General features: G+C 46.4%; 1 protein-coding gene across 1 annotated transcript; it reads left to right on the forward strand.

The window, feature by feature from the left end:
* Window positions 1-31,666: 31,666 nt before the first annotated feature.
* On the forward strand, window positions 31,667-60,527 carry LOC127382923 (uncharacterized). The gene is made up of 10 exons (XM_051615075.1): window positions 31,667-31,675; window positions 32,183-32,245; window positions 41,898-41,957; window positions 42,939-43,026; window positions 44,522-44,590; window positions 48,793-48,867; window positions 56,402-56,508; window positions 57,191-57,310; window positions 58,750-58,882; window positions 59,331-60,527. Exons 1-10 carry the CDS (start codon window positions 31,667-31,669, stop codon window positions 59,384-59,386), a joined length of 780 nt encoding a protein of 259 aa, XP_051471035.1. The 3' UTR covers window positions 59,387-60,527.
* Window positions 60,528-64,202: the final 3,675 nt, after the last annotated feature.

Genomic DNA, 64,202 nt, shown 5'->3' on the forward strand with positions numbered 1-64,202 from the left:
GCACGCAGCAACCCTAAACCCTGTAAGGAAGTGTAGAGATTTATCATCACTCTCCACCTGCAAGGAATTCTCGGAAGACAGTTGAAATTACTTTACATCCCCAAAATACTGCATCCCTTCTGGCAAAAATATGCCAAGGCATCTTTAGAGTCCAAGCACATTTGAGTTCTTTGTGTGATGACCACCAAAGCAAGGGCCCACCAGCAAGTTTCATGGAAGGAGCAATATTTACGTTTCAGCTCAGTTTTGATAAACTGAGAACAAACAAGTGTTTTGACTGAGCAGGCATCATTTAATGGGACTACTAAAAAAATCATGTTTTGAAGTGTGGGGTGTTTTTTTTTCCTAACCTCTTCGAAAATGCAGAGAAGGTGAAAGATTTTACATGGGGATCTGGACAAAGCTCCTTTTATTTATGGCAATTTTTGACTCTCCTGTTGACACATTAGTTGATCACCTTCTCTTCAACCATTTTTTTTTTTTCCCCCAAAAGAAGGTGGAATAGTCATTCCCATGTGATTATCTTCTGGACAATATTCCCAACTTGAAGACACCTTGCAAGTATTTACCTAACCATGAGGAGAAGCTGTTCTTCTAGTCACTTTAAAGAGCCAGAGCTATGTTGAGAAGTGCACTACAAAGGAGATTTACATTATTATGCTGATAACACATCTAGCATTGTACTGGAATCTTTTGCAATTGATTCAGTTCAAACTCAGACACTGGCCTGGGCTGGCAGAGCTTCACTGATTTGTTCAGGGTGCAGGACTGGCTCCAGTGCCCTCAAAGCACAAAGAAAACCACAAGTAGGATGGCTCTCTGGTGTCTCTGCATGGCCCAGATATCATGTACTGGTGATACCTGTGGTACATAGGACACAAATAGAGGGCACAATCCTACAAGTGGGCTTTGGATCTCTCACACAGCCTCTCCACGACTGAAGCAGAGCAGCTGAAAGTGAAAAGCTATCTGAGGCTTCACGCATCTTTAGCTTTGGACAAAGAAGCCTCCCTCTCTGGTTGACAGATCCAGTGTTGCTCCTGGCATGGGTTTAAGCAGCTTTAATATCAAGGATGTACAGAAATTCAAGCAGTGGAATATAGCCCAGGGCTCCAGCCAGCATAGTTTAAATGGCATAATTAGGCATTTACTGAGATGTTTCTTTCTGCAAATTATATTACCTGTTTTTCACACATACTTGCAGCCTCTGATAGTGGAGGCACAAGGTACTATCATAAGCCTCAGCTCATGTTTAAAATGCTGGGTTGGAAAAGCCATAAACCCAAGCATTTCAAGGAAATGCAGTTTTCAGACCTTGACTTGCAACCAGGAGTTGTTTATTATTAGCCAGGTCTGTAGGACCTCACGTGCTCTTCAGGCATGACCTGGAGAAGACCAGCCTGGAAGTGCAGAAGAGCAGGGTTGTCCTGGCTGACCAGGGCTTTGCTGGTGACTTTGTCTCCTCCCGTAGCCTTCATCCCTATCTGGACTGCAAGCTCTCCAGAGGAGGGACTCTCCCTCACTTGTTTACACAAATCAGTCCCAATGTAGATGGAGGCCTGTGGGCAGTACTCTTCCATATACAACATTTCCAGAGAATAACAAGACGTTTGGAAGCAGGAATTACCTGATTTTCCTCTTTGAGCTCCCTGCAACGAGAACTGCTTGCCAATCCACCAGGAGCCAACAGGTCTTGTTGTCCTTCCTCCTCCCCACCCCCGACCCTGGCCTTGCTACAGCTCTGAAGTGTCAATATATGATATCCTTAGTTGTGTTGAACTTTACTTTCTGAGATACAAAATTCTGGGTACTCTGGCTGAGAGCAGGAAAAAGGCCTCACAGGAGGTCTGCTCGTCCAGATTAATTCCTCTTAATTCTTCTAATTCTTGAGGTCAGAAAATTACATCAGGAAATTCTGTAACACAAACAAAACATGGTTTTAAAGGGGAAACTTAAACAAATACCTCTCCTGTTGGGATGCTCATGATGAAGACTGCAAATGGCTGTCAAGGGCAGCCCTGCACCCAGGGCTGTGCTTTCTTCCTTGTCCTGAGTGCCCTTCTCCTAAAACATGGTTCATCTATAGGGGAGAGTTAGGTCAGACATCAGGAAGAAATTCTTCCCCATGAGGGTAGGAAGGCACTGGCACAGGTTGCCCAGGAAGGTTGTGCCTGCCCCATTCCTGGCCAGGACATCAGCACTGCCCAGTTTGCTGCCCAGCCCCTCTGGAACAGCCACAGGCAATTTATCCCTCAGGACGAACCCACCCCAGGTTCCCACCTCTGTGCAACAGAAGCTGCTCTCTGTATCTGCAGAACACAACTCTCGCTCAGTGATTGTGGCAGCCAAAAGATGCTAGAAAGGAAATCTTAAGTTGTTTCGGTTCTTTCTGTGCCATTTGTTCAGCTTCAGAAAGGAGAGGAACATGCAGTGGCAAGTCTGACTGTGAATGGCTTCAGGGAGGGTGAATCCGTGGGTGGAACTATGTCATCCAGTGTATCCAAGTTCACAGAACAGGCCTGAGAGTCTGAGAACAAGGGGCAGAGAAACAGGGAGACAGAGAAGAGAGAGGAAAATAATGGAGAGAGAAGGGAGAAACAAGGAGGGAGGGAGGGAGGGAGAGAAGGGAAGGGAAAACTAAAGAAAGAAACCAGAAAAAGAAGACAGAACAGGGGAAGGAAGGGAAATTTATACATCTTGTTCATGAATTATGATTTTCCACATAGCCTAATGTTCATCACTGAGGCAAAAGGTCCACTGGGTGGATGGTTGGACTCAGTGATCTTAGAGGTTTTTCCCAACTGTGACAATTCTGTGATTTTGTGAAAATATGAGATTTGACATAAAACCAATACTTAGTAAGAGAAACACAGGAAATAAGGATGGAAATACCATCACAGACAGCAGCAAACTGTAACATCTCAAGGGCAGGCAGACCAGTTCTGCACACTAGCACCAAACAACACTCCATCCCCAAGTATCCAGAGACATTATCCAGCCAAATGAATACTTCTGAGCCACTTTTGTTCTCAAACTGTTCAAATCCATACCTGACCTCTGCTGGCCACGTGTTTCTAGTCCCTGGACACGATCCATGTACAGAATGCCACACTCCAGCTTCCCAGGCGTGGCTGAGGCTGGGAGGTGATGTTTTGCATATGGCTATTTTGAGTCCTCTCTCAGTGGAGGAATCACACCAAGTTTTTAAGCAACGGAGGGATCCAACCAGTATTTCTAACTGTTTTCCAAGCCCTGAGCAGACACCAGTACTTTGGAAGATAATATTTGGCTGAGTGAGGTCTCTGATGGGTGGCCTAACAGACATCTGGGCAGTGTGGCCTCGCTTCACTCTCCTGCCTGGGAACTCCCCAGGTCAGGTTTCCCATGGGATAACACACCTCCTGCCACCCAGCCACTGGCACAGCCACCACTGGCTTGACAGAGAAAAACCCACCCTTGCCTTATACAGTACTATGTGGCCAAGCTATAATTAACACAGGTTTTCACCTTCTTGCTGTGTTTATATAAAACAGGATTCACTTTACTTTCCTGTTTTAAACTTTTAGGAAGCTCAGAGAGAATGTGCCTGCATGGGTACATGGTGGACTGGCCATCAAAGAGGGATGGGCTCTCCTCTTTGACTGCAAAACCACATCCCAAATGCATGTGATGGAGCTGGATTAGTTTAATACATCACTAAGAGGCATGGAGTACCATGTACAGCTCTGGAGCCCTCATCACAGGAAAGACATGGAGCTGTTGGAGAGGGTGCAGAGAAGGGCCACAAAGATGATCCAAGGGCTGGAGCAGCTCTGCTGTGGAGACAGGCTGGGAGAGTTGGGGTGTTCAGCCTGGAGAAGAGAAGGCTCCAGGGAGACCTTAGAGCACCTTCCAGTGCCTGAAGGGGCTCCAGGAAAGCTGGGGAGGGGCTTTTCACCAGAGAGGGCAGTGACAGGACAAGGGCTGATGGTTTTAAACTGGAAAAGGGGAGATCTAGGTCAGACATCAGGAAGAAATTCTTCCCCATGAAGGCAGGAAGGCACTGGCCCAGGTTGCCCAGGGAGGTTGTGGCTGCCCCATCCTGGAGGTGTTCAAGGGCAGGTTGGATGGGGCTTGTGCAGCCTGGTCTGGTGCGAGGTGTCCCTGCCCATGGCAGGGGGATTGGATCCTGATGGTCTTTAAGGTCCCTTCCAATCTTGACCATTCTGTGATTCTATGACTGTAATTCACACGCTGGGTGTGCTGCAGGGACCTGGGACAATACAAACAAACCAGGGTGAGATGCATATGACAGAGGTACAAGTCTCCACAAACATCCCAGCCTTGTGCTCAGCCCTGACCAAGAGCCACCCCCTCATGGGCCTTGGGAACTGTCCCTCCTCCTGAGCACTGCGGGGCACGTCCCGGCTCTGCGGAAATAATCACCTTTTAATTTCACAGGAACATCTGACAGTGGCAGCTGCATCAACTCTGACTGCAGTTAGTCTCTAAAAGTAGTTTCAGACAAAAAATGTAGCCTTCCTTAGAATGAGCAGGTCCTGTTTGAATGGCAGTTGGTGTAATTGTGCACAGGAATCAACAGCTTCAGATGAACTTGAAAGTCCTTTCTTCTTTCAAGCACCAGTATGAATTGTGTTTGGGTTTACACTGCAATCCTTGGCTAGCCACAAAAACCTGGAGACTTTTAGATGCTTGTCCCCAGTTAATGAGCCCACGAGACTGATCTCTTGGTGTTATGACATCAGTACGACCTCATATTTGCATGGAAAAAAAAAAATCACTGGCAGAAAACAGCAGCACAAGGCAAATCCTGACATCCTTTTCCGAGCAGAAACTCTCATCGAAATGAGGAGGGCCAAAGATGGAAGGATCACTCCTGTAAAAGTTGCAGGGCTGTTCTTTCAATCTGCACATCTAAAAAAACCAAACAACTGTGAAAATGCATCAGGTCAGTTTGCTTTGTGTCTTTTCTTGCCAGCATGAAAAATGCCTTGATGATTGCACCATCACAGCCCTTCAAAGAATAGCTCTGATTTGACTTAAAAAAAAAAATTCATCGTGCTGGCTTAACCGTGCAGGCTGCACTTGCCTTTGGGATGAATGAGATACTTTCTGCCTATCCAGCTGAAATCCACGCAGCCGTTCTCAGATTTTAATGAGCAGAAAATCTTTGTTGGAAAGACAGGTTAGACTTGATTTTTTTTAATTTTTTTTTTTTTTTTTTTTAAGGTGAGAAAATACTGTCAGTAGCAGTGGGAAGGATCCAACGTGTGTTCGCTGGTTACAGCAGTCACAAGGTCTTGTATATGAAGAGAGGATTAAAGCAGCATGGATTTCACCTTTTGTGGAGCTGGAAAAATGTAGTTACAGGTTCATATTTATGAACAAATGCCATGAGCTGATCCCACTGCTGTTAACATTAAGGAGAATTTTGTCATGCATTTTCTAAGGAACAATTCTTACTTATTTTCTTTGTTCCACACCCAGGAATCTAACCCGAGGAGCTGAGGGATTCCACTTTGCAACACGCTCCCAGGCCGTGATAACACAGACAGTGCAGAAGACTTAATTTTAAAGATGTCTCTGAGTCTAGGCATTCCTGAAGGAACCAGGAGTGGAGCCTATTGTGAAGACAGCAGGCAGCCATGGAAATCACGGCCCACGGGCTGGATGTAAGGGCAGCAACGTGAGCTCCTAGTGTAAAGCAAAAGGGGATAATGTGATTCATGGATGTATGAACAAGGAAGTAGTCAGTAGGAGTGGGGAGCTTATCTTATCTCTCCCCACTGCCCTGGTAAGACTAATATTGGCACAGTGCAAAAAGTTCTGGTGCCCGTGTTTTAAATGGGAAAAGTTGGAGACAGGTCAGAGAGAGGATGAGAGAAAATGTCTCTCTGGAGTGAAAGCCTGGAAGGGATCTCTCTGCTTACCTTATCAAAAAGATGGAGACATGACTTGATTAAAGTGTACAAGTACCACCACAACAAGATAATACCACATGCAAAAGATCTCCTTCATCTAGTGGAGAAAGCATAGCAAGAACCAACGGCTCGAACCTGAAGCCAAACAAATTCATACAAAGAAACCCAGGCATGCATTATTAATAGTAAAAGTAATTAATCCTGGGAACTACTTACCAAAAGTAAGGTTGGATTCTCTGTCTCTTGATGTTTTCAGATCAAGATTGGATGTCTTCCTAGTAGAGATGCCCTAGGCAAACCCCTATGAAAGGGAAGCAAGGTGAGACATAATAATCCATGATATACCATCAGGCCAGTTAACTGGATGTTCCTGTTGTTACCACTCACTGGCTCAACCTCTGTTAGTAAATTAAAGTGTCAGGACCCAGGCCCAGGATCTAGAACGTGATCACCCATGCTATTAAATTGTTAGGACAATTGCCCTCCATGTGCTGTTGCCCTGGGTCAGCTGGCCCTCTCCCAGACACGCTCAGCACAGTTTTGGAATGAGCCTAGTCCAGGGCTGCAGGAAATTTGGACATGGGCACCTTAGGTTGGCCAGGAAAGGGCTATACTGGTGGCACATGCTGATCAGATCACCCTTAGTTTGGCAAAATCCCTTTTTTTGGCCTGTATGTCTTGCAAAGGCTTGGGTTGGCTACAGCTGCCCAAGGCCCAACGCCGAGCAAGAGAAATGCCCGTGAATCAGATATTCCAGAGCTGCCTCCGAGTAGGTGGAGTGATGTTGACACACTCACAGCTTTGATGAGCCCTAAGAGGGGAAAAGGAAGAATGTTTTGACATATTTTGAATATTCAGAGGGGATAATTGTTTCCTGCAGTAACTGACATTCCAGAGGAGCAGTGTATTCCTGCCAGTCATGTCCATACTAGATAGAGACGTTGCAGCAGCTCTTCCCACACAGCCCTGGCAATTAAGCAACATGGAGCCTGATAACTGGGACCTTTTCAATGCCAACACAGCTTCCTGTTCCAGTGCTCACTCGGTGCTCGTTAGCAGCATTGAGTTAATGTGTTTTGTTGCTAAGGGTGATGATGTACAGGGACACAACTGCTACCTCTCCATGTCTGCTGTAAGAGGAGAAAAAGGACTGCCAGTACATTACAAGATGTAGTATCTCATCTCAGGGATCCCAGATGGATGCTCTTCACTGTTTCCACGTGCTGGAAGCATTTCTTGCCTCCTGAATGGTGAACAGACACTACTAACCCTCAGGGTTTTTGTAGAAGAAAAAACTCCCATATACTCTGCCTAAAGCTTTGCAGGCTCTAAACAATTTCTACAGTGAAACTGCATCTACAGTGGATGTTTTCCAGCACTGTTGAACCTGGCAGCATAGTGAATATTGTATGGGCCATAAAGGCAGTTGGGCAGTAGTTGCTGGGCTACCACTGAGTGCATAATGCATATTTTGCCCTGTTGGGAGACATGGGGCAAAAAGAGTGTCATTATAGAGAGCCTCTGTGTAAAAACTTCCAGAATTCAAAAAACACAGAACTCCCAAGAGAAAATGAAATAGGATCATCCTTTCTCCTGGCTGAAGAAATCAAGAGAGGAAGCTCAGATGCTTTTGGTTCACATCCAAAGAGGATATCATAGAATGGCTTGTCCTCACCCTTGTAGGGGGGCTGGAATGAAATGATCTTCTAGGTCCCTTCCAACCCAAACCATTCTATGATTCTAAGAAAATGGAGCAATTCTGAGTCTCTCTGAGACTCTCCAGAAGAGCACTGCAGCTGCAGCAAGGGAATGCAAAAAGACCCTTTCAGTTCTCTTCTGCAAGCCTAAAGATTGTATGCTGACAAGGAGGTCATCTACCTCGGATCAAGGTTTATTATTTTTGTGAAGCTCAGATCACTCAACACCTGGAGGCAATTTCCTAAGCATCTGCATTTTTACAATGTGAAGCCAAGGTGGGATGAAAGGGCAAAACCCAGTCAGCTCTCAGAAAATCTGGCACTTCTGGGCTTAGCAAGTTTGCCTTAGCTGTGTAGAGTTGTCACGTGCAGGGTACCCATGAAAAGCTTCTGGTCTGAGGGAAGAAACCCTGTGGGTGTGATTCCCCTTCATTATACAGAATTCCCAGAGTTTTAGAAAATTTCAGTCACATTTCATCCTGGCCTTAAAAAATTCTGTTGTCTTAAAAAAGTGGATATAACCCTGAAAAGCAGCACTCTGAACTGAGGGGACAAATGCACTCACACTTAGTTTTGGGGGAGGTTGCTTACCTGCATGGCTATGAGGCATGCCACAACTCTAGACCATGGGGCAGAAAGCAGTCCTTGAGCAATTTTTGTTCACAGTGGTGCCATCTCAGGACTTATCTTGCCAGGTAAGGGGAGAACAAGAGTAAATGAGGCTCTCAGCAGCCCTTCAGACATCAGGACTGAGCAGGAGGCAGTGAGTTACTGTCAAAAAGTCAAGATTCCATGTAGGACACTAAGCTGAGGTGTCTACATCTAGGTGTCAACACATGAAGCAAAGCAGCAGTTTAGTGTTTATCACCTGAGACCTTCTTGGTGTCCCTTCTGGCTTCTGGACAACAGTGCAAAAGACTTCGGGTCTTCTCTGTGATGGGTCTTTTCTCACAGCACCACATAAAATTCTTGTGCACCCCAGCATGTGTGTCTGGGCAACTGAGCTGAGCCCATAGCCTTGGGGACTGGTGACCTGAATTGCTCACTGGGCTTCATTGTCTGTACTGACCAGCTCTCCACTGACCATGATGGTCTCAGATGTAAGATGCATGCTAGGTGTGGATTGAATTAGTCCCTGAAGTTTGGGAGTTTTCATTTAGAGCTGAAACCTACCCCATCTTTCTCAAGTTTTAAATTCAGAACAAATTTTAATGAATTTTAAAAGACAGACGAATCAAATAATACATTGGTCTTCATTAAGATGATTATAAAGAAAAGAAAAGGAGAATACTGCTTTTATTTTTTCTATTCAAAGCATAGAGAGGTCCAGATAGGAAGGGCTACCAGTGTTGATTTCCATACTTTGTCTTCTTCACTCTGCCATTCTGGGTACTGCAACTTTGTGTGAGATGGTACCACCTTTTTAGGGAAGCTCATGGCTGGTCTGTGAATGCAGCACCAGCCTCTAAAGGTTTTTTAATTATTTTTATAGAGCATGGAAAGCAAAGGTGGTAACAAATCCTTATCTTCCCTGCTACCACCTCCTCCACGATGGTGGCAGCGAGTCTCTCAGATGATTGGTGAGAATTTCCTACAGATGGAACCAAGGGGCAACAGCAGGAGCAGAGAGGCTTGGAAAATAGCTAAGAGACTTTACTGGGCATATTCAGACCTGGGCCCAGAGCTCAAGCACATGAGCTGGCATCCCTCAGGGCATGTCCATGTCCACTATACCCCCAGTCTTGTGATGGACATGTCAGACAGGCCCAGATCTCTCCCCACTCTGCTGTTGATGGTCTGCTGGATCCTAGAATCAATCATAGAATGCCTCAAGCTGGAAGGCATCTATAGTTTGGTCACAGAATCACAGAATATCTTGAGTTGTGAGGGATACTGAAAGCATCCTTCACCTCATCCCATTTTTTTAGTCTTGTCTGCTTACTTTTGTAACACTTTCATCATGTGCCGTGAAGTTGGGTCCAATGTTGAGCTCTGTCTCCTTGAAAACTGGAGCAACCCTGACTCAACCTCCCATTCAGAAACCTGGGAGGCTAAAGGACTCTCTCTGTGCACCCTGGATGAAGCCGTGTTTTCCTGTCACAGGAGCAAGATTTAACAGTGTGTTCCAAGTGAGAACTCTGTTAGAGGGAAGGGAGGGAACGAAGCAGAAGAAGCATTAGTGTGGGAAGCCTGAATTAACAGCCTTGGTCCTCAGTGTTGTTCTTAAGGAATTAGGCTGGACCCCGCTTTCTGCTGGCAGCTGTGATGGTGCCAAAGGGCTGGCTGCTGCCCTCCTCCCTGGTCTCATTCCCTTGAAGCATCCCTGTGCCCAGGATGGTTCAGTGGGGTGACTACTCAGGCCATTTCCAGAGCTGCAGGCATCCCATGGACAATGATCCCAGCCTCGCTGCTGGTGAAGGAAGTCCCCATGGAGCCCTCAGTCTAGGCAGATGCTCCCAGTTTCCCCAGACTGGTGCCCAGTAGACTCCATGCCATGGGCTGCCATGGCTCTTGCAGGACCACCTCTTGCCTACAGCTGGGGACTGTGGTTGATCACCATCACCCCCCTGATGCCCAGGAAGAGGAATGTGTGCTCAGGTACGTGGGGAGGCATGATGCAACAGGAGGGTAAGGAAAGGAAGCACAGGGAACAAAAAGATGGGCAAAGGATGAGCAGAACACATGATGTGAGACAGGGCAGGAGAGCAAGACGAGGCAGAGAAACAGCCAGTCTGAGACATGGTGCATCCATTTCCCACCCATTATGTCCCATCTTCCCTGAGGATACACCCTTCTCTTCCTTCTTCCCCTTCAAGTTCTCACTGCTAGCACACTCTGTGTCCACAGAGCAGAGCTGCAGGACACCTCCTGCCTGGACAGCCACACTGGCACCAGTGCTGCTGACATCCACTTGTTTCTAACCAGTACCTGGGCTCCTGCACACTTTGGATCTGATGTTAGCCTTGGAGGTCCTTACATCAGGAATGAATTGCTGCTACTTATAATCCATATTTGTACTTCTCCAAAGCTTCCTGCCAGCTCCCAGGATGATGATGTGTTGCAGCTATCTCCCCTCCCCCTGCACACAGAGCAGCCTGCAGAGGGTTAACTGAGCTCTTCACAGCATCCAAATTGTTGAGAACTGGGCCAGGAGCAGCTGTAGCTTCCAGCAGGTTCCCCCTGGCCCCACCATGGGTGGCAGGGGCGAGTGACACGGCCCAAGGTTGGGGCTGCTCAGACTGGGCTGAAGCTGCAGATGAGCTTTAGGTGCTGGCTCAGGCTGGGAGTGCAGAAGTGTTGCTGTTGGGTGGGACAATGGAGTGTGAGAGATGTTGGGGGTTGGAAGGGGGTGCAGACCATGCTGGCAGCAGGACCCTGCGGACACTCCCCTCCTGGGACCCCCTGGCCAGCCCGTCTCGCTCCTGAGGGTGTGACACATGGAGATGCAGGAATCAAGGGGAATGGGAAATATTTTACATTCCTGCCCCCCCCCTCCCCCTGCTCCTGCAGCAAAGAAATGCTTTGGCTTTCTGTCCTGCAGGCTCCTCTCTCACCAGTGTGAGCTCCTCAGAGCAGGGAAACAAGCAGCGGGGGCTTCAGCAGAGAGGAGAAGCACCCGAGCAGTGCTGAGGGCAACGTGGGACATGAAGGAGGAGGACAAAAAGTCCTCAGCACCCAGCACTGGGAGAGCCCATCCTTGGGCCTGGGACACGCCAGCAGCCTGAGGGACATGGGGTTGGAGCCCACGTTCCCTGCAGCTGACAGTGAGGAGCCATGGGGTGAAACAGCCACTTGCCCTGTGGAAGAGCCCTGGTTCACATTAAAAAAAAGAAAGAAAGAAAGAATAATTAAAAATGAGTCTGCTGGCAGATGCATAGCTTGTCTCTGTTACGACTTGCACATGATTTTTGAGCAGCTCTCCTCATGGCTGGAGAGGCATCAGCCATTTTAAGCTTGGGCACAAATTCAAGGATGTTCTTGTCTTTCTTTGCCCATTGTCTGTCCCCTCTGTGCCACATACAGCTGATCTTTATGGGGAAGGGTAAAGCACCCAAGAATTCAAGCATATTGCATAAAAGAGAGTGCATTTTTCAAAACAAAACAAAACAACCCAAAACACCACCCAACAACAAAACCCCACCTTGGGTATGCAATGAAAGAGCCTCCCTCCCATGGAGATGAGATTTTGGGACCTTGCAGTATCAATCTGGCCATTTGGGTTCCTTTTTTAAAGAAGCTTTTACATTAAGTAAATCCTATTTAAATCTGCTTCTCTTTCACCAGAAGAACTACTCTGAGAAGATCCTACCTCTCTTCCTGCTGTAAATTACTGCAATGAGCTCATTCATGGGCACTGGTTCTGTGTTGCTTAACCTTAGTAACAAACAGCTTAGTGAAATAAACTAGCAGTTTGGCCATTTCTTTCTCAAATTCTCTTTTTCTGATTTCTTTTTGATGCCTACATGGGAGCAAAGCAAGCAACATCTTAGTCCTTTCTGGCTGTCAGGCAATTAATTCCTCTTCTTAATTGTGAGGGTGTTTTGCCATAAATGGTTTCACTTCTACCCAGGTTGTCTCCTACATGTCCCACTGCTTCTCAAAACCTTTGAGGAATACAAGGTGTTACTGCTGCACGGGCTCCCCAACTCCCACACTGTGCTACCTCTGGAAAATACTCCCGTGGGGATACCTAGAATGTCAAGAGTTTTTTTTAAATTCAAAGAGCTTTAAGTGATCCTGCTCCTTGCCAGTCCTGATTACACTGCTGTGAGGCCAGCCAGCCAGCGTGTTGTCCCTGCCAAGGCTGCTCCTCTGCCCCCTTCTCATGGTGGGCAGGTGGGTCCAGGTGGCTTGGATCCCTCCTTGCCCCAGCAAGGTTGTTTTTGGGGGAGCAGCTTCATTTACCACCTCTGCGACTGCTTCTTCCTTTGGTGGAACATGAAAGGAAAAGAAATCTCCACACAAAAGCACCCTGGCAACTAGAGAGGGTTAAAAGTTCCCTCCAGAAACCTCATTTACCTGAAGATTTTGCTTAATATAATATGAACCAAAATGGTTTGCTGGAACACATGTATTCTCTTTGGGGTGGGGAGAGAGATTTTTGCTTAACACAGGAGAAATTTCTGCCACCGAGGTAGGTAATAGGTCAGTGTTGGGGACCTTTACCTAGACCAGAGTTCAAATGTCCTTTCTACAAATAGTTGGGCATGAGGACAGGAGCTCAATCCTTAGTCTGCCATCTAAATCTCAGTATATATATATATATACACACACACACATGCATACATACATATATATATATATAAAACATTTCCTGTTTAGTCAGACATTGAATGAATAGGAAATTTTGGCTTGGGTTGAACCAAGTAACAGAAATTTGGGGTGTCTGGCAGAAAGAAATACTTTTGTTACCATCTAAGATATTTTTGTTCTAAGCCAAAAGGTTTTAAGACTCTTGAGGGAGATAGAACATAACCTTTCCAAGGCTTGCTTTTGTAAATTTAGGATCATTTTTCAAGTCAAGTTGCCATTCTGAAGTGAAAAGTGAAAAGTTATGTTTGGCAAATATCAGGAAGAAGTACAAAAAGAAAATTTTCAAAAAATATGCCTCTGTTTTGAGGGGAAATCTTTTTGGCTAAACTTAACCCAGATCTATAAAAGAATCTGTGCTGGGTTGTTTTTTCCAGAAAAAAAACCAAAAAAACAAAAACAAAAACTGTTTGCAATAGTAAATGTATAAAGCTTCCACCTTCTCTCACCACACCTGGAGTAAGGATCTTGGCCACTTGGAATAAGGGAGGGGCTTCTCCCTCACTCATACTCTTTTTTTTCTTCTCTAAAAACAGTGGTTTCCTCTTGTGGTGAAACGAGAAATCAGTTTTCTGGCCAGGGCTGTTGCTGGGCTGAGCCCTGTCTCCCAGGGGGGTGAAATCCACTGCAAACTTACTTTCCCATTAAAAGCCTGACCCGTGGGTGAGAGCAGTTTACAACCAGGAGCACTGTCAGGAAGCCCCCTTGCACTTCCCAGTCCTCTGGCATCTCATCAGGGAAAGAGAGGACAGAGGAATTATCTAAGACATGTGGCACAGTCTCTTGTGGACTGATTCCTGAAGAAAGCAAGCCAAAATTATTCTCCAGCTTGGAGTCTCTTACTGTCCAAGGAAGAGAGAAAAAAACCCCACACTCCTGAATGACTTCTGGTGAGCAAAGTATCAGGGCATGTGTTTAATTTCTTGAGCTGGGTATCAGTTACACTATTGTGAGCAATACCAGCTGGATTGTTACTGCTTCACCACCCTGCAGGCTCAGAGGGTGACGAGCTGAAATCAGTGCCCTTATCTGCTCTGTTTGCTCTTGTGAAAAGTGAGGCACAGGTTTTTGAGCAGGACAGGTTTTCGAGGGCTCGCTGTCAACAGCTGTAGCTGCGTTCAGCAGAGCTCCCACCCAAAGGCAGGTCAGTGAGCATGATTTTCCCTTCCCTTGGAAATGTCCTGAGAAAAGGCTGGAGATGGGATTTGATGTGAGGCAGGGCCGTGGTGCAGCACCCTGCAGGCAAGTCCCTTTGTGATTTAGCCTGAAGAAGCAAGGTTACTTCACTACAAGCTGATTCCTACCTCTGCAGTACTGTTGAAACAACAAGTCCCACATGATTTCAGCATCAGGCAAGCCAGTGCACCTGCCATAAATCCCCACCAAAAAACTAGGCTTTCCCTATATTTATAGAGCAGGAACTTTATTGTCCTTTCAAGAAACACAATGAAATCAAAATAAATGCCAAGGGAATACTGGCTTCAATATCAACAGCCAAGATTCTGGCTCCTTCACTGGTACCTTGGTTCAATAATAACCACTGAGTCAGAGCCTGATCCTGAATGTTCAGTGGTACCTCCCCAGGTGTCGTGGGGAAAGCAGACTCTCATCTCCCCAGCTGCCAGTTCTCCAAGGTGTGTAGTGTGCTACAACCTAGGAAAGGGCAGGATTAAGCTTTACATCATTTTTGTAACTCGGCACCTCACTCATCCGAAGGAGGTTTACAAAGACATGATGCAACTCTCCCGTGTTCAGTCAGCAGGGGCGTGTGATGAAGATCTAATCAGAGGCTCAGAGATTTAATTGGATGTAGATCATCTTATGACCATGGTCAGAAAGCAAACAGTGTGAACCAGATGAGCTTATAACACAATGTGGGGCAGTCTCTGACTCAGTTGTTGTCTTATATAAAAACGAAAGGCTAGAGAATTGTGAAACCCTGTGAATTATGCAAGGAGGGAGTTTAGTGACTTTTATTGAATGTATAGATTTTTTTCTTTTGCACTGCTAGTAGCTCTTAATTACTCATTACATTGTAAACACTTGAAAATCAGAATGAAGAACTGCAGGTAAAATTGGCTTTGATACCATTTTAGGAGTGACAGGAAATTAAACCTATGTGTACAGGTGATTTAACAGAGATATTTTAATTCACACACAATGCAATGAAAGAGAAAAACAAACAAAAAGCCCAAATATTATTCACTCATTTAATCCTGAAAGCTTGTCAAAGAGATTAAGTAAATATTTCTCAGCAATCATGTAACAGCATTTCACATCCACTGGAAAGGCTCTCCCACTTTGAAAAACTCCAAATGTGTTTATTTATTACACCAAAAAGCATTTCAGAAAGTTATAACATACAGGCATCTGTTTTCCAGCCTGAAGTGTACTGGGAATACTCACAGAGTTTCCTGCAAATAAAAGGTGGGGAAAAGGTAAAAATAAAATATTTATTGTGAAATGTATCAAAGGCTAATAATAAAAACTTGTCACATAGATTAATTGGAAGAAAAAGTGTTGTTGTTTTGTGGCGTTTTTTTTCCCCACATTTAAACATTCTAAAGATATCACCAAGAGGAAAAATCAAAAATTGATCTGTGCCTCATTATCTTCCAAAACTGTTCAGGGCTAATGGAGTGAAAAACCCAGTGATTTGAGGTTTTTTACACAGACATTCAACCACAGACTGTGCAGGCTGCAGCCATTCATTGTATAGAAAATACCCTAAGAAAAACAAGGGAAAATGCATTTGACTCATAAATCCATTTGTAAACATGACATAAGCACTTGACACAAGGAAATGTGAGCTAGATCTGGGGAGTTAGGGAAAAAAAAAACAACAACACATAATGTATTTTAGCCCAGAAATATGCTGATCATTTTAAGTAATGCTCCTTGGCCCTTAACAGAGTCACCTTGCCCATGGCAGTGACAGTCACTGGCATGACTGAATTCTCAGTTACATTTCAATTGTTTCTATTTGGTTTAATTTACTTATTTGGTTTTTTAGGTAGTTAACTAGTTTTGTGAAACTAAGAGTGGAATTCAGGTGTTTGTGATTTCCAGTTCCAGTATTGTTCAATACTTGGGATTGCATCTCCATTGATTTTATCAACCAGCAGGGACTAAAGAGCTTAAAATGTGGTAACGGGGGAAAAAAAGTATCACTTTGGTGATCCTGTATTTTTGCAGTTTTCAATTTCCACTTAGTCTGCACCCTGCACATCCTCAGGGCTGCAGCAGTTCTTGCTGGTGCCTGATCTCAGTTTAGTGGTTTGATTTCTCCAGCTCCCATGCAGCACAGTGATGGCACATAGAAACAAAGTGTGTACATTTGATTTGAGTATTTTGACATCCCCTCTAACATCTTTACAGCATGAGCACAACAATCATAAATCATAGAATCATGGAATCATAGAATGGTTTGGGTTGGAAGGGACCTTAAAGACCATCAGGTTCCAACCTCCCTGCATGGGCAGGGACACCTTCCACCAGACCAGGCTGCACAAGCCTCATCCAACCTGCCCTTCAACACCTCCAGGATGGGGCAGCCACAACCTCCCTGGGCAACCTGGGCCAGTGCCTTCCTGCCTTCATGGGGAATAATTTCTTCCTGATGTCTGACCTAAATCTCCCCTCTTTCAGTTTAAAACCATCAGCCCTTGTCCTGTCACTGCTCTCTCTGGTGAAAAGCACCTCCCCAGCTTTCCTGGAGCCCCTTCAGGCCCTGGAAGGTGCTCTAAGGTCTCCCTGGAGCCTTCTCTAGGCTGAACAGCCCCAAATCTCCCAGCCTGTCCTCATAAATCACTATCATTACTTGGTGTTTGCACCCAAAAGCCCTAGCCAAGCTCAGGAGATTACTTCAGTAATTTCTTTCTGCATAAAAGTGATTATTAGGTCTTCTGCCTCAAAGGTTCAAGAAGACCATAAAAAATAATTAGCATAGCTTCAAGGTTTACACCTATAGCCAGGCTGCTCTGGTGGCCAGGAGGAAGTGACAGGATGGGGAGGGACTTTTGGGGCTGGATGTGCTGCATGGGACAGCAGTGTGGACCAGGCCAACACCACGAGGTGGGAGCTGGGGTCTGTGCTTGGACCTGTGCCCTGCAAACAAGGAGTTTGCTGGTGCAAACGTGCCCGAGGAGGCCAGGCTTCCAGCTCCAGCCACCTACCCCCAGGAGTTTATGAACCAAACCCCAGCTGACACAAAGCTCACTCATCCCACCATGACATATTAATATTTATGCAGTCTTGCCACTCTTGAGCAAAGTTTCCAGCTACGAGGTGAAGAATTTTATGCTAAAGGCTGAAAGAAAACACCAATAATGCCACGAGCCAGTGGCAAAGGGCTGCGAATCCCGGTGTCTGTGGTGCCTCTTGCTCCTCTGCCCCATGTTGGGTTACACCACCTGTGTGATTCAGACAGGGAGCAAGGAGGAGTTGGAAACACACGTGTTTGGAAAAGGAAATTGAAGGAAGAAAAGTGTTTTCTGCAGGGGAATAGAAGGGTATTTAGGGCTGCATGGTGGAAATCCAACATAAGCCATGTGAAAGTCTAACTGCTTTGATCCCCCACAACTGTCTTCCCATCCCTAAAGTAATTGAGGCTTCAGCTCAGCAAAGCATTTAAGCTCAGGCTTCATTTTTTGCTGTTCAGTAAGTGCTTTGCTGAACAGGGGCTTAAAGTTTCAAGCTTGTTGCACGATATTTATCCCAGCTAATTTTAGATGTTTGCAGCACACCAGAGCTAGTGACCCCAGGCTTTTGACACTATTAATGGGGAAAAATAAACATTTCTGGCTTGCTGTTCATTAGGCCTAATCTATCTTAGAATAAGAATCACCACCCAGTAAAAGTGAGGAGAGGCAGAGCTTAAAATAGCTAGATCAGATGTAAACATCTACAGTCCAGGTACCTACATTCCTGTACCTGAACCACAGCAACCTGAGAAGTGTAAAAAACCACACCAGTTGGAAGGTATGAGGCAACTATGAACTGAATTTTTATAGAGCCAGAGGAACAAATGAAACCAAACATTATTTTCTCAGTGAGAAAGTTACAGTTTTAATTGCATTTAAGAATAATGTGGAAGGAAAGAACAGACCATTGTGGTTCCCTTGTTTAAGGCATTATTTCTTTCATACTTTCACTGTCTGAAACTGCTCCTCTTCCTCCATCAGTTACTGAGGGTTCCTGCCCACCAGCCTGACTTTTAGAAAGCTGCAAATAGGTAAAATTAATCTCCTCTTGTGTCAGACAGATATTTTGGAGGAGGAATCCCAAACATTCAAGATATTTCTGCAGAGTTACTCAACTCAGAACTCATGTTTCTCCGAATGTTGGAGACCGCTGCTCTCCCTGCCTAGGCAACTGGGACACAAACTTCTGGGAATTACTGCAACTATGGGAAAGCCTGCAATGCCTGTGGGAAATCACTGCAAACCCTTTAATCCTTGTTATCTCTCAGAGCACATATTTTTGTTTGCTCCATTAGCAGTGGGGGAGTATGACCAATGATGGTGCTGGGCAATAAAGCATGGCACGGTTTGTCTGCCCGCTCCTCACAGGCTGCATCTGGGAAGGGGCTGGTTCCTGGGCAAGCTCCACTGCCCAAAGAGCAGCAGCAGCCCTCAGTGTGCAGTGAGAGGGGGTCTAGGAATGTGTGGCAAGAGTAAAAAACAGCAGCAGCAACTGTACCGAAAGCACAACACAGCAGCAAATGCACTTTTGTTCAACTGAAGGAGTTGGTGCTTGATATAATCTGACACCGACAGCTGGAGTCAAGGATGCATAAACCCAGGGGAGGTGTAGATTGGATATTTGGGAAAATTTCTTCACAGGAAGGGTTGTCAAGCACTGGAACGGGCTGCCCAGGGAAGTGGCAGAGTCACCATCCCTGGACATGTTTAAAGTCTTGCATATGTGGTGCTGAGGGACACGGTTTAGCAGTGGACTTGGCAGAGCTAGGTTAACGGCTGGACCTGATGATCTTAAAGGTCTTTCCCAACCTAAATGATTCTATGATTCGATATTCGAGCGCTGAGCTGAGGCAGCAAATGAGGAGTAAAATGGTTCCACAGCTCCTTCTATGAATGTGGAGGGAGGCAGGCAGCTCCAGGAAACAATCAATCCTATCTTATGGAAAAGATCTAACATTTCCGAGTTGAATTGCTCTCTGACTGCATCAGCCTCTTTCTAACTGCAAGACAGTCACCAGGTCCTTAACCGAGGTGGATAGTCCCGTCCTTCAGTGTTACTAATAGGAACTTACTGTGCTTCTTAGCACTGTAAAATTCTTTTCCTCTGTATTTCTAAGAAGTCTGCCAAAATGAGGACCTTGTGGAGACTGCTGCTTCGATGAGCTATCACAGGGCAGCTGGTAAGAGAGCTCTGGGCTCTGTGAAACCCACAGAGAGAAGATTCATATACAGGACCACCACTCGTTTCTCTTCTGACGTTTAAAGCTTTCCAATTCCAGCACATGTTAGAGCTTCTACCACAAGCAATGGGAGCTATATGGGGACCAAATGTGGCGAAGGGTTTATTTCACTTGAGAACAGATTCTGTCTGGGTGTTTTGTGGGGCTCGAAGAAGAGGAAATGATTCACTGACAAAGGGGGGAACAAACGCCTTGACTCACAGTTTCCTGGTCTAACCACTAGACAACTCCTCCTCCTTGGTGCATCAAAAGGATGGATCAGTTCCTTAATTCCTTAAACATCATGAAATGGTTGTCCTGGATTATACATCCAGGTTCACAGGCCAGATCTTGAAGAAATATCTCTAGGTTTTATTCTGCAAAGTTGTAGGAAAAGTGCCAAAATAAGACTATTTGACCAACAATCTTGTTGATGCTAATGGGACCAAAATACTAAGTCTGCTGCACTGCCTTTCTCATATGTACAGGGTTGGGGCCTTAGACTTGACATATTCAAGTCTCACTTAGTTAATAAAATTCCAAGCATAACAGAACACGTTTTTTTATGCCTAATTCTGTGACATCCGGGCTGATGACTAAGAAACACAAGAAGGATTAGGTCTGCATGAAAGCAAATTTAACATAGCTGTTCAAGTAAATAGTTCTGGAGCTTCACTTTCCTTCCAGTAAACAGAATTTCTCTGTATCTATGGCTACTATAAGTTGTTTTGAGATCATTCACAGATAACTCAAAGAGTGCTTCATGAGGCATGGATATCAAAAACTTTGTAATTACATTTAAGCTGTCAGAGGTACTTGAGACTCTTCAAACTGCACAACTACCAGCTTGCCTTATATATGCAGTTTCTTTGATACATTTTTCCCCCCAAAGAGAAAATACACTGTTTTCGAAAACCAGTTTACTTAGGATGACAAGACAGACTTACTCCACAAGATCCTTTTGCAGGAGCTTTCAGACCCAGAAGCCCAGGAAAGGCTTCCCCGTGGCTGCCTCGCCAGCTGATTTTCGTTTTAGGACTGTGCCATCTGCTGTTGGAGCTGCAGATTTCCCTGGGTCTGCACAGGCTGCACCCACCCGCTCCACCAGTCTGCCTGCCTTTTGTTCCCATGGGAGGGACAGATGCAGGCTTCAGCCTTCCCAAAAGGGTTTATCCCAGTGTTTTGAAGGGCTCTGCTTTGGCATGGACAGGTAAGGACCTCCCTTTAGTCCCTGCTGCTCAGAAGTAATTTTATCAAAGGTGGTATCAGACACCTAGGGGGAAGGTCTGCAGCATTAAATTGTAACAGCAAATTGAAACTCCGTTCTGCTCTTCTGTTCCATGAGCAGAGAAGGTGCACAGACCACGAAGGAATGGGCAATTTCAGCCTCCCAGCACCTTTGCTAGCTCCAGGTACCATCACAGTAATTGTGGAATGAGGCTGTAGCTCCAGGTGAGTTGAGTGGGAAGGGGCACATTGGAGGCTGGGCCCACAAAACGAGGAGCAAAAGGCACCCCAACTTCTCAAGTGCAGTGGGGAGCATCCCTCAGCAACGTGGGGCTGCTGGGCCTCAAAAAGGGCTTTACAACTAAAGGTAAGCTACATCTTTGAACGTCCTGGGGCTTATTCTGCCAGTATCTCTGCCTGGTCCCCACGATAGGGCTACTGCCATCCCTGAGACTCAGGAAATTCACTTGCTGACAGCAGTATTTTAACAGCCTCTGATGCCCTAACCCTTCATTTGAGCATTTTCACCCAGAATCATGTATTAAATGCACCACATTCCTGGTCCCTAAGGCACAGGCAGTACTGTCTGCTGGTGGCTTCACACAGCACAGGGTACCTTTTTGTTGACACTCAACAAGCAATTTCTTGATCTGGGAACAGCACAGGCACATCACCACAGTCCTGCTAATCACCTCATTAGCCCTGTAGGGAGGCAGAGTGAATTAGGGTATCTGTTGTGCAGAGCTGCTACAGTTTGTACAGCAAAGGAGCAAAGTCTCAGGGCAGCATTTCACCTTCCTGCCAGGCCCTCATGTTTGTGCATTTGGAGCAAGCTGTGATAGCTTCAAGTGGCAAAGAATCATGTGGCAGAGACATGAACTGAATGTCCTCCTCTGGGAAACAGCATTTTTATCAGAGCTTGGGCACAACCAGCACACAGGAGGATTGGACCATCAGGGTATGTTGAGTTGCCAGCAAAAAAAAAGGGCTAGCAAAGTTCAAAATGCCATCAGTTTTCTGGAAAAAAAAAATAGTTCTTGGAATAAACACTCTGCTCAGGTGAGTACTACCTTAGTTGGGGCTTAGATTGGTGCCATCTCCACCATCTCCACCACATCCAAGTGCTCTCCCCCAGGTGCTAACTCAGCAGTGGTGGTTTGGTCAGGAGTTTGAAAAACGGGTCTGTAAATTAGCTGCTGAGGACAGAAATAAATCACTAGTTTGTGTTCTTGAAGCTTGCTGAAGCCTCTCACTGTTTGTAGATCAGCATCTCAGAGGGACTGCATGTGCATGAGAACAAAAAGACTGAGAACAAGGAATGAACTCCAACCACTGCCTTATATTATACTTTAGTTCCTGTTGTTTATGTGCTACTGGGATTATGGAGCTATTAAAAACTGGACTGAACAATGGAGGTATTTATTACTGAAACTTCATTACATTCTTAACCACAAGGATCCCTTATCTGACAAGATGAAAGCAATGCCACTTTGGGAAAACTGGAAACAACTGTGCTTATGGGTAGTCAGATTCCTCACAAGGGTAACCCACATCCTCTGCAAGGAGCATTTCTGAGCTCAAAGGCCTGCCAGAGAGGACTGGCTAGGGAAATGGTCTCAAAAGCATTTTCAATTTAAACTTTTCAATAAGGGACATCTTTCCTGGCAGTTGCTGCAGGGCAGGCACTCTGTGCTCCATACCTGTCTGTGGCAGCTCAGGAACTCAGGTGGCTGGTACACAAATGAGCTCTCCAGGGGGACAAAGTCGTATTTCAAGAGACACAACTGACCTGGAACTTTTAATCCTGCTCCTGGTTCCTGTTATAATTACATCCAACTGCCTCACATCACTGGCATGTTTATCTACTGACACATTAGGAAAGGAAATGCCTTGCATTTTAGACACAGAATTATGTTAGCAGTTAGTTAATAGGATTTTGTTACTGAGAGTTGTAGGATCTGGCATCTTTGGCATCTAGACTGTATAATGAGGGGGAGGTGTATGCCTAGACATTAAATGGAGACAGGCCAGCACTGCAGACAAGAAGCTGTTTAAACAAGCTGGTTGGAAATACTAAGAGACATACACCTTAAATCCCACTCAGCTTCAGGATTTAGGCAGTTTTTAAGGCACGTTTTTCTCTCTACATCATGAAGAACTCCCAGATGAGCATCGTTAACACTTACAGTTGGCACACCACCAGTGCTCCTCCAAATACCTGTCCCCAAGCCTTTAGATCTCCATCCTGACATCAAGAGCTCCTGCACTGACGTATCAGCCCACTGGCCACCCTAGCCCGTGGCTTGCAGGAACCTGCCCTGATCCTAGGCTGAAATTTGGATGTTAAAACTGAGGCTTACAGGGACAGCAAAGTGTGTCATTGTCTGGAGAACTTCTTGTCTCTCCTAGCCCATGGACTTGGGGGAGTTTGGGGAACACTGATCTGAGGAGACAAGCAGATGTGGGATGTGAAAGCAAAGCCATTAACTCCTGAGATGAAACGTCTTGGCCAGAGTTACCTGGCTGAGCTGGGCAGTGAACATGGTCCCCGAGCAGCACATAAACAAGAAAGTTATGGTTCCTAGTTGAGAAGTAAAGGGAAAAATATCAAGAACATAGAAAAAAAAATTCCTTTGCACTGACTGAAAACGTGTCTAACATCATTGTCCCTCCTCTGCTTCATTTAATCATTTTAGAACGTGCTTGTAACTGTGAATGATTCATTTTCAGACAGAAACAGGATGAAGTGTCAGCAGAGACCCTTGACATAACGATGTCCAGCTTTTCTTTCCAGGGCTTGAGCCTTCCCCACAGGACACAGCATCCACTCCAGCCCCTTTTTTCTGTGGTAGCTGCCTCCCCCCATGCTGGTGTAACCTGAGGCTAATTGGAGGAGAGCTGTCAAGAGGTTATGTGAGGCTGAAGACCTTTCCCAGTTTCCCTGACTTCAGGAGGTTTCGGAGCAGGCTTTGGATGAACAGCAGGACTACAAATGACACAGGAGGGGTGAGAGCAGGAGACAGAATTAGCTGTGACTTTTTGACCATGAGGGCTTTAGTGAGAGCAAGCTGTGATGGGGAGTGAGCTCCTCCTGGAGAGGACCTCAGGGTCCAGCCATTGCTGATGATTTCTCTTCAGTGAATAGACCTAGGCCAGGAGTCACCAGCCCCTCTCCTGCCTGCCCCAAGGCCACCACGGCTCTGCCCAGCAGCAGCACCACTCCAGTAAAAAGCTTCTCCTGCCCTGTCATGGTCGCCTACCATCTTCAGCCTGGATTTCCTCCTCCTGAGATGCTTTGCTACCCACACTCCTGAGCTAGGCTTAAAAATAGGACTGCCTCAGATCCGTGCTGGGGAAACTGATTTTAATTCCCTGTTTTGCATGTGTTGAATTGCATGTTTTGTGTGGTATCTAAAGGCTGCAGTAAGGTGTGGGCAGCACAGTTATTGATAGCTGAGAAAAGAGCCATCCTGTCTCTGGAGGTGCCTTATACAGTGAATTTATGCTCAATATCTTAAATTTAGGAAACTGTTACATGAAAGGAACACGGGGTGTAAAGAACAACTAAAGGACTTGAGTTTGGCTTAAACATACACTCCTATAGAGGCTCAGAAAATTACAAGATACTCCCTTCTGAAAACCACCTGCCAAACACATCCCTCCCTTCTGAAATGCTGCATTTTGGGGGAAGAAATGCAGGGGAACAAGTAGTCCTATGCATGGGAGTCTCCAATAGAGCAGCTGCAACAAAATGCTGCATGGCACGGCTGGCCATGCCGTGGTGGGATGGCTTTGAATGCAATAGTATGTCATGCTTTAAGAGAGGCAACCCCAGAAATTAAATGTTGCCTAAAATACAGTATAATTGCCATGGCAATTATAAAATGGGAAAGTGTTGCTGTCATGGCTTGCATGTCACATGCCTTATGGTGTAACTGTGGCTCCCTGGGTTATGGAATGAGACAAAAAATGCTGGGTTCATCCCAAGATGCTGCATTTTTGGGGGCAGGGTGAGCAGAGGAGCAGCAACCCCAATGAATCCTACAGGCTGCTCTGACTCTGGCTGGATCCTCAGGGCACAACTCAGGGACACAAGCCTGGGATCCAGACAAAACAGCAGCTTGAAAAACCTCGGGGCTCAGGCACTAACAGAGATACTACTGCAGAGCCAGACCCAGAAGCTCCTTTGTGATGACTCCAGGCCTTCAACCTGGCTCCTGATAGGGCAGAACCTTCAATAAATCAAACACTCACATTGCAAGCAATGGGCAACCATGGAGGAGACTCAGCCCTTTGCTGTGATGTCTCCTTTGAAGGAACCACAAAGGCCAGCAAGCTCCCTGGGAATACAAAATTCACTCTTGGGGCCCTTAGGAACTGGAGACTCATTCCTGTGAGTCCAGAAGACCACAGCAGTCTTCAATGTCTGAATATTTTGGGGCTTGTCTGAAAAGCAATGCCCAAAAAGGATGATCTCCTTCAGTTATAAGGAGAACTGGGATTAAAGGAAGAGAAGACAAAACAATAAATCATTTACAACCAGGTTACATCGGGGGGCAGCAGCCTCATAAATGCCAGGTCTGGCTCTGCATGCTGAGATGATTTGTCCCAGCTCTCCTGGAGTACAGTGGGCCAGCTCTTGGTTGTTCACTCTGGTCTTTTATGGGTGAATGGACAGTTTCTCTGACTCCGATGTGAAATCACTGAACAAAAACCAGGTCTGAGCAACCAGCTGCATTCATACTGTGGGCAGAACAAACAGGCATGTCCTTCCAGAGCACCACATAAATACAGCCTCCCTAAGCTGCTTTTCTCCTCAGCAGGTATGCCAGGAATACAAGAAATCAAATGCATTTCTAATAATCCCTCATTACAGAACGTGATACTGCAAACAGTGCAGAAGCAAATTTTCATCCACTGACCACACCTGCTCCACAGATATGATGGGACAGACCATCTGAAAGCAACACTAACGCATCAGGGCTTTGTCTGCTAATGTCACACTGAGCAAGGCCACCAGCCTGTGCAGCAACCATAAATCTCTTCAGTATCCTCAAAAAGATATTATCTGCAAGTGCTCCAGATTCCCTGTTAATCACAAAAAGATTAAACAACTTCTTCTTCCCAACACTGAAATGAGATTAGTCTGAGCTGACATGATAGACCAAGTGCTGTAGAAACACCATTTCTCCTTTGCAGAGGAAAGAATCAAGTACAGGGCAGTCACCTGCTGGCAACCAACAGGTCCTGCTAGTTTGTAGATGTCATTTATTCTACTAATCCAATAAACATTTTTTAATTGAAATTAGTAAACTGGCTAGGAAGCAAGAAAAACTTTAGCAGGCAGCTCCACTGGAGCCCCTAATGGACTGGTGTGGAAAAGAAGGCTAAAATGATCCCACAATGTATATGCTAGGAACAAGTGAATGGTTACCTCTCCATATGATGACACAGGAAGAGGATGTCAAGGGGATGTGCAAAATAAAAGCCTCCAAAACTATCATGAGACCTGGCGGAAATGAATTTTGATGAGAACTACAAAATGATTCAAGATCTTTCATTGATCAGAAGTGAGTTTAAGAGGGCACGTACTTGTAACACTGAAGCACTTTCTCATGAAGAATACAGCAGCTACAGGAAGGAAATTTCTGTTAGAGAAAAAAATCACAAAAATCAGTGGTGGGAAAAGTGAGCAACAAGATGTAGGGTTTTAACACGGAGGATGGCTAAACATGAGAAGAAACCATGAAGGATGTGGTGGGTGTAGTACATTTTTCAGACCTGCTGCATGTCTCCAGATCAAAGTGGAAGATCCTCTTCAGATACAGGGCTTATGTGAGTGTGTCTAGGGAAAATTTTGTGGCCTTTGATACCCAGATCACATAAGGATCTGATGTTGTCTGAACACTGTAGCATAAGCCTCCTCCTTTTGTCAGTGTGTTCATACGTTTTTGACACCAAAGCCCCCCTGAGGGCAGCGACTGAGTCCCTCCAGTGTGTCAGCTGCATCCCTCTGAATGCTGGTTTTGATAGCAATAAACTGTGTGTCACCACTAATTGACTTTGTGTTCACTGTGTCACGTGCCAGTTTGGAACAGAGGAAGGACAGACACTTCTCTTGATTTTAGGAGACTTCCTTGTAGTGATCGTTATCTTGAAAATGTGCACTCAGGCTGCTCATCTCTGATGAAGGGACCTAGGAAGTTTGTAAAGCAAGAGCTTAAACTGCCTGTCAAAAGATAGAGCAAATTACCAGGGAGCTGGATCAGAGACAGGCTGAACAGAGCTGGAAAAAATAAATGAATGTAAAGAACATACTATCAGACCTTTCTTCTGCTGCTAGACATATCCACTTTTTTATTCTATAAAATATTTGTAATAGTATGTTATAGGTTGCACTCAGCTTTTTTGTAGAGCAGAAGGGAATAAATTCTTGTGGCAGATTCCCAAATGAAGGGATACACAGAAAACCTACCAGTGCTGCTGTATATTCATGCAGCTCTGGGCAGGCTTTCATCTGGGGGCAGAGTGGGTGCTCAGGGTGCAAGAGCCACCTGGGCCACTTACCAGCTTCCTTCTCAGCTGCTTGACAGGGATGCAAACCTCTTCACCTTCAGGAAAGCAAATTATTTTTATGTCTGCTTCTGCTTTGCTCTCAAGGCCTTTGATTTTATCTCTAAACCAGCAGTGTTTATAGTTCTCAAGACGACCGTGTTCCGCTAAACAAGTTCTTTTGTCCCACGCTGTTGCTGACAAGTCTGCTAGTGAAACAATTTGACTATTCAGTAAGTTCAGTTTTGCCTCCAACTCTTTTGCTGTACTCTTTGAACCAACACTGCTGCATTAATGCTTGCTATGACTTTGTCTACCATGAATGCCATTGCTATAGCCTATTAAAAACAGTTGCAGCCCTCCTGACTGCTGGCTTCCTCCTTCCTTTTGAAGCAGTTTTCTTTGACTGGTCTTAATTAACACATAAGCTGGGTAAGCGCCTTCTTTCCTCCTTTCAAGATGCTTTTGTTTCTTTGTTTTAATTTCACTTCTTTGGCTGAATGGATGTTTCCAGTATGCTCTTTATGAAAATGAAAGGGAAATTGAAGTTTGCACAACTTTTTATTGGTGAAAGAAACCCAGGCCGTGGTTCTTCTTTGACTGCATTACCATTGTGTGCTTATTGGATTCCATTTCTTCTCCCTATTCAGAAGAGCCAAGTAAAATGATTCAAGTCCACTTCCAACTCCAAGACTTTAAAAGCAAACAAAGACGGATCTCTTACCAACTGAGTGAATCATGTACAGGAAACCAAGGCAAGTGTTAAACCTATTTACTGGGGGAATCAGTTAAGAGCGGTATGCTGAAGAGCTGTAATTAATTAATACCAGTTCCACACTCTGCAACAAGAGATTGAAAGGCTATTAGATAATTAGTAAAAATCTGCAAAGCTGCATTCCTCAAAGCAGCCACAGATGCCAAAAGGAAATGCCAGGCTGCTAGGCCAGATATCAACTTGTCAGGGAATTAATCATCTTACTTACTGGCAAATACCTGGCCAGGTGGGCAGCCATGCAAGAGGTGAATAGTCTGAACAGACAGAGCACTCCTCTCAGGGCTGGTTATTGACACCCATTTGCCAGGCACGCAGCTGGCATGTTTCCTCACCAATTATAAGCTAAACAAGCTCCATGGTTCATCAGTTTCACGTGTGTCTGTGGAAAGCCACCAGTGCACCAGGGCTTCAGAGAGGAGAAAAAATGGGGAAAGCTTGTGAATTCCACAAATATCCTACAAATACATCTCCTGCACGTCAGCAGGTGAACCTCAGGATTTGGTGCAAACGTCCCTTCAAGCCTGTAAGTAAGCTGCAGGTGGTGAGATGGTGGCAGCCTGTAAACCAGCTTCGTTACAGCAGGGCAAGAGGGTGACAGCAGGGAGCAGAGCCCCGTGGCAGCAGCTCCTGCCCAGGGGACGTGTCCTTGCTCTGCGTTTCATGACTCACAAGTGCAGCAGAAGACAGCACTACAGACTGGGGGAAGAGTGGCAGGAGAGCAGCCCAGCAGAGGGACCTGGGAGCACTGGGTGACAACTGGTTGAACAGCAGCCAGCAGTGTGCCCAGGTGGCCTGGAAGGCCAATGGCATCCTGGCCTGTGCCAGGAATGGTGTGGCCAGCAGGAGCAGGGATGTGATTCTCTTCAACCACCTGAAGGGAGGGTGTAGCCAGGTGGGGTTGGGCTCTTTTTCCAGGCAACCAGTGACAGGACAAGAGGGCCTGGCCTGAAGCTGCTCCAGGGGAGGGTTAGGTTGGATATCAGGAAGCACTTCCTCATGGAAAGGGGGATCAGACATTGGGAGGGACTGCCCAGGGAAGTGGTGGAGGCACCGACCCTGGAGGTGTTCAAGGAGAGGCTGGAGGTGGCACTTGGTGCCGTGGTCTGGAGATGTGGTGGTGTTGGTCATAGGCTGGACCTGATGATCTCAGAGGTCTTTTCCAGCCTTGGTGATCCTGTGTGCTCAAAGCAGGGCCCAATGCTTTGACCTCGGGCAAACACCCTCCCTGCACAGCACTCCCCAAAACACCTCCCACCTGGTGCTCCCACACCCCCCACACACAGCAGAGCTGCTCCCTGTCCCTCCAACCAGTGCAAACCCCCGTTGCTTCCCACGGAGCTACCTCCCAGAGCCTCAGAGAGGCGAGGACAAAGCCCTGTCGTTCTGTCAGAGGGTCTGTTCTGAACAGCCTGGTGAGCACCGGCTCCTTCCAACCCGAAGGGAAAGCTCCTTCTCCCCCTTCACCCGCGGCTCTCTGGGCAGCCCTTGGAAACAAAACTCACCTGTCTTGGCTCAGCTACAGTTTTCTGAACCATCAGGCTTCCAAGAAGTTTTCTCATTACCCCTCAAAAGGCTTTTTTTGCTGAGGCAGTTTAAAAGCTTTGCCTTTGCCTCTGTGACTGGTGGGAAATCATTGATTTTTCTGTCACTTCTGCTGCTGCTCATGACACGGGAGCAGCATCAGAGCTGGGTACTTCTCAGCTTCTGTGGGTCAATCCTTAAGTCTACTGCTAATCCACCAGGTCAAAACCTTCTAATTTCTGTGAAATGTTATTAAAACAATTACTTTCCTCCCTGCTTCTCCAGAAAACGTAATTTTGTCACAATTCAATAAGAAAAATTGAAAAAAGAGAGTTTATGCTTTAATTTCAGCTGGAAAACACTGCTTTGCTTTTACCATGAAAACTGCCCAAACCAAGATTTTTGCCTATTTTATTTCTTTTTTTCCAATTGCTATCTGGTTTTGTCAAAATCAAGCTGTTTTCATGGAATGGTTTAACATTAACAAGACTGGGTATTTTTTCCCCCAGAGAAACTCCCAAAGCCTGCCTTCATCATTTCAGCCCCTCGAACGACCAACTCTGCAGGCAGAAGCAGACATGTCTGAATACCAATGCCATGACCCACCAAGTTAGTCAGGCAGGATTTGCCCTGGGTGAAGCCGTGTTGGTTGTCACCAATCACCCCTCTGTTTTCCACGTGCCTTAGCAGACCTTTCAGGAGGATTTGCTCCGTGACCTTGCCAGGCACAAAGTGAGACTGACTGGTTTATTGTTCTCTATGTCTTCCTTTTTTTTCCTTTTTGGGAAATGGGGGTTATGTTTCCCCTTTTCCACTCAGTGGGAGTGGAGCACCTACCCTATGAAGACAGGCTGGGAGAGTTGGGGTGTTCAGCCTGGAGAAGAGGAGGCTCCAGGGAGACCTTAGAGCACCTTCCAGTGCCTGAAGGGGCTCCAGGAAAGCTGGGGAGGAGCTTTCGACAAGGGCTTGTAGTGAGAGAAAAAGGGGTAATGGACCAAAACTGAAGGAGAGGAGATTTAGGTTGGACATTAGGAAGAAATCCTTCACTGTGAGGGTGGTGAGACCCTGGCCCAGGTTTGCCAGCGAAGCTGTGGCTGCCCCATCCCTGGAAGTGTTTAAGGGCAGGCTGGATGGGGCTTGGAGCAACCTGGTCAGGTACACGATAGGTGAATTCTCATAAGAAATCAGTATCAGGTCTAGGACCAGAAACACTGAAATTTCTCAGGTTTCAGACCACAAGATTAGTCAGTGCTGAACTTTAGAAGATAGGCAGGAGAAGACAGGCAGACAAAAACCAGATCACTAATTTCTGGGATGCATGTTTAAATGGAAGCTTCCCATCCCATTCCCAAAAGGCAGCATTTGAAGTACCACTCTGTGGCCCTCTCCTGTGTACTAAGCATTTCTCCCTTCCTCCCAAAACCTTCATCTCCCCGTAAAGCCATTCAGCACATCATTTTATGGACAATCTTCCTGTATTTTGTCTGGAAATTTCCAGGGGGCTATGACACCTTACTGTGCTTCCAAAACCTAGATCTGTTCAGGATTAGTTGGAATTAGACTCAGGACACAGAAGTAACAAATCCGTTGCTCCTGAAGAGTTGATAATCCAGTGGCAGGAGGGATAAGGAGTCTGCCCCATCCCTGTCTCTTGCATGGGTACACGTTTGGGTTTGAGCTCCAGCACATGGAGGAAGAGTGTCCCCTCACTGGGTGTGACATGAACCAAGCCAGAACCCCTGTGTTGGCTCTACTACAGACACGACCATCTAATGCTGTTCCACTTGAACAGGCTTCACTTTCTGTCGTCTTTGTAGCGATGTCCCCTAACTCTGGTGACCCCACTGAGCTTGTGCCAGGTGTGAAACACGGCCACGCCGAGACCCTCTCCTGAATTAGGGGCTCATTCCTTTACAACCATAGAATTGCTTCGGCTGGAAAAGACCTTTAAGATCCTCAAGTCCAACCAGCAACTCAGCACTGCCAGCTCCAGCACTAAACCGTGTCCCTGCAGCACCTACAGGTCTTTTAAATGCCTCCAGGGACAGCGGAGATGTATTACTTTCCCTCGTTTCCTGCTCGTATTCACTGCTCGTTTCCTGGAGGTCACACATCTAGACTGGCCGAGATAAAACACAACTTGTCACTTTAAAAGAAGCTTTGGCAAAAAAAAACCAAACAAACCACAAAGACTCTGTGAGAGCATCACCCGCCTTCATCCATCCCGGGGGGTTGCTCGACGATGGCGCTGGTGTCACGGCACCCGGGAGCAGGAGCATATTCCTAACAGCTCTTCCAGGGAGGTTTTTGCAAAACTCCTCAGGTGCTGACGACACCCGCGGGGTAACCCCGACCCTCCCCCAAACATCTCCCCTCGAGCGAACGCTGCTGCCCGCGGCTCCGCGCCGCGTCTGCCTTTTCCTCACCCCTTCCATCCTCCCACGGGAAAAACCAACCAGCTCCTTAAACCCCTTCCCCCACCCCCGGCACGGCCCCGCACGGAGGCTGGGGGGGGGGGTTTGGGTCCCCCGCCCCCTCCGCCGTCCCCCCGCCCCGCACGGCCAGACCCCTCCGCGACCCGCCTCCCGCAGCCACCGACGTGTCCCACCCCCCCATGCCGGGCCCGGGGGAGCTGGCCCCGGGGGCTGCGGGGCTGCTGCTGCTGCTGCTGCTGCTGGTGGTGGTGCTGCTGCTGCTGCGGGGCTTGCGGGGCGGGCGGGCCGGCCCCCCCGGGTCCCGCCGGGCCGCGGGGGAGGAGGAGGAGGAGGAGGAGGAGGATGGCCCCGGACGGCAGCCCGAGGACGCGAGGCGCACGGAGCAGGTAAGGGCAGGGGGAGGGGGGTGTCGTTCCTTGCCCGCGCTCCCCGGGACCAGCATCCTTTCCCCCTTCTCCTCCCCAGCATCTTTTCCTGCTGCTTGTCTTGCCTGCGATCTGCTGCCCCGCCGGGTGATCTGCCGTTCCACCCCACCCCATCCCATCCCACCCCATCTCACCCGATCCCATCCCATCCCACCCCACCCCATCCCATCCCATCCCACCCCACCCCACCCCACCCCATCCCATCCCACCCCATCTCACCCCATCCCACCCCATCTCACCCCATCCCATCCCACCTCATCCCACCCCACCCCATCCCACCCCACCCTGCACGTTCCGGCAGCCTGCCCTGCCTGGAGGTGTTCAAGAAGTGCCTGGCAGTGTTGAAGGGCAGGTTGGATGGAGCTTTGAGCCATCTGGTCTGGTGGGAAGTGTCCCTGCCCATGCAGGGGGTTGGAATGAAATGATCTTGAAGGGCCCTTCCAACCCAAACCATTCTGGGATTGTACGAGATTCTGTGTCCCAAACCTCTTTGGGTGGCTCAGGGGTTACTGAGCTCTGCAATCCTCTCTGAGCCCTGTGGTGGTGGAATCAAGCCCCTCTCTGAGCTTACAGTGCAAGGAAGCAGCTTGCAAGCTGGCCTGGGATTGCTGGTATTGGCCTGTAGGTCCTTTACACCATAACTCCATATGGGCTTGATCCTGTTTGCAGGGAATGATGAAAACTCCGTCATACTAAGAAGGGGGACCCAGGTCGAGTATCTCTGCTATGGTATTAATACAGCGTGCTGATAATGTCTATGTACTCTGAACCAAACCTTTGTTCTGACTGCATTAATTTGTGAGAGGAGCTGTGAGCTGATGACCAGGGCCACCCTGTTCAACCTGTGCTGTGAGTTGGAGATGATGCGTGTGACAAAGTGTCTGTGTGACACTGCCGTGGTTGTGCCTCTCTGACCTGCTGCTGGCTGGCTGTAGCAGAAAGCCCCAGTATAAATGACAGGCAAACATTTCACCAAGCAATTGCAGTACAAAAAGTAAAGCTCTTGGGAGAACCCCCTGAACATTAAGTATTTGACACTAGTATCTCCTAGGTCTTAATTCCGAGAACTAAACAACAAGAAGCAAACCCAAAGGTTATTTGCAGAGGTTTTAGGTGGGCTGTGAAATAAGTGGGTCTCTTCACAGATACAGATATATCAGGCTTTCTATCATTACATGGTTTTTTTAGGGTTTTATTACTTTGTCATGGAAATGTTAACTTCTAGTTGATTAAAGCTGTATTTTAATAGGCTATTCCATGTTAGAGTATTTTATCTTTCCTCAGTGAGAAGAGTGTCTTGGCCTGACAGTGTAAATATTGCTGAATTAGTAAAAAGCAAATACAAAAAATCAATCCTAACGTTACGGTCCATGTCAAGGGATGAAGAGGGATTTTGGTAACAATATTATTATAGCTTTATAATAGCTTTGACTCGGCTGTAGAACAAATTAAGATTTTGCAGAGCCACCAATTACTGGAGGCAGCATGGGACAGAAAGGGGGGGACACCCACCCTGGGGTCAGAGACAGGCCTGGTGCTGTAACAATGGTGGGGTTATTAGTTCAAGCTGAAGACATTGATTGAAATAGATATTTTCTGGTCAGAGAAGCTGTACCTCATAGGCTGGAGTAACAGAAAGCAAAGAAGGGGAGGAAGGGATAAACTGAAGGGATAAATTTGTTTACAGTCATCTGCAGTTTCTACCAGTAATCTCATCTTTGGCTGCACTGAGCTGATTCCCACTCTTTAGGGGCTGCACTTAGCAGCTGGATTTACAGAGAGCAGCATCATCCTCTATGTGAGACCCACTGCTCGTGAAGCAAAATGCTGTCCTGAGGAGGTGGAGGATGAGGATTATCAAGAAAAATAACTTAAAAGATCCTAAGGAAAGATAACGTGGGGAAAACATCTTACATGCTGAAATGAATAAAATCAGGCTCGCCCTCCATGACAGGATTCTGCCCTCTCCTCTTCTTGTCTCTTTTGTTTTCCCTATCCTGCTTCTCCACTGCTCCTTGTCATTTCCCATCACGTTACCTCTGTCTTTGGAACATCATATCCTTGAGGCAAAAACCTGATCTCCTGACGTAAATGTAACACACTGCGTGCTGCCTTGGCACTCAGCTTGATGCAAGGATGCCAGAACAGAGGAACACCTTTAATGTGTTGAAATCTGCATGTGAGAATCTCTACTGAGGCAGCACCAGAGATACTATGAATAGCAAAGGGCTCCATCCGTGGATGTGGCGGATGCCCTGGGCTGTGGTGTGCAGGTCATGCAGGACGGGAGCCCCTCTCTGCTTCACACTGAGGGATGAAGCCAAGAGATGAATCGCCTCCAGTGCTCAGGTGTGTTGATACACCCCAGCAGCCAAACATCTGCATATCCTGGAGGAGGGTGGGGAAGCCGAGATCTTAATTAAAAGAAACCAGGCAGTTAATTATTTCTTTCAGTTTGGGAATGCCTGTTGGCCAGCGATTCCCAGCCGCTGCCCCCTGGGTGGGCTGTGAGTCCTTCCCCGGGAATCTGCTCTTGCAGGGAGGCAGTTCCTCTGCTGCAGGACTGATTTCCTCCCCTCTGTGTGCCCCAGTCCCCCATGGCAAGAGGCAGCCAGCCCCTGCCCAAGCTGCACTGTGCCCTCAGCTCCCACCTGCAGCTCCCTGCCACAGCACAGCCCTCCCAGCCATCCCTGCCCAAATCCTTCCCGGGTCCAAGTCACTCAAATGCAGCTGTTAGTCTCTCCCAGTGCCAGTGCTGCTGGCAGGCAGCTTTCCAGCTTTTCATCTCCCTGCATGTTAACTTGGCATCTAGCAGAGTAGCAGGCTGGAGTGAGAACTAGTCTCAGAGCAAGCTGTGCCCCTAACACCCAGCCTGATCTGGGTGCAAAACAAGCCTGTCAAACAAACTTGGTTCAAATGTATGCATGGCCTCAACACAATCACACATTTTGCATGTGATCTCATTATGCATCACATAGAACAAGTTCCAGTCTGGCTGTTGTCACACACAAAACCATCTCCATGGTGCTGGAGGTTTTAGTCTTTTTCAGGATAGTCTTTTAGGAACCTGCTAATGAGACTTGCTGGAAGCCAGCTGATCTGAACGAGACTGCTGTTGAGTTTTGCAGTTTGTGTTTGAGTTTTTGGCTTGTTCTGCAAATTGGTCAGTTAAAAATAAAAGCTTTTTGCACAAATGCAGTGATATAATCTTCCTTAGGCAAGTTACAAAAATATGTATCATCTGATACATCCCAAGAGAAAGCTTTCTGCTTTTCAGAAGTGTCTTTATAAGCTGGAGGTACCTTTTCCCTCTTGCAGGGAGGGCTTAACAGCACCAGAACTAAAGATGAATCACAGAATGATTTCAGTTGGAAGGGACTTTAAAGACCATCTAGTTCCCACCCCCCTGCCATGGGCAGGGACACCTCCCACCAGCCCAGGTTGCTCCAAGCCCCATCCAACCTGCCCTTCAACACTGCCAGGGATGGGGCAGCCACAGCTTCTCTGGGCAACCTGGGCCAGGGTCTCACCACTCTCACACTAAAGAATTTCTTCCTAATGTCTAACCTAACTCTCTCCTCTTTCAGCTTAAAATTGTTCCCCCTTGTCTTATCACTACAAGCCCTTATATAAAGTCCCTCCCCAGCTTTCCTGTAGCCCCTTCATACACTGGGAGACCACTGTAAGTTCTCCCTGGAGCCTTCTCTTCTCCAGGCTGAACAGCCCCTACAATCCCTGCTCCAGAGGGATGCAGGCAGACCTTTTCTCCTACCTTTCCAGGTTATACAGTACTCTTCATGCTAATGCAATAGAGTTGCCCAATTAAATTCATACAACTGTCTTGAACTTCATCTCGTAAGTATCCTGGGAGGTGCTGGAGTTTGGTAATTGCCTCCTTAAAATGGACCCATGATCTCTTGTTGCAGTTATTCCACTGCTTTAATTAATCAGAGCAGCAAATTGCAGGAAAATTATTTCTTCATCCCTCTTTGCAACAGTGGTTTTAATCCCCTCATGCTGGGGAAACCCTTCTGTCTTTTCTCAGATATCTTGTCGGGTGATAAGAGCAGCTGAGCTGAGGCAGGTACCTGTCAGCCCCCCATGTTGGTGGCTGGTGTGTGTGGCCTCCTGTGTGTCCTGGGAAGGCTGGCCAGTAGGCAGCAGCATCTTGGGGCTGCTGCTTTCATTTTATGCTGGAATAGCCTTCGGGTCTCAATGGCAACAACTGCTGTTCTGGCTCCCAGTCCTTGCCTGTATTTGTTACCTGTTATTGTTCCTAAGGGCCACCCTTAGGACTATGTGCACAGGGACAGGTTTTCTGTGCTGATGGCTCAGATCCTTTTCCCTGAGGTTCTTGGAGCATCTAGTTGATGGGACCACGACCATTTTTATTCTGCCAGGCTCCTTAAACAAAGGGAGAAATTTCACACATTTCCCATAGAATTCTGTCTGTTCATGGCATGTGTTTCCCATGTAATTTTGCTTTCCAACAGGCTGTTCTTTCCTACTGGGAACACACTTGTCTGAGGTGATTTTGTCAGGAGAAAACTTTGTCTTAATGCATATCAATAATAGATGGTAAGAAGAAGATGATTAAGATTTACAATATTGATTGCCCTCTCCTTTGTTGTGTGGAGTGTGCATGGCCCAGAGGAGTTCCTTTATGTTCTTCTCCCATGCCTGAAGAGCTTGTTTCCTTTGCAAACACAACATATGTTTTTGTGGCTTCCTATTGCCACCTGAGTGGAAACTGCCATTGTGTTATCCCTTCTCCAGCTATTAGGACTGAATGAGTAATTGTCTTTGAAGCTGGTGCCTTCCTGTCTCTCTCGTGCTCTGCCCAAACCCCATCCTTTCTCCTCTGACAAATGCAGGCTTGCCCTTTCCAGTTCATAGAATCATAGAATGTGTGGGGTTGGAAGGGACCTTTCAAGGCCATCTAGTCCAGCCCCCCCTGCAGTCACAGGGACCTTTTTACCTAGATCAGGTTGCTCAGAGCCCCATCAAGCCTGACCTTGAATGTTCCCAGGGATGGGGCCTCCTCCACCTCTCTGGGCAACCTGTTCCAGTGATCCACCACCCTCATTGTAAAGAACTTCTTCCTGATACCCAATCTGAATCTCCCCTGCTCTAGTTTAAGGCCATTGCCTCTCATCCTATCTCTATAAGCCCCTATAAACAGCCCCTCCCCAGCTTTCCTGTAGCCCCTTCAGGCACTGGAGCTTTCTCTTCTCAAGGCTGAGCAGCCCCAGCTCTCTCAGCCTGTCTCCATAGCAGAGCTGCTCCAGCCCTCTGGCCATTTTTGTGGACTTGTTCAAACAGCTCCATGTCCCTCTTGTATTAAGGGCTCCAGAGCTGGACACATTGACCTGGTTCCTATTGGTTCAGGAGGTAAGTGTTGCAGGCTGGTGTCCAGGACCATTCCATCAGCCCAGGACCATGGTGGCAAAGCCAGACTGACCGGGATGTCTGCTTTCCATTTCTGAAAATCTGATTCAGAATTAAGAGAACTCAGTGTGCTGCTCTGTTTCCCAGGGTGTTTGTCATGCAGGTTGCTCCTGGTCTGCTGGGGGAGCCATGGGAGCTGGCTGGCTGCTGCTGGGCTCTGGTTTGCACACCCTGTGGCTGAGCTTGTGCTTCTGTGCACAGGGGAGGAGAACCCACCTCCAGGGAGCCAGCAGTGGGCTGCAAGTGGTATTGAAACGTCTGACTCTTGAGTGCACAGGGTAGGGAGCCAAGAACAGATCTTCCAGAGGATGCTGAGAGGTGGAGACTTCATGCTTGCTTCTCAGCTTGTTCCAGTTCTGCTGAGAAAGCTGAAGAGTGCAGTGGCATTTTGTTCAGCAGTAACACAGCATCTTGCAGGGAGGTTCCTAAGTGCCCTGGTTAGAAAGTCCTTTTCCTTATCTTCTTTTCTATTTTCATTCTCATTTTCTATCTTCTAATTTAGCACATGCTGGTCTTGCTTTTGCCACATGAGTGTGGCCTTTTGGCCTAAGTCTACCACATTTATCTTGTGGTGTAACATGAGGTGAAAAAAAAACCAACTAGTTTTTTGTACTGGAAATAAGCACTAGGAAACAATAGAATTGCAGCATTTCTTAAATCTGGAAATGGCTTTGTGTTCACAGACCCCCCTGCCAGAATGGGGTAGGTTTGCCTCCTTTCATTTTATCAGTGTCCCACTTAATTTGAGTTTTCTGCAAGTGAAAAAACAGTTTTCTCAATCTTTATTCACGTTCTTAAATGAATCTCTTCGTGCCTAATGTGTGAAGCATGTAATAGTTCCCCTTGGGTTTCACACACTGAGTTTATTTTATTCTGGTATCCCTCCCTCTGCTGGAGAAACCTTTGCCTGCCTTCTTAATGAAGGCAATTTCAAGCACCTTCCCCAAGTGGGACAAAGGGCAGTTAGTGAACCTGAAGCTAATGCTCACATAATTTTTAATTAATCTTGTTAACCAGTTGGTGGCACTGAGATTTGAAAGCAGAGTTCCTAATCTGATAAGACACTAACAAAGGTGTTTGGTTTAGTGAATCTAGTCTTAGAAAACTATTGAAATACATAAAGGTAAGTGTCTAGGGCTACACTTTTATGGCTTAAAATACACAGTTTATATATTGATTATTAAACCCAGTATTTTTTAACACTGGAAGAGCTATCACATTGCCTTCTTTCTGTGTGACTTTTTGTATTAATGCATTAATGGTGCAAAATCAATTAAAACACTAGCCAAGAGAAGAAAGGTTTCAGAGCACTCCTCAGAAATACAACCTTAGGTTTATATATAAAGGGAAAAAAAGGCAGGAGGTGGGGGGGAAATCCTGTTCCACTGGGTCACGAACCAAATGGCCATGAACTAAAAATAGCCTTTCTATTGTTCCACAGAATGTGAGTAGAAATTAATCTGTTTAGTCTGATTTCACTCTAAGTCCTGATTCTCTTTCTCTGCTATTTATTTAGTGTATTTGAAATTGCACTGATGACTTTATACAGTCACCTAATGTGGTGGCTTGAGAGCTGTTCTCCCTGTACAGAACTGTATTTTTCATTAAGAAAAAATACATTATACTGACAAAATTAATTTCCCTTTAATGAGTCCATTAGTGCAATAAAATAATGAAAAATCTTTTCCCTTTTCAGAATGGCCAAACCATGATAAAGCAGCATGACTAATCCTGTATCCTAAGGGCTTCCACAGGGAAGAATAGGGTAGGGTGAGGTTCCTCAGCCTGAAAAGGGGATGGATCAAGGCAGGATTCAATACAATAGGTCAGGCTAGAATAGCATCATTCCACTGGAAGGAAGTTGGACTTGGCAAAAATACTTCATGATGAAAAGGAGTTGCTGCTGGTGGAGAAGCAACAGGTACTTCAGGTTTGCAGGAGGAGCACCACTGGAGTGGTGGGCTCTCTGGTGATAGCAGTTAGTGGTCAGGTTTGGTGTTGTTCTTGCACTCTGCTGCTCATTGGGAAGGATGCAGCAAGGTTTGGGAGTCCCAGGTAGGTACTTAGAGCAGAGTAGCTGGTCAGTCAGCATGAAGGCCCCTGGGATATAGCAAATGACTGTCAGCAGTGTATTTTTAACCTCTTAGTGTTAGAGAGAGAGTTGTTTCCCTAGCAGATGAAATATCACTGAAGAAGGAAATACTGTGCTTGTCTGGTAACAGTGCAGCAGCCAGACAGCAAAGTGTTAAAAGTGCTGCAATTTTCCCAGCTTCTTGCTTGCTGTCATTTAGATGTAGAGAAGGCCCAGGAACGTGATCCTGCCCCAGCTGAGACAAGTCTGTCACAGCCAATACAGTTTGCATCTGCCTCAGTTCTCTGCTGCACTCTACACCTCCCTGTGGGGCTCTCCCTGCCTCTGCCAGGGCTCAGGCTGTGCTCACTTAGGGCAGGATGAAAGTCCATGTCCTTCATCTTAACACCTCCTCATCTCCACCTGTAGTCATCCTGGTACTGTCATATTTCACTGGAAGATGCAGAATTGGTGGTGCTTGTGTGTTCAGAGTGGTACGTTGCAATGCCTACAATTTTGGGGTGTCCCCTCCTAAAGTGGTTGCTGTGGGTCAGCTGAAGGCCAGTTCAGTGCCATGCCCTTGTGCCACCACGAGCTTGTAAATAACTGGTCTGGGTTTCCAAGCAGAGACTTCCAGGGACAAGGCATCTGCCAGTGTGCAGGTGCCTGTCCTGCTGTCTTTAACCCGAACTTCAAATCAGACCTTTGTGAGACTTGTGAAAAATAGCTCTAAAATCTCCAAAATACCAAAGAGCTAAGCAGTACCAGGCTGCAGGCGTGGGCAGTCACCCACAGGATTTTATTTGCTGGTAACTAATCACTGCCAGCATCAGCAGAGATTAATTTTTGGGTTTTGAGAAATAATCTGGTTCATCTCTGGGAAGAAGTTGCTTTGGGTCCTGACAGTATTTTGGAGTGTCTTTGGCAGAACATAAAAGGCTTGTTGCTCTGTGGAAAAGAGTTTCCCTTCATGTCCTAGCGTGGCTGTATGAGAGCTGTAATCTTGCCTGCCACAAGGTGCCTCCAAGACTTTGCCTCTCACATCTGGGATGGTGTCCTGGTCATCCAAAGAGATGCCACCACCTAATAAGCTTTTTTTTTTTTTCTTTTTAAATCAACCCCCCGGGTTTTAGATTTCCTGATTTACTGCACAGTGGTTTATGAAGCGTGCTGATTTCTAACTCTCTGTTTCATTACATGAAAGGGTGCTGGTGACAGCCTGGGTCAGGCTCCCTGCTGTGAGCTTTGGGTTCAGCTCAGCAGCCCAACAGGTCTGATGGGACTGAAGGAAACGTGGGCAGAGTTGGACAGGGGTTGCATTGCACAAGGAGGATACAACCCAGGCAAGGGAGAGGGGTGTCGTGCACTCATCAGCATGCTCCCATGCATGCCAGGGGGAAGCAGAGGGACCTGTAGGGTCTAGGTAGGATGAAGGCTCTTCTTTTAGTTGCTCAGATACTCTTAGAACCGTAGAATCGTCACAGTTGGAAAAGACCTTCAAGATCATCGAGTCCAACCATCCACCCTGCAACCCCTAACCACTAAACCATCTTAGGAAACACCACATCTACCCCTTTTTGGAACACCTCCAGGGATGGTGCCTCCATCACCTCCCTGGGCAGCCTGTTCCAAGGCCTCACCACTCTTGCTGTGAAGACATTTTTTCTCATATTCAGCTGGAACCTCCCATGAGGGGAACTTAATGTCCACCCCAAACAGTAAACAAGCATTAAAATAAGCCCTCTCCTGTCTATGCTGCTTTTTAAAGACAGGCTTACCCTATTTGAGAAACAACTTTGATCCTAGACAAATATTAGGATAAACCACAAATATGTCTGCTTTGGAATAAATCTATGTGGAGTTTCTGGTTTTACATTCATAAAGGCTTAGCTAACACTAATTAATTTGGAATAAATTAACTCAAATTGGAACAAGGCCACAAATTCTAGGCCAGGTTTCTACTGGAGGTTATTTATTGTGTCTTTCAGCCTATCATATGTATTATAGGGATTTATTACAATTATTGTATGCATATATATATTTGCACATGCATGTAAATATTCCAGAATGCATTTTTTATTATCTACCTTCTAGGTCCCAGTGAATGGCCAGCCCATAACATCAGCCAACACCAGAGAGAAAAAGCTCCTCAAGGTACCAGTAAGAGTTTTAGTTTGTTTTTGTTGTTGTTATCTTTATAGACACATTTGTTTAAAGAATGTTCCTTATTTGGTAGTCCCCTTTAAAGATAATTGGTTGTTTCTGTTGCTGGAGCACTGAAGAGATGACTTAGGAACATGAGATCAAGCAGCTCTCTGGCACAGTCTCGAAGTGCTGCTTGTCACTGCCACCACAAGTGGGATGGTCTCGTGGTCCAAGCCCAGAGTGGGAGCTGGGATCTCCTGCCCTGCAGTTCCAGCTCTGACATGGGGTGTTTCCCTGGGCCTGCCTAAGCTTTTATCTTGATCCTTCAGCACTTGTTCTGACATGGAGGAAAGTGTCTGTGCTCTGCAGCCACTTCCAAGTGAGGAGCAGCCCCCCAGCCTGGGCAGGAAGCGTGTTCCAGGCAGGAGTGTCCTGCCTTGGAAATGTCAAGAACTGCTGTGTTAGAACTAAACCATTTGAAATTGAAGGCTTAAAGTTAGCTCTGCTGTTTCATCAGGCCATGTGAAAATGGCCTCGGCCACTGCTGTGACCTTTCAGATGAGTGTGAACTACAGTCACCTTCATTAACAACAGGCTGTTCCATGGGGGTGTTTTTGGTTAAGCATAGGCAGGGTCCCAGCTCTTTATTTCAGTGTTGCTGGTTTTAAAAGGGATAAATAATGTTAGGTTTTCCTCCTTTATAGACTTAGGAATAATGAATGCAAAGCTGACTATAGAGCAGGTGCCTGAATTAAAATGTGAGCTTTCTAACCTAGCAGGGAAGTCAAATTTTGTAGGTCAGAAATGGTAACTTTCATTGTTTTGGGGTTTGCAATAAAATCTGCCCAGGAAGACTCACCCACTCCAAGACTTCACTCATCTCCTGTTTTCTCTGAATAACACCATGTGGCGTCTTCTTTCAAAATGACTGTCCTGACTCTTTTTTCCTTCCTGATGGAATGTAACCTGTTTTATCCTCCTGCCATGCAGCCTAAGAAGAAGAAGAAAGCCCAGTGCTCTGACAAGGAGGTGCCACAAGATCTTTCTGTGGAAAAAGACAAACTGCGAGAGGAGGAAGGTAACAAACTGCCTGGTTCTTCTGTTACCTGATTTGTATTACCAAAAAATAGGATGAAATATTTTAAAAGGGACATCTTCTCTACTGTTCCAGTGTTCTGTGTTATTGGGGAAAAAAACCTGCCAGTTTGGAAGTTATTTCTGTCTTCCTCTCCTAACTTGGTGTAACTATGTGGACAGGGACCATGTGCTTTGCTGCCACACCTCTCAGGTCCCTACTTCATTCAGAGGTGGCAAATTTGTGGATGAGGAAAAACCTCCGAAGAGGCCAGAGGTCCACTGGGTAACAGGGTCCTGTCTTCATGCTCCTACTCCTTATCCTGTGGCCTCTGCCATGCTGAAGCTGTGGTCTTCCCAGGAAGCAGCTGTTGTGCCCATAATTGAGGCTGGTGAAGGCGCTGGCGTAAAATGTCCCCTGTTGCAGCTCACCCATGAACAGAGCCAAGGTCTTTGGTCAGAAGCAAATCTGCAGAGAAGTCTGGCAGAGGCTGGCAAGGCTCTGGCTGCTATAATTGCACTGGAAAATACGTTGCATCCCATGAGCCCCTCTCTGCCTTCCTCCACCAAGGGTCATACTGAAAACAACAAATTCGAGGCTTTGCTGGGCTTAAAAGATTATAGTGTGATTAGTGTGGTGGTGAGAGCAAGAGAAACGTTTGCTGCTGTTGGACTGGAGTCCTCCTGTGGGGCTGTGTGTCAGGAGCACAGAGCCTGCAGGGCTGCTGGAGGAGAATGGGGAACAGCAGAGGCTTTCTTCAAACAGATGTGGAGCTTTGTGAACAGATGCGCCAGCTGGACTGTTTTACACGTCATTCAGGGGTGGTTCAGAGAAAGAGGTTTGACTCAAGTGAAATAATAGAATGGAAAATATCTTAAAAGATCCCCTAGTTCCAATCCTCCTGCCATGGGCAGGGACACCTCCCACTAGAGCTGGTTGCTTAAAGCCCCATCAAATGTGGCCTCCAACACTTCTAGGGATGGGGCAGCCACAGCTTCCCTAGGCAACCTGTTCCAGTGTCTCACCCCCCTCACAGTGAAGGATCTGTGGCAGAGGGCCTCCACATCACAGAACAATTCTTGAGGTATGTTTGAGGCCAGTAAAATGAAGCCTTTTTTGACAGTTAAGGTTTTCATGAACTTCTTTCTGCTGTCAGATGTACAAGGCAGTTGATGTTCTGTTGTGACGTCTCCCTCAAGGGAGAAGTGTGTCACATCAGGCTGGCACAAAGGACAGAAGAACATGTGCAGTTAGATGAGTCAGACCAAACAACAGGTTTGTGGTGGGGATTTTTATGAAAGGTGTTTCTGCAGAGACAGCAAAGGCTGCACATGGGAGAGATGCTGCACAAGGCCAGGACAGCACTCACTGCCCCAGTGCCACCTTCACAGCCACCTTCAGCAACAATCAGATAGCTGTTTACCTGGGTGCCAAGGGATAAAGCAATAAAGGAAGTTTCTTGTTCGTGTAAAAAAGGAGCTTTGCTCTGTGTTTGCAGGAGTTTGGCAGACCAAGATCAGCAGCCGAGAGAAGAGACACTTAAGGAAGGAAAAACTGAAACAAAAAGGTAAATGTACAAGTTCAGTTTACACACCTGAGCTGGCTGGGCTTTTACCCCTTCTCCCTTCCCAGCATCTTCCTGTTTGCTCTCTTCAACATTCAGCAGCAAAACCTCTGCACCTGCTTAGGCTGTTTACTCAGGAAAAGGCAGCTCTGGGAGCTCTTATTTGGGAGCTTGCCTTTTACTCCAGGCTTTCATTAAAATGTAGTGTTACCCACAGGACTCTGAAAGCAAATGTCTATTAGAGCTGAGATATGTTAAAAGTTTGGTGTAATGTGGCTTCATTACTCTTGCGTGACTCGACAGAGGAAGTTTTCTGATAGTAGATGTATAAAAACCTGCTAATCTGCTCGGTTCCGAATGGGATCTTTAATCCAGGCCTGCCCAGAGTAAACAGCTGTGAAGGGGAGATATACTCTTATCCTAATGAGACAAAATGAAACAATGCTTTGTACTCACTTCACTTTCTTCTCCTGCGATTTCAAAGTGTCTTTCATGCACTTATGCCTATATGCATTTCTACTAATGATGGTGTTATAACCTCTGTACGAAACCAGGTCATGGAATTGAGGCATGTGGGAATGTTTTCATTATCTGTGATAAAATTATTACACAGAATCACAGAGTGGTGGGTTGGAAGGGACCTCTGGAGATCATCTAGTCCAACCCCCCTGCCAGAGCAGGATTCCCTAGAGCAGATCTCACAGGAACACGTTCAGGAGGGTTTGGAATGTCTCCAGGGATGGAGACTCCACAACCTCCCTGGGCAGCCTGTCCCAGGGCTCTGGGACCCTCAGAGTCAAGAAGGATTTTCTCATATTTAGGTGAAACCTCCCGTGCTCCAGTTTGTGCCCATTGCCCCTTGTCCTGTCCCTGGACACCCCTGAGCAGAGTCTGGCCCATCCTCCTGACACCCCTGTAGATATTGACCAGCACTGATCAGATCCCCCCTCAGCCTCCTTGTCTCTCAGCTGAGCAGCCCCAGCTCTCCCAGCCTTTCCTCACAGGCAGATGCTCCAGTCCCTCATCATCTCAGTGGCCCTAACATAATAGACAAATCTGTAAGTTTAATATATTAATGTATAGGCTGAGATGGAAGTTTGGTGTTGGGAGATTCAGCTAAATGAGTGTGTTTGTGCACTGTCTGCAGTAAGACTATTAATGTGCTTTCATGCTCTACTAAAATTGAAGATTCCAACCTTAACCATTCTATCATTCTGTGTTTCTAAGGGCGGGGTAAGTGAACAGCAAATTTTAATCTGAAAATATACAGACATTTTGGGGCCACTTTCTCTATCATTTGGGTTCTATAAATCAAGAGTTAAATATCTGCATGACAGCCTCAAAGAGCTTAAGGTGCTGAGGTCTCTACTTGCTCTCCAGCAAAGTAGATGTGTCCACATTTGGCTTCATTTGTGTGAGCTGGCCTGTTGGCATGGCTGGGGCCAGCTGCAGGTGCAGAAGGTTAATCACACATGGTTTATCACTCAGCCCATGTGCATGTCAAGTGCTTTGCTGGCTCAGGACAAGAAGCTCAGCAGACTAAGTCACAGTTGCAGCTCCCAAAGTGTTTGGTGCAATTCTGAAGCCTGTGTTGTGCAGGAGGCTCAGCCAGGTGGTCATGGTGGTCCTGTTAATATGGACATTTACAGAGCAGTGAAGTGTGCTCTTCCAGGAAGAAGCCCTAACCCAGCCAAGTGCTGATTGCTCTTTTCTAGCAGGGAAGAAGCAGCAGCATTAAGGTGTGTGAAGGTGGGGTTGATGCCAGCAGTGGTTCCCTCCCCACTAGAGTCACAGGAAAGTGGAACCCTTAAGTGAATTGGGAGTCCTTTGTAAACAAAGATGTTGGATATAATTGTCATTACTTATACTATCCATATTCCAGGCATTGATTTCCCTAGCAGCCTTGAACTACCAAGATCCAAGAGGACTGTTTTCTTTTTCCTTGGAGGTCCTGCTGTTCTCTTTCTCCCTCTTTACTGCTCTGGGTCCCCAGCTGGACTCTGGATGCCTTGAGCCACTGTTTCAGTCAGGGAAGGATGGCCAAGGCCTCTGCAGTGTGGTGTCATCTCCCGTGGGGCTCCTTCTCACATGGCCATTGTGTTTGCTGCTTCAGGGTCCCATCACAGGGGCTCTGCTTTGCTGTCATTGTACCTGTGAATGTCAGTTGGAATGTGGCCATTACATCTGATGGGTTTAGACCAGGCTTTGCTCTGTTGTTTCCCCTGGATAAACTCTTCATTGTAATTAAAAATCATGACGACCCTGTGGTTTATTTCCAAGAAGACCTCAGCAGAGCATCCCTGGGTAGCTCGGTGGTTGAGCCAGCCTTTGACTGGGATGAGAAAGGAGTGGTGTGGCCATTCACAGCAGACACCAGTGGTGGTGGAAAAGGGGCTCTCCTTGCCAAGGTGGAGACTGGAGCCATACAGGAAGAACTGGCCCCCAGCCAGGCAGAAGATGATGTTTTTTCCAACATAGGTGAGTGTCAACATTCAAGCATTGCAGAGGGAAAGCTTCATGAATCACTGTGTCCAGCAGTTTGTCCTGCACACATACAGTCTGTCCCACCCCCTTCAAGCCCCACCAGCTGTTGTTTATTTACCAGCAATGTGAAAAGAGGGGCCATTATAGAATCACAGAACTATTCAGGTTGGAAAAGCCCCTTGGGATCACCGAGTCCAACCATCATCCCTACTCCACAAAGTTCTCCCCTAAACCAGATCCACCAACACCACATCCAAACGACCCTTAAACACCTCCAGGGATGGTGACTCAACCACCTGCCTGGGCAGCATGTTCCAGTGTCTGACCACTCTTTATGAGAACAATTTTTTCCCTAATGTGCAGTCTAAACCTCCCCTGTTGCATCTTGAAGCCATTCCCTCTTGTTCTGTGAGAAGAGACCAGCACCAACCTCTCTACAATGACCTTTCAGGTAGTTGCAGAGGCTCATGAGGTCTTCCCTCAGCCTCCTCTTTTTCAAACTAAACATTCCCAGCTCCTTCAAGTGTTCTTCATCAGATTGATTCTCCAGGCCCTTCACCAGCTTCCTTGCCCTCCTCTGTCCTCACTCCAGCACTTCGAGATCTCTCTGGAATTGAGGTGCCCAAAACTGGACACAACACTCCAGGTGTGGCCTCACCAGTGCTGAGTACACCTGTTGGAATACCCACAGTTATTTAGTGTTTGGTTCCTTGGCCAAGGAACCAAAGTCTTCCCTTCTGAGGATGTTCACACAGAGAGCTGGGCTTCAGGCCATACCTGTGTGTATACTGCTGCTCAAAAACCTCAGGCACTTCTAAAGCAGTGAAGGGACAGACTGCCAGGCCATGAAGCTAAAGATTAGGAGGTGTTGATACCAGCTCTCTCACTGGTATTTAATGACTTTTCATCTCCATCATAGTTTAATTTTTCTGGCCAAGTTATGTCTCATGTTTTAGTTCTCCTGTGGGTGATACTGGAGATTCTAGAGTAATACTAATATTTAATAACTAGGTGATAAGTGGGCCTTTGCAGTTTCCTTTATATCTCTCTTCTTGACTTCTTGTTGGGGAAGGAGAGTTACGAGTTAAAATTTAAACTGGTTAATACTGCTTTTTGGTTCATTTTCAAAAGCATTTGATTTTCATTACAATCCCACAGATTAATTGAGTTTGGTGTCTGGATGGGTTGGTATATAAGGCTGTATGATGACTCCTCTTCACTAGCAGTAATCCAGTACTCTGGTGATTCAGGAAATGATCTTGGGTTGCACTTCCATGAGTTGTTGTCTCTGTGGGAGTCCTTCTTTTTGTCCAGTATAGGGTTGATGTGGGGGAGGACACCAGTACCATTTTTTACTCTAATGCTTTCAAAAGGCCAAATTCCACACTGATACCTGATGACAGCTTCTGCCAGTTGTGCAAAAAGGGGACATCAGCTCTGATGAGTGAGGAATTTGCCTAAGTCCACAGAAGGGCTGTGCGGCTGTGATGTGCACTTTGAAGGTCTGAGAAGGTGTAGGTGGTGACTGGGCTGGACTCTCTCTGTTGGTAGAAGGTAATTTCTCCTTACTTGATTCATCTCCAGCAGTGGTTGGAGACTTGGGATGGTAAGAATGTGGAAGGGCTGTCATGAGATTGGGAGTGTCAGGTAGAATCTGCAGTCGCCTGCTGTGAACGGGACATTGCATTTTGGGTGACTGTTGGTTTGCTTTCTAAATGCAGGAACATGGGATATTGCAGAAGTAAAATCCTGTCCTGTGACCTTTGGGACGTTACCACAGCTGTCCAGGGAGTTAGGTGAGTGGTCTCTGTTTGGACTTCTATCTGAATTCTTGTACTGCTCTCTTGGATGCTTGGCTTAAAAGTACTCTCATTGCTTACACAGGAGTCTTTTCCCTTGGAGCCACATTTCCTTAGTCCTCCCTTGTAGAGCTTCTTCCCATCTGCAATCCAGTGCTACCAGCAGTGACATCAGAATGCTTTACTGAGCTCTTTCCAAACTCATGTCTCATCTTGGAATAAATAAATAAAAATACTGCCTCCCCAGCAGATTCTTTCTCTGTTAGGTTTACTCACACAGAAGGTTTCTGTTGTGTTCTGATGACCAACAATTCAGAGAATTTCAGACTGAGGGAGGGAGCAAACGCCTCAGTTGAAGAGGCTGCCCAGCCAGCAGCTTCCCCTCCAGCACAGCTTGAGCCTCTCCAGGCACGGCCTTGAGAAGGCTGGAGCATCTTCTGGTTTTGCATTAATCTTCAGCCTCATTTTGGGCTTTCATTTTACCTGTCTGCAACTGTCAGTCCTTCTCACTGCCTGGCTCTGAGTGCTCCTGGTTCATACACTCTCTGCCTACCAGAAACTTAAATTTGTCTGGAGGTCCAACTGTCTGATGAATAAAAGTCTGAGGCTTTTAGAGATGGCAAGCATAGATACATGTGAAGAGACATCTCTGCAGAAATCAACATGTGAGCTGGAAGCCAGAAATGCACCTCTAAAGCCAGAGACAGTAGTCAATATAATACATGCCATATTTTATCATCTGGTTTTCAACACTGCACCAGTGGATTGAAGCAGTTCCTAATGGATGAGTGCTTGACAGGGAGACATACTTGTTAACAACTGCATCTATGCAGCAAAAAATCAAGCTGATGCAGAGCAAAAACTGCATAAACAAAGGAGTATTTTAGGTGGAAAGAAGAAAGGAGAAATCAGAGATGAAAATATATCTATTGTTTATTCAAGTAATGAAGGAAGCATTAATCTGTTATGTACAGGCCTAAGGAGGGAGCCAAGGGGAATCATTCAGGGGGGCATGGGAATTGTACTGGTTGCCTTAGTTGTTGAAAATAATAATCAGAAAAAAAACTTTTAACTCTTCTTTTTCCTCCAGCAGCTCTCTCTCATCTGTGCTCTTTCTCAGAGTAATTAGCTTGGTAATTAGGGATTTCTGTCAGAATGAGCAGGAGCTTTCTCACTGAAGTCACCAGGAGCTGGATACACTGGCTGCAGCTGCTGTTCTGCAGGAGCAATAGCTCCCTTCTTACATCCCCAGCAGAGATGTGTTGGAAGTTCACATCTCTGAATATTGTTAGTGTAGCCACTCCTGAGTGGGCTGCTTTTTATAACTTATGCATGTAGTGCCCTCATCCAGCCTTTGTTAATAAATCCACTGGGATGAGCAGCACAGATTAATGTCTGGCTTCAATTACCTAACGCGATTAATTGTTTTTATTAATATGAATATACCAATGTGATTATCTTTCAGGTTTGGGGGAGGGTTGTTTTTTTTTGGTTGTTTTTTTTTTTTAAAGATGCTTTTCCTGTGTGCAAATAGCATGAAGAGTAAAGCATCTGAGGACAGTCCCTCCAGATGCTGCTGGCATGCCAGCTCCACTTTCTTCCCAGCAGACGAGGCATGGCAGGGGCAGGGTAGGTCTCTTTGCTCATTTTCTATTGAAAGATGAGTGCATTCATGCTGATAACTTTTTCAGTCTGTTCTCTTAAGTCTTAAAAATCAGACTTCACTTCCCATCTGGCACAAGGCTGGCAGAGGTAAGGAAGACATTCAGTTTGGGTCTTGGTTTTGGGCAGGTGCCCAAAGCTCTTGCGAGCTCGGTCCGAGCAGCTGGTGCCCTCCGTGGGACCCTTGTGAAGGGCAGGGACATTTGTTTTTACTTAGAAGGTGGCAAAAAAAAGGGGATGCAGTAGGTGCAGTCTTGTTCAGTGCATGTATCCTGCTGTGCAAAGTGTAATGAGAGCTTCTGGGCAGCAAGGCCAGCCGTAGGGAGGCAGCCTGAAGGCTCCCATAGCCTGGTGTCCTCTCTCCCGCAATTGCACGTGGCATTTGCTGGCAGATAAGCACGGGAACAGGTCAAGCACAGGGCAATCCCTCCACGTCCCTCCCCACACCCAGCAGAGAGTGGGTCAAGGACTTCCAGAGCTAGAGGCAACAATGTGGGCTCTGTGCTTCAAAAAAAAACCCAACGAAACAACAACACGTGTTAGCAATCATCACAGATTACTAAGTTTACAAAAAAAACCCAACCCTCACAGTTGGGTTTGGTTTTCATAACTGAAGCGTTGTGCTCCCCTCCCTCCCATCGTTGGGTGGGGAAGGTGGAGCTGAGTGACCCCTTTCCAGGCAGCCCCCAGCCCAGGCTGAGTGGGGTGGCTGGGGAGGAGCAGTGGGGAGGACAGAGCACTGCTGGAGCAGTGGGTGCCTTTGCCAGAGCTTAAAACCCAGAACCCAGACGCAGGATCCAACTCCATGTGCACCGTAGCAATCAGGATTTCAGTCTTTTTATGATGAGTAATGTTTTTGTAACTTTTAAAATCTGCTTGAGAGGCCAGAGTGGGTCCTGAGTGGCTGGGATAATTTGGCATGAACCGTGTGGGTATTAGGTGGCCTTTTGTCTTGACCTTTTGGTCAGGATTGAGTGAAGTATCTATTTATACCGTTGTCGTTGGGAGGCCTTACCCTGCTCTTGCAGGAAGGATGCCTGACGAGGCGAGCAGACCCCTTCTTGCTCTAGGTGCCCTGATTGCCTTAACTACAGGAGAACCCAGAGGGGTTGAACACACTGAGGAGGAAAAAACTGTGGTTGTCTTGCTTGTCTACCCAGTGGTAGCTGAGGCTCTGCAGCAGATGCATCAGCTTGGCCATCAGGGGATTTTATAAATAGCAGAGTTTGCTTAAAAAAAACAAAAGAAAAAACAAAACAAAACAAAATAAAAAGAATCCAAAACCCAACCCAAAGCCTTCCCTTCCCTTAGTGCTGTGTTTGTTTACCCCCACGTTGCTGCTGGCGAGCGCCCGGCCCCTTGTAACGTCTGAGCCCAGGCCTGCCCGTGCGGGAAGGAGGGAAGCAAGGCAGGTAGCTCTTCAGCAGTGTTTCTTTGGTGTTGCATTTAGCACATGTCACACTTGGCACGCTCTAGATTTGTTCTGCAGTTGCAAAGCTGGGCAGAGCTCCACTTTTTTTCGGTGCTGGGTCTGTGTGAGAGCAGAAGAGAGAGGAATGAGTTCAGCATCTTGCTCTTGCAAACGTCGAAGCAGATGCATGTGATTGAAAGCAGAAATGGAAGGATTTCTGCCTGCCTTACAGCTTAGTTCTTAGTAGTAGTAGGTTTTTTTTTTTCCTTTGACTCATCAGCCTTGATATTAATGCAGAGGGGAGTGCTGGGAACATGTATTCCCTGAATTTGGATGAGGTAATGGTTGGCGTTAAGGTCTGTGCTGCAGGCAAAATGAGCTCTTTGACAGTTAAACAAGGCCTGTTAGCTCTTGCAGGTCTGTGAACTAAAAAGAATGCCATTCATAACCCGAATATGAGCTGGGGTCATTTTATCAAAGCCAAATCAGTACATTTAATGAGTCTCTTTGTTCCATGATGGGCTGGTGCAGGAGAAGGATCTGGATACTGGCTTCCTGCCTCTGCCCCGGCTCGCGGAGCAGCCTTGGCTGGCTCCCTGCCCCACACTGGGCTATCTTTTTGTGAAGTTCTGGGAATAAAAACAGCCTCACTCCCCAAAAGTCTGAGGATTAAGTGTTGTCACAACTGAAAATATATATACAGAGAGGGAGAGAGGCAGTTAGTTAGGGAACTGAACTGTGATATGGGAGCGTTCAAATGACAGATAAATCGGGCTGGTTTCAAAACAACACACTGCTGGGTTGACATTCATTTATGATACACATTGCTGATGGTTACTTCTTAATCATTGTCTCATCTGGAGTTCTGGGGCCGTTTATGGGCTCCTCAGTGCAAGATGGGCATGGACATACTGGAGTGGGCCCAGCAGAGTCCATCTGAAACACCTGATGGGGTGGTGGGCTCTGCTCTGCCCCCTGAGCAGACAAGAGGCAACAGGCATAAAGTGAAGTAGTTGAAATTCTATGTATACATAAGAAAAAGGTTTTCTGTTTGTTTGGTTTTTTTAGGGTGAGGGTGGACAGCCAGCAGAACAGGTTGCCCAGAGAGGTTGCAGAGTCTCCATCTTTGGAGATATTAAAAACTCATATGGCCACATCCCTGAGCAACCTGCTGCAGCTGAGCCTGCTGTGGGCAGCAACTGTGGGACTAGACAACCTCCAGAGGCACCTTCCAACCTCAAGAGATTCTGTAATCCTCATTCAGTCATCAGTCATTGTCTCTGCCTATTCAAACAATTAGTCCTTAGCAATCTAAGCCTTAGCTAGGGATATGAAGTGTCTCAGAGCTGAAGCCACAGGGTCAGCACTGATGGCCGCAGTACCTCATGAGGAAAGGGGCTCCAAAGTTGGCATCTTCTTTCATCCTCATTTTCCCCTGCTCATTGTTACAATTTGCATGCTTTTCAGCCCTGTGTAAAGAGAAAATCTCTGGTGCTTTTGGCATAGCTCACTTCACTTTTGGGCCTGGGAGCTGCTCTGGTTTCACCAGGCACCTTTCTTGCCTTTGGACCTTGCTCTGCAGGGTAGTTCTGGATTCACTGGCCATCTCCTGCCTGCCCTGCCTCCTGTGCTCTACCCTGATGGCTTTCCTGCTTTGCACGTGCTTCCCAACCCTGCCTTTGTTCAACTGTACCACACCTCTGCCACTGCCCCTTTGGTGACATTTATGAAGCTGTCTTTGGCTGTCTCACAAAACTCTTTACAGGCTGCGGTGGGTTTTGCTGTTACAAAACGTGTAACCTTTGCAGTGCAGCCAGCTGGGCTGTTCTAGAGCACTCGTGTCTGGCTCCAGGGCAAGCAAATCCAGATCTTATGCCCCATGTCTGCTTCCCAGAGCAGGGGGCTGTGCTCTGGGCACAGTCCTGGGCAGCTTCTTTGGACTAAAGAAGTCTTCAGTCTGGTATTTATTCAATATTTTTTGCATCTGCTGAATTATGCTAGAAGAAGGTGCCAAATGAGCACTACTTTTGTAAAATAAACAGCAGGAATTATTAAGATGTTGGTCAAGATGCAGTGGGAGTGATCACCTCCATTAGTGCTAAACCCACCAAGGGAGCTGGAGTGCTTGCTGCTGCAGGGCATCTTCCTTTTTGTCCTCGTGGTTTTCTCCTACTGAAGGAATTAGTGACCAGCTTTAGCCTGTGAGAGAAGTTGTGACCCATGGAGGACCAGTTGCTAATTTAAAAATATTAGAGATTACTTGAAGTTTAAAGCCATTCCAGGAGATGTCACTGTAGCTGTAAGGCTACATAACAGGAGGGGTTTAAAACCAGAGCTCTAGAATAAGTACATTAACCCCTATTTTCCCCATCAAATCCAGCAAAATTTAAATATTCTTATATTTCACTTGTGTTTTACTCTGAATTGAGGTTAACACCCCTGGCACATAAGGCTTTGGGAAGAGAAATTCTGAGATGAGGCAGACTCAGCTCTGCCTGGCTGAGCTTCCTGCCCACCCTCATGATGAGGGCGAAGCATGAAGGGAAGCCCATGGCAGGAATTCAGCCGTTAAAACGACTGTCATACTTAAAAATAAGTGCATAAATATCCTGTTCCAGAGATGGGAAGTTAAATAAGTGAAAATGATAGTCGTGCCTTCCAGTGGGCCTTCCTGAAGTGACAGTATGTTTTGCTTGCACACCCACAAGAGCATCTATTGGCAGAGTTGCTGCCGTACAGCTCAGGAGAGACTGTCATTCCTGAAGTCTTGGTGCCATTCCACCAGTCCCTGCGTCATGCCGTGCACCTCCTGGTTGCCAGGATTTCCTCCTCTCTAGCAGTAACACCATGGTTTTGCCTGTATTTTTGCTGCCATGGCACACTTGTGGTATTTTAGGGCAGAGGCAGAGCGTGCACGGATGGGCTGTGGAGCTGGGACTTGCTGTGTCCTCACCCTGATGTACTTTTTGGCATAGATACAGGGTGGGGGGTGCTGGTTGGTGTTGCCTTCAACCACAACAGCTAAATCCTCCAGGGTTTGTGAGCCAGACCCTCGGGTAACCAAACTGGGGAGAAGCAGCAGAAGCTTTTTGGTGGTGGTATCCCATGCTACAGCTTACACAAATTCTTCTTCAGATGTCTAAGTCATTCATGTTTATTGTGCAGCTCTCTAATCTAGATGCATTCATTTGCCTAAAACACTTAGACTGGAATTTTGGGGGAAACACATTAGAAAATATTTGTTCCTGTCCCTTCTGAAGAAGGAGGAGAAATACTGTCTGTGCATAGAGCATGGATTTTAAACTGAGAAACTTGAGCAATGTTTATAATCATGTTCATAACATTTGGCAGCAAACTGGACAGAGCAACTTTTTGGAAACCATTTTCTTTTATCATCCCCAGCATGCTTTTGGTTTTGGCCCTGCTTCAACTAGAAGTTTTTCCATCCAGCCTGGGATGTTTTTATATTTGTTTTCATTTTAAGAGATGTGATCAGCTAAAGAGCTATTATTATATGTTGTGTTTTGAAAGTCTTTCTCCCTGTTAGGATAAGCCTTTAGACTGTTACATTAAAACCATTAAAAAATAATCAAGTAGTCCTTTCAACATCTTACACTGATTTATCTGCTCTTTTGCACCTCATTTAGTTTGGGCAAAAAAAAATGAGATCAGTCTGTTTTGCTTTCTTGCCTGAGGATCATTTCCCAGTGATTTGTGGAGAGGCAGCTGAGGGCTTGTGGCCAGATTTTCAAAGGTCCCAGATGCTGGCAGATACAGAAACCTAAAAGATTTTCAGAAGCTTTCTGCCTAGTCCCTGTGAAATTATCAGAATCCATGCAGGGAAGGTGTTACCTGTTGTGCATTTGTTAGGGAGTTGTTAGGGAGCTTTAGAAATCTGTGCTGTGTCGGTGCCCTTCTGGCTTCCATTCAAGAAAAGAAAATGGAAGGAGAAGTAAAGAATGCATTTGGTAGTGTTTTTTATAGGAAAGTAAAGTCAATGAGAGCATTAAAAAATGCACAAATCCCTTGCTAATATTCCTCTTCCATGCACATAATTGCCCTGAGGGTGATGTGTTGCAGTGAGTGGAAGAGCCTGTCATCTCTGCCAGTGTTTCTGGATATGCCTCCGTGAAATCAAAAGAAAATGTTTGACAAACTGTGCTGTTAGTTTTGTAAAGCTGGTTTTATCGAAGCTCAGGCTGGAAGGGCTTTTGTTCCTCTATGTGTATTGCTGCCCTTCTTTAGTTTTCCTCCTGTCCTGAAGAGTGCAGTCATTACCTGTGAATTAGCAGTCAATGTATACTTGTTAAAAACATGCATGTGAGCACCTGCACACCCAGCCATCCCATCGGCAAGTGGGAAGATGACAGAAACTCTTTGCAGCAGTTGTGTTACCAGTGTGAGCCTGGGAAGTGGCCCAGATTTGAACATCACTCATTCATATGCTTGTACCAATAGATGACCCTTCAACGATTGACCCAGATTCTGACTGGAAGGCTCCCGTGGAAGAGTGGGGAAACTGGACAGGGGATGAGGAGCATCAGACAGGGGACAAGAAGGGCAAGGTGAGGCAGCAGCACTGATGACCAAGGGAGACCTACTTCACTGGGGACAGTCTCAGCCAGGCTGAAGTGTCCAGTCCAACCCTAGAGCCTGGTTCCTGCAGTCGTGGGGACTTTCTCACGCTGGGAGATGGCACTTGGGATGGTCACTTCCCTGACCTGAGATAGCTGGAATAGGGGGACACAGCTTGCAGGACATGTGAGATGGGTTGGAGAGGTCTGTTTGGTTGGTTGGCTGGTTCAGGGAGTTTATCATTTTGATGGCATTGCTGTCCTGAGCAGCACACGTGGGGCGTTTGCCACCCTACCCTCTGCTGCTGACCTTCCTGAATACCTGGGCTTTACAAGAGGTGTGGAGTCCACAGCTGACACCAGCCTTCACACCCTCCCCAGCAACTGGGCCCGTAGCGATACAGTCGTAGCTTGGGTGGAGAGGTAGAAGCAGAAGACTTGCTGTTGAAATGCTTTCTGGAAGCCCAGGGAAATGTCCCTCTTTGGCAGCAGTGGGAAGAGCGTGCTGAGCTATTTGCAAACAGCTGTCTTCAGCTGAGGCGTGCACCTTGTCCAGAGAGACACCCTGCTTGGACAATGTCAGCACACACTCCTGGAGGTCATCAGTTTTCCTGAAAAACACATGAATCAGCGTCTCCCAGGCCTCCCCTTATAAAATCTCTGATGCTTTCAGGATTTGCCAGAAGGCAGAGCAGGCATTCATCCCTGCCTTCCTGGACTCGAAAGTAAAACACAGCGGAAGAAGAAGAAAATTGAAGTGAAGGAAGCAAGGGGTGGAGCTGGGCTGAGGCATGTGAGTATTTTGTATTCCCAGAGCAGCATCTGGTTTTCTAAGAGCAGAGGGGGATGTCTTCTCCATTAGGATGATGTGACCCAAGGGGGATTTCTCTTCCTTTCCCTTTTTTTGGCTTCCTCTTCTCTTCTTTTCTCTTTTCTCCCTGCCCTCCCGTAAAAGCAGGCTGAGCACAGGGACCAGTGGGGTTTTGTAACACAGAATTCCCTAACATACCTACAAAACAGTTTGAACTTGCAATGCAGAGAGGAGCAGATGGTCCTAATCATGGAAAAAAAATTAATAAAGAATGCTTTCTCAGGCAAATGCACTCTTGAGTTTAGTGTAGAACAGGGCTGTGTTTTTATCTGTAGTGGAAGGCCACCTGGGGATATTAACAGTAATGCAAAGGTGGTTCCCAAAAGCCAGTGAAGATAAAGTGAGACCAGTGTTATGTCAGTGAAAAGCTTATTGAGAAGAAAATGTCTCAGAGAATGGCAACAGAGAAAGGTTGTGGAAAATGTCAGTTCATTTGGGATGGGAAGTACAAAGGAACAGAGTGTTGACTAGGTTTTGGATCAGCCCTTGGCTGTGATGTCCTTGCTGGTCAGTGAGATGAGAAATAGGAGGGGGACCCCCCAAAATGTCTTCATTAGTTTTTATTCATGTGCCACTGAATATGTTGCTCTGGACTTGTACAGCTGTGTAGTGTCACTTGTCTTCCCCTCACACCCACTGTGGTCTCTCCTGATCCTTGGGGCAATTTTGCTCCCTGGACTCCTTCCTGATGCTCCCATTTTTAAGGGAAAAGCTTTTACCTAACTCACTGACCACAACTCACATGGTCATTAGGGGGCAGCCCATGAGCCCCTGGAGTGCTGCCAGGCCACCCTCCCTCTTGCACATCCTATTAGTTGCTTTAGCTTTGCAGGTACCTTCATGAGTAATCTCAGTAGTGCTGCTCAGGCTCCTCAGGACCACGTCGTTTCTTCTGGCACATTTAGGATAAGCCAGAAGAATTTTGTGCTGCAACTCAGCCCCACATACCAGTGTCTGCTGCTATGCAAGGTTGTCCTTTCGGGATGGACATACAAAAAAGAAATTACTTATGAAGCCAGACATCAAAGGTGCTCATCACACTCCCTGTGGGACCTTCAGTATTTCTGTGGTCATTTAGCAGTCACTGGGCACATCTTAGTCTTCAGTCTGTTCTATTCATGAAGAAAAAAGGGGGAAAGATGGAAATGAAAGGCATTTTCAATATTTTAATCCCTTCTAAAACAAACAGGAGGCAGGTAGGTAACATGCCAGAATATTCTAACCATTTAAAAACTAACTTTCCTGCAGGTTCTTTAAATACCTTCATTCCCTCCAATAAAGACATTTTCTCTTATATTTTGTACTTGCATATGCTTCGTTTTACTCATGTATGTTTAGTGAAGCATATTGTTTCAATTAAGCCCCAGCAAGGTTTGGAAAGAAGAATGGAAGAAGACCCAAGGGCCTTGATATCTACAGAATACAGCAGTGGTGCAGTTTGTGCTTCCTTCAGAAAATCCTTGGATATTGCTAATAATGCACCACCCAGTAATGGTAAGTGGCTGCTTTTGTGCATCTGATTAATTTTAGTTTCAGAATAATCCCTAATCTGAGGAGTGTTCACAAATGCGTTTTTACACTTAAAATACTTGTCCTTTAGCTCAATGTGTTAATTCTTAGAGAGGCTCTGTTGAATGTTTCTTTCTGTGGCAAATACCTGTTGTGCCAGAGTTAATGAGCAACACTGCCAGTGTGTTTGGTGGGAGGAGTTTTTGCACAGTGCTTTGAGATGTGAAATGGAAGCAAATGTATGTGTGAGTCAGGGCCCACCAAAAACATTCAGAGCCCTCCCCATGACTTCAGGTCACCCTTCTAAGTAGGTGACCCTTGTAAAATACATTTAGGAACCCAAAAATACCCTTCTTCAGGTGAAAAGCCAGCAGTTCCCGGGGACATGATTGCACATGGAAGGCTTGTGCACTGGCCCCTGTTTGTATGGCAGGTGTCCCTGGGAAGAAGGAGAGGAAGAAGAGGAAGAAAATGGAGAAAGAGACTTGAGGGAGCCGTGCAGCTGCCAGAGTGACAACCCAGTGGGGCAGGCCTGCCCATGAGCTGCAAGGATTCTGCTTTCTGTGATGCCATGCTGAGCTCAAAGTAAAGAGAGGCTCTGGGAGATCTCCCAGCAAGAGGAACAGAAGAGGAGCCAGAGCATGAGTGTGAGAGAATGAGTGTGCTGAGCACAGGAGGTGGCACTGGAACTGATGGAAGACAAATGAGTGGCTGTTCATGCCAGGCTGCTGCCCTCAATTCAAAGCTGCTGAATGGGTTCTGACTGGTTGCATTAAGTCCTTTCAGTTTTTCCCTGTCATGGTGTTTGTCAACTTGTCATGTTACATGCCATTGTAGAAATGGTCAGGACATACCTGACCGGGATTGTACTTCAGTGCCATGGAGGATCCACCAGCTCATCTGGTCTCTGGCCTTTCTGCAGAGGTGATGCTTGACACACTAATGTACAGAAGGAAGCACTCTGCAGAGGCAAAGGGAGAATAATGTGGGTCATTCTCAAACCTCCTACATCTTTTAAATCCTTATTGAGCCGCTGCAGCCAGACTTTTGCCTGATACCTTGACATAATTTTCACCCCTTATCAGGCTAGCTTATTCCACAGGGGAAAATTTTTAAAGGAGGTTTTAAACCTATCTGGAAACATGGTCTAAACCTTTTTCTCCTCAGATTTCCTGATGAGGTGAAGTTTAAAGGCTGTATGTCAAAAGCATGTTGCATTTGTACTTACTGTAGACTGAAATGACTTTGAAATATTTTTTCTTAATCTGATCTTGGGAAGTTTTCATCATTTTGTTACTTCAGTATTCTAATATAAACTCAATTTGTGAACAAAGTGTTTTTAAATGTTGTTTTAGTATTTATTGAAGACTGTGTATTTCTTGAAATGTGTGTATTTCTTGTCAGAGGGCTTACAGCATGGAGGAGGGAATGTGTTTATAAGTAACTCTGAGCTGACACCACTCAAACCTGAAGCACTTTATCCCTAGAGGAGCTGCAGCTCTGGTGGTAGCTGTGAGTGTTTCCTAGATGGTCCTGAGACTGTGCCTCCACCTGACCCATCTGAGAAGTGCTGCCTGGGAGGATGAGATAGTGATTCTTAAGTCTCCATCTGCATTTAAACTTGTGCCTTCGGAGATAGTATGGGAAGGTGACCTCCCTCGTGCATGTTTGGTGGCGTGGGGCTGATGCTGTGAAGCTCCTTGCACATGGAGTAACCAGGGTTGTTAATGGCTTTACAGCAGAGCTCCTGTGTGCACTGCTGAGCCAGAGAGGAGCTCTGTGCTTCTGCCATCTCAGCCACCCTGCTGCTGGTGCTGGCTGCTCTGAGCCTTACCTGCAGCTCAGCACTTCCACCTGGAGCCCTCAGCTGTTGCATAGTTCAGAGCAGCTGTTACCCTTCAGAGGAGCAATTAACTGCAGCAGTGCATTTGTGTTTGGAGGTTAGCTGTTGTGTGTCAAAGGGTCCTTCTCTTGTGCTGTGATTTTTGGGGTGGCTACCTCTACAGCGTGCCCTGAAATGTAGCACAGCAGTTTCCAAGAGACAGGTGAGGGATAATCTTAACTGATGCCACTTAGTAGCCCGCTGCCTAAAACCTGCACATCTTGGTGTCTGTGCCTGGGGAAATATGGGCAGGTTATGAATGGACTGAAGAGACCAAAGGGCTTTTATCTGGAGAGTAACTGGTTTGGATCAGATGCATAACAAGAACACACATGGCCTCACTGGAGAAACAAGTACAGCAAGTTCAAGGAATTAGCTGTGCTAATGAGTATGTGGGTAGTAAGTTCTGCTATCTCTGAAGCCAATGGAAAACATTCATTGACCTGATTGGGGCCAGGATGTTGCCCAAGGTCTTTGGTTAGTGTTGAAGATGACCTCTGTCTTAAAAAAAAAAAAGAAAAAAGAAAAAAAAGATAAATAAGAAGCTCTTACCAGCTTGGTAGACTCCAGATTTCTCCTGCTTTTTTCTCTATATCTGCTTGCAAACATTTTGATGTCTGTGTAATTATGTTTTATTTCAACATGTATTTCAAATGTTGATTGTTTTTATAATTTAAAAAAATATCAAAACTTCTGCCCAAAGCACAGCACTCATGAGTTTTATTTAATTAATTGGTATGTGTGTGGGTAATAGCATGTGTTTTTTTGGCTAAAACCAGTTCATTTTCTAGCCTTTTTGCAGTGCTATAAATGTTTTCAAGAGATTCCCTTCATCTGAACCCCCTTATGTTTAGGAAATCCTCATGATATTTTGTTGCTGAGATACAAGAACAATCAAGATCTTTAACAATGACAAGTTGACTGTGGGGCTGATGACAAGCAGCAAGAAATTACATTGCCCGGTTTTTTGTCAAATTCATCAGTACCACTGTTACTGACATCAGTGGTATCAGGAGAGCAGTATTTTTCTCCTGGCTCCACTGTTTCACAGATGGGAGGTCATCACTGTAATACAGATGGGTTCAGTAGTTTACAGCAGCACCTTATATACAGAATCACAGAACAACCTTGGATGGAAAAGACCTTAAAGATCACCCATCAAACCATCAACCTAACACTGCCAAGTTCTTAACTAAACCATATCCCTCAGTACTACATCTTATATAACTTTTAAATAGCTCGAGGGATGGTGGCTCCACCACTGCCCTGGGCAGCCTGTCCCAATGCCTGACAACCCTTTCAGTGAAGAAATTCTTCCTAAGATTCAATCTAAACCTCCTGTGGTGAAACTTGAGGCAATAACCTCTTGTCCTGTCACTTAACTTCATTGGACGAACCTCTACAACCTCCTTTCAGGCAGTTGTAGAGAGTAGAGGAGGTCTCCCCTCAGCCTCCTTTCCTCCAGGCTCAACAACCCCAGCTCTCTCAGCCTCTCCTCATAAGACACGTGCTCCAAACCCTTCATCAGCTTCGTTGCCCTTCTTTGGACACTCTTAATGTGATTTAATACCACATTCTAATGTAGGCAAAGAAAATGCACTCTGACAACCAAATACTGCTGATTGTAGGCTTTCCTAAATAATTGCAAATGTCTCTTTGGTGGCAATGAGCTGTTTGTGTGATTCATCTGCTGTAGGGGCACCACTGCTGTGGGTGGTCAGGAAGGGTACATTGGTTGATGTGGCTGTGGTTGGCAGTGGCTGTGTCACATCCCCCAGCACTCCTGTTGCATGGGCTCCTAGGAATTGGAAAAGGTGCTGGGGGTCTGGTTCCTCAGTGAATGGGCTGAGTTTAAAAACCCCACCCAGCCAAAATGCAAAGCTCCTGGCAGCTGCCCTTAATGTCCAGTCTCTCTTCCTAGTCCTTAGAGGCTGGAAATCCATCCCTCAGCTTAACAAACAGTCTCTGCAGAGGGTGGATGCCTTTGAAAAGCAGACCTTTGAGCCCCTCAGGATATTCCTCTGCGTGTTCAGGCTACCCACTGGTTTCTATGCTTTTAAGACATGTCTCCCCTTCCTTTCTATGACAATTACTCATTCTGTGCAAATCATCAGCCTCCTGTGCAGCTCCTGGAACTGGGAGTTAAATGAATGTGCTCGCTATGCTTATTCTCCCAGGCACTGATCTTTACTAGCTGGAGAGTAGCATAAGCCCTCAGACAGGAGATTCAATATCCTTCCCAACAGGTTGTAGCATTGCTTGTGCTATAGCTGAATGTTTCTATTCTCCATATTACTTATCCCTTAGAAGGGCAGAGTAGCCTCTCTTTGGTCATTCATCAACCCAGTTCATGGGCCAGATCCAGCTGGCTCTCCCTGCCTTTTCTCCAAGCAATTTATTAGTTGCTTGAATGGCATGTGCCTTGGGAAGAGCCAAAAGCTCTCCCTGTGCCTGTAGATGGCCCAGTGGCTGGAAATCAAGCCTTGGTGCAGCCATGGTGTGGGAGGTAGGATGAAGTGTGGCTGGGAAAACATCTACGATCTGGTTAGCAGCAAGCAATGAATTGTTACAGCAGCAGCTGCAAATTATGAAATACACTGCTTTAAGTTTCAACTTTCTCTTAAACTCAGTCTGCTCTATTTTTGTAATGATGCTCCTTCTTGTGGGAAGCCTTCTGAAGGTGGAAGATTGGCTATATCCCTAATAATAGGGCCATATCGTGAAGTGATGGGTCCGTGAATATTTCAGGCATTAAGATGTGGTTGATGCTCTAATTGATGAACTCCTGACCTACAAAGCTGTGCTTACTCATAGGCAGGCTGCAACTCTGCAGATGCAGGGCCTGAAGCTGTGCTTCATGCTCAGACTGTGGTGTGACACCATCAGGGTTAAGTGGGGCAACTGCAGAGAGGAATTTGGCCTGCTGTTCTATAATTATCTGTAATTGATCGTTGTAATTATCTGTAATTATCAAGTTTCCACCCAATCTGCAGATCAGTGGCACAGCTGACTTGTCTGCATGAGCTGATATCAGTGAGACATGGCTAATTGCTTGGCAGAAGATAATTTATTTGCTATGCCAACAACACAGGCCTACTCCAGGACACTGAACGTGCTCCGAAGATAACTGGCTCCTAGTGAGGAGGGAGGGTTTTTAAGTCATTGGCCACAAAGATCGGATCTAGGAAATCTTGTCCTTCTTCTGTGATCATACTGAACCAGACTCAGGGGGATTTTTAAGGGAAGTTCATTCTACAGCGTGTGCCACCACTGATCCTCAGCTCTGCAGATGTTCCCATCTGCAAAGGGAACATCCTCCTGTACTGAGAGGACGCTGTAAGTGCATTGGTGCCACAAACAAACTCCTCTGCTTTCTTAGGAAAAAGCCACCATAACAAAAAACTGACCCTTCCACTGACCCTT

The sequence above is a fragment of the Apus apus genome, chromosome 3 (genome assembly GCF_020740795.1).
Source record: "Apus apus isolate bApuApu2 chromosome 3, bApuApu2.pri.cur, whole genome shotgun sequence".
NCBI classification, from domain to species: Eukaryota; Metazoa; Chordata; class Aves; order Apodiformes; family Apodidae; genus Apus; species Apus apus.

Excerpts from the sequence above, each read along its gene's own strand:
- LOC127382923 (XM_051615075.1), top strand. Across the intron at positions 41,958-42,938 it reads GAGAGAAAAAGCTCCTCAAG|CCTAAGAAGAAGAAGAAAGC; the intron begins GTACCAGTAAGA and ends CCTGCCATGCAG. Across the intron at positions 56,509-57,190 it reads CAGGGGACAAGAAGGGCAAG|GATTTGCCAGAAGGCAGAGC; the intron begins GTGAGGCAGCAG and ends TGATGCTTTCAG.